Here is a 72,089-nt window from a genome sequence, read left to right as displayed (position 1 = left end):
TCTCTTTAGCAAGAAATCTATGATTAGCAGCCTGGAAATTACTATGAGCAATGTTATTGTATAAATGCTTAACACACTCATATCAAATATATTTTAAATGAGTTAATGCCTCCATTAAAACAATAGAGAGAGGAAATTGCTATGAATGCATTATGTGTTAGTTTGATAACGTCACTTAGAGTAATTTGCAGGCTACTATTCCAAAGTTGTTTACTAATGTCACAAGTATGTAGAAACTACTGGGATGGGAAAACCAGACTGGCAATGTTTTGTTTTTGAACCCCAGATCTTTGTATAATCATAAAACTTACACAAGGCCTACATAGTGAATTTTTATTGTGTTTACACTGACCCCAGCTTTAACCTCTTCAACCCAAAAAACTCAAGACTAACAGGAATTCCTTTTGAAAACAGTGGAAGTTCCAGAAATATTTAGGAAACAGGGAGACACAGTAGACATTTTGCAAGTATGGTGAATTATTTTGTATATCTTGAGTGTTATAAGCTTGAGATTCTAAAATTAAAGCTATAATTAAGTTTGCTAATAGCTAAAATTGCTGTTAAACATTGAAAATAATGTACTTAAATATTAATGGGTTTATATGACCATGAGATTACATTGCCCAATAACCACACGTATACATTCCCAGCAAGAGTCAGTGATCAGGAGTAGGCATCCCTTGACGGGAAAAATAAGGTCTCACAACCAAAGAATTTTTATAAATGCTTTTGCAATCAGTCACATTTATAAGGTTGCTCTGTTGAGCCTTGTACATATTTATCTCACTCAGGAAAGACATCTTGTGATGTTATGGTTTATTTGCTCTGTATAAATGATGACCTTGCTATTTTTACAGCCCATTAACTGACCAAAATTGAGCTGTTTAAACAATTATGGGGAGAAATTCAGTATCGCCCCGTTCGGGGGCGCTAACTTTAGAAAGCTGGGAAACTTAGCGCCAGGTACTAATGATTCCAGCTTTTTCAAAATTCGGAGTTTGCGCTCCAGGAAGGAAATGGAGTGCTAAATCAAGCGCTGCACTTCCTTCCTGGAATGCTAAAGGACGCAGGCGGGGCGGTAGTGGTGCAGCGCTGCACAATGTCCCGTGCAGCGCTGCCGTGATCCGAGGCTCCTTCCCTCCCTTAAAGGGAAGGGCCATCGCTGCAGGCTCTGCATTGGGACCAGTTAGCCGGTCCCTGACGGCAGCCGCGATCTGGCCCGATCAGCCCCATGCACTCCAGCAGAGTGCCGTGCTGATTGATCGCGGCCCAGGAGCAATTGAAAAAAAATCTCTTGAAGCGTTGTTAAAATTTCTCTCCTACCTGCGCCAACATCTCCTTTTATTTGCGCCTCCGAAGCTCCCGGCCTCCCGAACAACGCCTTCTGCAGCTGTAGGTGTTGTCGCCCGGCGATGCTGCAGGGGGCCGGAACCGAAGTTCGGGTCCGGGGCGCTACGGGGGCGATGCGCACGGCAATGACGTCGCGATCTCCGGGCGCAGGAGATCGTGGTGCAAAGTGTTACCGCTGCCGCAAACCTCTCGGCCAAGTTAGAGGGAGTCGTTCATCTCACCGTGCCCAGTCGGTAAGTCGTTAGCGCCTCATTATCGCCCCCCGGAGGCAATAACAGGAGGCGCTAACCAACCGAATTTCGCTCTAATTATCCTTCCAAACTTTCCTTCTTTCCTGACTCTAGGGGTGCCAGCCACCCTCCAGTATTTTACCCAAGTGGTCATTCTTCATGAACATCTTGGAATTGAGTCTCAACCGGCTACTCAGCTGTGAGGGCATCACAGTTGCGTTTGATCCCTTTCTGTACCTATGCCCACACATGCATTTTTTAGCAGGGGTAACTGGATAGATGTCAAGAATCCTAAACTTTACTTTTTCCCCTTTGTAGCTTAGCAGTGCTGTGGCCAATTATAGCTACCTTAGCAGGCTGAGATCAGCTAAGTCAGCACAATCATTAAAAAAAATCCATTTTCTAAATATTCTAAATATAGCAAATATCTACAGAGGCTGTTAAAATTTGACCTGCAACTGGTTTGTAAAAAGATCATAAAAACGCAGTTGTACCAATGGTACTGTGGAGACATGCTACAAGGGAATCCCCTTGCCTTACAACATCTGAACTTATCCTTAAGACATATCTAGGGTATGTCTTCACTTATCATAGTACTTACCCCATGACGACTCGACTACTTCAAGCATTTTATCGTCTTTAGAGATGTTACGGCACAATAATGTCACATTATTTCAGGGTGATACCTTGGGCCTTTTGTTAAGTCTGTGTGTTATAATGAGAATTACTATACAGACCACAAGAGTAACTTTTAACAGGTCTTTACTAGTCGAAGGTCAGGGCGGAACTGCCCAATAAATCATTACACAGCACTTATATACCGGTGTGGTCACCACCGGTATTACAGTATACAGCAGCCAAGATAAAATAGTGCAACTCTTAAAATAGTTCTCTTAAAGGTGGAACGGTTACATACACTACAATCCTCCCTTTTTAGCTTAACAGTATATATTTCCCATTAAACATAACATCATAACATACATACACAACTTCATGTAAAAACAGTTCACAGATTCAGTCTCTGAGGCGGCGCCTCCTGCGCCTCCTGACTCGGTCCGGATAGCGCCTCGGTGGTGTAGTAGTTTTCGGTGGTGTAGTAGGTTTTTGCTGCTGGGGTGACTTATCTAATAGTCCTTCACTGGACTTAACAGCTTGAATTTTCGTAACTTCAGAACCAGCATTGTTGACTTCTAAAGGCTCGAGTACCTTGGGAAGTTTTTCTGCTTCCAGACTGATTTGGCTCAGTTCGGAGAGACCACGTGCGTGACCTGGTAGGAGTGATAATGGTTCAGATGAGTCATCATCTTCATCATCATGGGACAACTCACATGAATATACTAGATTGCAGTCCTCCTCAGTATCTACGTCCTCCAAATGTTTTATTATTTCTATTTTTGGAGCTTCAACTGTGAGTGTGGCTGTGGTCTGTGCATTACTTGATTTGCAGCTATATTCACCAGAGTCTTTGGGTGTGAGATTTGTAATGGTAAGTTCTATCACATTCTTATTTTGTTTAAATTTGTATCGGTCAGAAGATTCGATTAAGCTCTGGTCTTTGTACCATCTGACCATCTTGGAAGTAGGTGTAAACTCACAGCTCAAAGTAGCAGAATGCTTCTCTTCCACTGTAATGTTCTGTAGTTCTTTGACTACCTTTGACGGAGGCTCTTTAATAGTCAGCCTCGCCTCAGATTTTGATTTCCCTGCGATAAACTGCAGCAAGCCGGTCATCTTACAAGTTGTTTTTTTCAGAGTGAGACGATGAATAGTGCCACGATGCTCAATGTCCACATCTTCAGAAGCATGAAGAATTTCACCATTTAGTATCCATTTTGGAGGCTTCACGTCAGCAACTGAAAGCTCACACTCAAGAATGGCGTCACTTGGCTCTGTCACTTCCACATCACATATGGGTTTAATGATGGCAATTGATTGCTCTTCTACATATAACTTTGCTGTGCTTTGGTCATCTATGGCATCGCACATGTAGTTGCCTTCATCTTCAAAAGCGACATTATTAATAACGAGCTTCCTGTACACATCTTCACTCACAATCTCATATTTATTACTGGGATGAATCTCTTTGTCTTTGTAATATCACTTGACCGCAGCATTTGGCCTGGAAACCTTGCATTCGAAAATGACACGATCTTTCTCTATGCCAATCTTCATTCTTAAGGGTTTCACAATTTTAACTGGCAATTCTTTAATTCGAAGCAAAGCTCTGGAAGTAGCGCTTTCAGCAACAAACTTGATCTCTGCAGCATCTTCAGTTTTTGCCTCTGCCTACAATTCCCTGAGTGGCTTATTACTGCTGACACTGCTCACAAAAGGGTGCTCTTTCTTCTTAGCTTTCAACTGATCGATGAATTTGACATATTCCCTTTCTTGCTCAGCTTTGATTCGTTTGGCCTCATCGCGCAGACGGTTTGTGTGTTCCTGTTCCATTTTCTCAATCAGCTGCTTCTGCTGTCTTTCCAGATTCTCCCACTCTGTGTCAAAGAACTTTTTCTTTGCATTCATCTCTTGCTCAAAACGACGAATCATTTGTTCTAATTGCTGTTGTAGTTTGAAATTGAGTTGAGTTTGAGCCCGGTGTTCCTCAGAAATGTGCATGTCTGTAGACTGGACAGACTCAGAATTCTCTGTCAAACTATGTTGTTGTTGTTCAGTGGAATTCTGTTCTGATACTTTGTTCTCTTCTGAAGCATTTATGCACTCCTTTGTTTTTCCATCATTAGTCTGCAAGTCCATTTTAGACTTGTCTTTTGCACATGGGCTGGTCTTACCATCATCAGTTCCAGAGTCTGAGCTGATTATCTTCACCGACTTCTCACTCTCTGCTTTGTCACTGTCACTGCTGCATATGCCCTCATCCAATATTCTGGACAATCGTGCAGGTTTGACATCTTTGTTTTTTCCGGAAACTACCGTTATTGCTTTTAGGGAGTGCCAGTCCATATTTATTTTCCCGATCCACTCCCGTCCCAGAAGTGGTGGACCTCCCTCAGGTAGTACATATATGTCCATTCCTTGGTGTTCTTTACCCTGGTGTACCACCTTGACTTTTATCTTTCCGATGGGGTATACTCTTTGCCCCGTGTATGTCTGCAATACTATCTTCGTATCCCGTAGGGGAATATGTTTGAATAACCTTTTGTAATCTTGCTTATTCATGACCGTCAACGCCGATCTGGTGTCCAATTCCATCTTCACGTGGACTCCTGCTAACTGCAGTGTGGCCCAGATAGTTTGTCGGTCAGCTTCCTTACTCACATTGTGAATTCTCAGACTACCCAGTTCCTTGCTGTTGGAGTCTGAGTCCGAATTCTGTTCATCCGAACTCTTCTCAGCCACCTTATGTACCTTTCTGCACTTTTCCTGCGGTGACTTTTTGTTGCTGGTCTTCTTTCCTGACCGGCATACTTTAGCTATGTGACCAAGCTTGCCACATTTTCTACATTCCTGGTTTTTAAACCAGCATTGGTTCTGATCGTGTGTTGTCTTCCCACAACGATAACATTTCGTTGTACCCGAAGCCATTTGATCTACGCTGAGTACCGCTGCCTTCAGCTGCATTTCCGCAGTGCCTCTCGCTGCGGCTTTGTGCAATGCTGCAATAGAGACAGCCTTATCAAGTGTAAGATCATTCTCTTCAAGCAGCCGCTTTTGTGTTCCTTCTTTCGACAATCCACACACGAATTTGTCTCTCAGTGCCTCTGTCAGGCTTTCCCCAAACTGGCAGTATTTCGCTAGCTTACGCAGTTCAATTAAATACTCCGCGTTGCTTTCCTCTTTCAGTTGCGTTCTCGCATAAAATTTAAATCGTTCCGCTAACATCAGCGGTGTGGGGTTCAAATGATTTTTCAGGACAGCCACAATTTTAGCGAAAGTCTGATCCGCCGGTTTAGCTGGTGATAGAAGATGCTTCAATAGCCCGTATGTCTTCGCACCCATTGAGTTTAGTAAGGTTAGTGCTTTATCTTCATCTGATATTTTATTTGCCTTACAATATATCTCTATGCGTTCTACATACGTGGCCCAATCTTCAACATCGGGATCGAAATCGTTGATGTTACCACGCTTAGGCATCTTCGCAACCTTCTTGAGAAACACAAAGAAATTTTTCTTTTCTTTTTTTTTCTCAAAATGGCGGTTTCCCGCGCTTGTCTTCTTCCCCCCCACCCACGAAAATGGCGGCTTCCCGCGTTTTGCCTTTCTCCCCCGCTGGCTGTAATGGCGATTGCCGAATTGCTGCGTTCACCCTCCCCAGCGGTTTTCAAATCGTGCCTCCCAGCCCCTCTTGCAGTCCGGTCCTTTCCCCCGGCTGCGGCTGAGTTCTCCGCGGTTTTTTTGTTTTTTTTTTAATTTTCTCCCGCGCCTTATGCTGACCCGGTCGCTGCGCCTCGCGGCCTCGTTAGCTGCCCGGCCTTTTTCACCGGTCGCGGTCGAGCTCTCTCTCGACGCTGTTGCGTCTCCCAGCCCGCTTGCAGCCCGGTCTTTCGCACCGGCTGCGTTTGCATTCACCGCGGCTCCCGTGCCTTACGCTGCCCCAGTCTCAGCGCCTCTGGCCCCGACTTCTGTCTGGCTCTTTTCCCCGGCCGTGGTCGAGTTCTCCGCCCTTATATCCTCCATTTTCCCCTCCCCTACTTCACAGCCACCGTAGCCGACTTGCTGTTTGTCGCTGATCGGCTTACCCACCACCATGATAGAAGGGATGATCACTGCCTGTTGCTGATGGAAGGCTTCGTGTCAGAATTCTTCCTTTGCTCTGCAGACCCGAGTCTTCTCTCAGCAGAATGATGAGGGCGGATGCCTCCTCTCGACGCCCATTAAACTGCCTTGGATGTATCTCTGCCGCAGGGTAAGATCGTACTTGTCGCCACTGTTAAGTCTGTGTGTTATAATGAGAATTACTACACAGACCACAAGAGTAACTTTTAACAGGTCTTTACTAGTCGAAGGTCAGGGCGGAACTGCCCAATAAATCATTACACAGCACTTATATACTGGTGTGGTCACCACCGGTATTACAGTATACAGCAGCCAAGATAAAATAGTGCAACTCTTAAAATAGTTCTCTTAAAGGTGGAACGGTTACATACACTACACCTTTCAAAATACCAGGCAGAGGAGTATATCAATTAAAATTACAGAGATGAATCAAAACCATATAACAAAGACAAGACATCAGGAGCCAGACTACTAGTTCTGCCCAGGAGTTAATTAAAACCTTAGTATAGGAATGCAAGCTGTGAAATGAGAAAACCTGGAAGTTCCTCCACACCCTGGCTTTTTGAACTTTGCTACAACTGATAAATGTACAAGGCTGAAACACCCTGAAATAGTCAAACCTCAGTACATATATCTCATGTTTTTTCACCTGTATGGTGCACACAGGCTACATACATCTATCACATAATGTGGTGCACATCCATCACATATTCCAAGTGCATTCTGTATACAATGTATTGCACTTTACATATAAAAATGTGCATGAGCCAGTGTATCGTTCTATGATGAAGCATACTTACTCCACAGACACATAATGATTGTGTCTTGCACAGAATTACTACTGTGTCATAGATACAGCCTGGAGATATTTCAACTAGTCATTTCAAGTTTCTGCCTCAGATTATAGTGAATATAACTATAATTAATTGTATTTAACTTTTATACTTAATACTGATATTTAATTTTTCTGGAAGATTTTCTAGTGATTGAAGTAAAGGACATTTTAGTTTTTCTCACTTACATTCGCAGTGCCATTCCTTCCATTTCATATGTTGCTATTGGCAGAACCTCCTACGGTAACTACATTAAAATTAAATTCATTTAACAACAACAACTTGCATTTATACAGCACTTTTAGCATAGAAGAATATCCCAAAGCCCAAAACCCGCAAACAATTGCTATAAAAATGTCTCTCCTTCCAGCTTTCCCTCACTGCAGCTGATGATTCCTTTCGTTTGCGCTGGAAGTGGCCGACTTTTACAGCCCATGATTGGTGGACGGGAGTAGGAACTGGTGGTAGTCAGGTGGACTACGACAAAAATGGCATCAGGGGCCCTACCTGCATCATTTGACCCCAATTTGCATATATGCATGAGCATCGCGCTTCGTTCTGACGGGAGATCTGGCCAACACAGTACGTCCGTGCTTTCACCAGTTGCATAATGTTGGTCCTGATACCGCCAATTTTTAAGCACAAACGAGGTGCTAGCGACATGGAAATCGCCCCCTGTGGAGTCAAATCTCTGTCATTTACACTGTTTCTCTGGGGTTTCTGCCAGTCTTCCATCCAAGTCACGGCGGGAGATCGAGAGAAGCTCTGTGGAAATTCTTGGTGCACATCACTAGTCTAATAACTTGTTTCCTTCACACTGACCATAGAAAATCTGGGTACATTATATTAGAGAAAGCATGCTTAAGGTGAACGGAGCTTTGTTTGTACTTCCCTCCCCACAACGTCTTATTTTCAATTATTTACATTATAATTTTTTTCCTCTACTTTCAACCAAAAATTTGCAATTTTTGATTAAAGTGCCATTTTATTGATTTATTCTTTCCTCAGTTAATGAATAAATACAGAAGATTTCCTTGTCTTCCTACTAATGTTGCACTGCAGATTTATAGTTCTTGCTGAGGTTGTCTTTGGCGTAGTACTTCCCAGGGAGGATTACCCCTCCCTATCTCCAATGACCAGCATCTAAACAGGTGGGTCACTGCTTGGACCTGGCTGATTGACCAACTCCATCTTTAACCTCCGAGGTCAGTATCAAAGAGGCTCATAAACATCCCTCTCTGTCCCTGGGACAAACATCAGTCCTACTCAGCAATACACTAAAACCCTCATCCCAAACAACACCATTGATTCAGAATTTTTATTTAATGGCGTAAACTGTATAAAATGAAACCTTTCTTCCTTTGTTTTTTTTTTCCACGACTTGCGCCTCACATTTATTTGGAAACTTCATGCCTGGATGTCACAGTATGCTCTGGGCGTTGCGGTAGGGAGAAAACTACAACTTCCATCAATCTTGTCACGCACGTACACACACAATTTGTTCATAGCAACTGGCTATCCCCAGCGCACAAAGGCTGGCTGAAATTTTTAACTCAAGCCTCAGCCTACAAACAGAATCACAGGCACATTTAGGAGAACCTCGTGCAGGCATTTTTAACATTAACCAATTATTTGATGGTTTTTTTTTGTATTGTTTGGTATGTCAGCAATGTTATTTCTTGAATGCATTGACTTGGGTGAAAGAAGGAAAATGGCAGCTGAAGGTAATGTGAAGAAATTACTTGAAAGTTTTGATGGGCTGGTTCTGTGGTTCACCAATGAAAGCTTTGAAATGATAATTGATTGCTCAGGTTTCAGCTGATTACTTATTCTTCATCGGTACTTTTTGCTACTTATAAGTTACGCAATATTAATGGTTGTGATAATTACATGAGCCCTCAGCTAAAAACTTCATATCTATATAAAGCCTGGAGTCTGATGCACATTCATGGCATCGTATGGTTTCAATTTGGTTTGTGGGCTATTTAGTAACTTAGCAAACAGTGGTTATCTGAGCTGATTATAATTGTTGCCATATGGACAACAACAACTTGCATTTATACAGCACCTATAATATAGTAAAACATCCCAAGGCACTTCACAGGAGCATTAAAGAAAGAAAGACTTGCATTTATATAGCGCCTTTCACGACCAGCGGACGTCTCAAAGCGCTTTACAGCCAATGAAATACTTTTTGAAGTGGAGTCACTGTTGTAATGTTATCAGATGAAATTTGACACTGAGCCACATAAGGAAATATTAGGACAGATGAGAGGTATGTTTTATGGAGTATCTTAAAGGAGGAAAGAGAGGTAGTGAGACGGAGAGGTTTAGGGAGCAAATTCTAGAGATTAGGGCCTAAGCAGCAAAAGGCATGGCTGCCAACGGTGAAGCGTTGAAAATTGGGGATGCACAAGAGACCAGAATTGGAGGAGCGCAGATTTCTTGGAAGATTGTAGGGCTGGAGGAAGTTACAGATGAGGAGGTTACAGATAGGGAGGGGCGAGGCCATGGAGGGATTTGAAGACAAGGATGAAAATTTTAAAAGGTGACACTTTCAGCTGTGACACCTCTGAGGCCACACTTTCAGGTACATCGCTATGAATATGCTTCAAGTGAAGTTCTTAGCTGAACACACGGATAATTGTCACAACCTCTAACATTGCATAACCTGTCCAGAAAATGCACTCAAAATGTTTTGGAATGTAATAGCAGTCACGTGAAAATTCCCTTTTGTTTCTTTTTGTATCATTTGGTAGTGCAGTGCCTAGTGTCTACATATACATTAGTGATCCCTTTCAATTTGTACTTCTTAAATTTCAGATATTTTCATATTCATAAAATGTATTACCTGCTGCTTGGAGACATTGCAGGTTCTTTACAACATGACACTAGGCATACTGCACTGTTTGTACTGATACTGGTATAATCCCAGTATACAATTCCAAACTAGAGGGCAAACTTTCATATCAGCATGATTTTGGTAGTATAATTGGTTTGCACTACCAGGCTTGGAATTGAGAGAAGTATGATTTACATTCACTGGGACCATTAATATGTTAATGGGGCAGATTCTGCGGTGGGTATGACGGCCTACTCTGAGAATACGCTGTCATGCCGCCTTTCAAATATACCACAAGTTCGGGATTTCCACCCTAAATCCCGAACTTGTGATCTGTCAATGTACGTCTTGACAGATGATCCGCACCGGCGGGGAAATCCTCATTGCTGCCGCAGAGTTGGGCTAATTACCCACCAACTGCCCAGCAATTACATCCGAAAATGTTACGGTTAGTGAATGCAGGCGCAAGAGCCTGTTTCACATCTTAAAAGATTACATTTTGGTGGAGGAAACTTTTTTTGTCGGCCAATCTTCATTTTAATTATTGAGAAGTTGAATAAGAAAGTTAAATAAAGTGAAAATCTATCAGATTTCAGTGACCAAGTCTGTCCTTTCAACTCAAAAATGAACAACATAACAAACAATATAATGCATCTATAACAAGGAAAATAGATGTATCTATTACCAGTTTAAATGAGGTCTGAATAATATATTTTAATCCTGAAAATTAACATTGAATATTCTGAGGTTCAACAACTGAAGGCGGCGGAACAGGTGGATAAGGTGGTAAAAAAGGCATATGGGATACTTGCCTTCATTAGCCGAGGCATAGAATATAAGAGCAAGGAGGTTATGATGGAGCTGTATAAAACACTGGTTAGGCCACAGCTGGAATACTGTGTGCAGTTCTGGTCGCCACACTACAGGAAGGATGTGATCGCTTTGGAGAGGGTGCAGAGGAGATTCACCAGGATGTTACCAGGGCTGGAGCGCTTCAGCTATGAAGAGAGACTGGGCAGATTGGGTTTGTTTTCCTTGGAGCAGAGGAGGCTGAGGGGGGACATGATTGAGGTGTACAAAATTATGAGGGGCATAGATAGTGTGGTGTATGTAACCTGTTCTACCTTAAGAGAACTACCTTAAGAGATGTACTACTTTCTCTTGGCTGCTGTATACTGTAATACCGGTGGTGACCACACCGGTATATAAGTGTTGTGTAGGGATTTGCTGGGCAGTTCAGCCCTGACCTCCGAATAGTAAAGACCTGTTAAAGTTATTCTTGTGGTCTGTGTCCAGTGATTTATAATAAGCTTAACTGGGACACACAGACTTAACAGTGGCGACGAGTCCGATCTTACCCTGCGGCAGTTCTACATCCAAGGCAGCTTCGTCCTCAGAACGGGCGTCGAGAAGAGGCATCCGCCCTCATCATCCTGCTGAGCACCATCGCACGGGAGGCATTGAGAACCCGGGTTAAAAAGAAAAATTCTGACCACGAAGCCCTCCATCAGCGACAGGCAGTGATCATCCCTTCTACCACGGTGGTGGGTAAGCCGATCAGCGACACGAGCAGAAAGTCGGCCGCGTTGACTGTGGAGTGGGGGAGGGAAAACGGAGGAAAAAGGGCGGAGAACTCGACCACGGCCGGTAAAAAGGGCCGGGCTGCAATCGAGGCCGAGAGGCGCAGCAACTGGGGCAGCTTAAGGCACGAGAGCCGCGGAGAACTCAAACGCAGCCGGTGTAAAGGACCGGGCTGCAAGCGGGGCTGCGAGGCAAAGCAGCGTCGGGGAATTGAGAACCGCTGGGGAGGTGAGAACGGCAGCAGCACGGCAATCGCCATTGCAGCCAGCGGGGGAAGAAGGCAAACGCGGGAATCCGCCATTGTAGTCGGCGGGGGAAGAAGACGAGCGCGGGAAAGACCGCCAAGCGCGGGAAGCCGCCATTTTAGTAGGCGGGGGAAGAAGACAAGCGCGGGAAGCCGCTATTTTGAGAAAAAGAAAAATTTAAAAAACTTGCAAGGATGCCTAAACATGGGAACATTAATACCTTTGATAGCGATATCGAAGATTGGACCACGTATGTAGAACGCATGGAAGTGTATTGTAAAGCAAATAAGGTACCAGATGATGAGAAAGCACTAACCTTATTAAGCTCAATGGGTGCGAAGACATACGGGCTATTGAAGCACCTTCTATCACCAAATAAACCGGCGGATCAGACTTTCGCGAATATTGTTACTGTCCTGAAAAATCATTTAAACCCCACGCCGCTGATGATAGCGGAATGATTTAAATTTTACAGAAGAACGCAGCTGAAAGACGAAAGCAACGCTGAATTTTTAATTGAACTGCGTAAGCTATCAAAGCACTGTCAGTTTGGAACAGGACTAGCAGATGCGCTGAGAGATAAATTTGTGTGTGGATTGTTAAAAGAAGGAACACAAAAGCGACTGCTTGAGGAGAATGATCTTACGCTTGATAAAGCTGTCACTATTGCAGCATCGCACGAAGCCGCAGCGAGAGGCACGGCGGAAATGCAGCTACGGTCACCGGAACTCAGCACCAATCAAATGGTCTTGGGTACAGTAAAATGTTATCGTTGTGGAAAGACAACGCACGATCAGAACCAGTGCTGGTTCAAAAATCAGGAATGCAGAAAATGTGGCAGGCTTGGTCACATAGCTAAAGTATGCCGGTCAGGAAAGAAGACCAGCAACAAAAAGTCACCGCAGGAAAAGTACAGAAAGGTACACAAGGTGACAGAGAACAGTTCGAACGAACAGAAGTCAGATTCAGACTCCAGCAGTAATGAACTGGGTAGTCTAAGAGTACACAATGTTGGTAAGGAAGCAGACCTCCAAACAATTTGGGTCACACTTCAGATAGCAGGAGTCCAAGTGAAGATGGAATTGGACACTGGATCGGCATTGACGGTCACGAATAAGCAAGATTACAAAAGGTTATTCCCACATATTCCCCTACGGGATACGGAGATTGTATTGAAAACATACACGGGGCAAAGAGTATACCCCATCGGGAAGATAGAGGTAAAGGTGGTCCACAAGGGCAAAGAAAACCGAGGAATGGACTTATATGTGCTACCTGAGGGAGGTCCACCACTACTGGGACGGGAGTGGATTAGGAAAATAAATATGGACTGGCATTCCTTAAAAGCACTAACGGTAGATTCCGGTAAAAAAGATGTCAAACCTAAACGATTGTCCAGAATATTGGACGATGCTAAAGAGGTGTTCCAACAGGGACTGGGAACACTGAGAGGAATTACGGCAAACATCAAGGTTGAAGAACATGCAAACCCGAAATTTTTCAAAGCCAGACCGGTACCTTATGCGATATGACCTGCTGTGGAAGCTGAGCTGGAAGGGTTAGAACGTTCAGGAGTACTGTCTAAGGTAGACTGGAGTGAGTGGGCCACGCCCATTGTTCCCGTCATGAAGCGTTCATCGAGCAACAAGCCGGGGGAACCGGGGAAGGTTCGCATCTGTGGAGATTTCAAGATCACTGTTAATCCGGTGCTTCACACGGTGCAGTATCCGCTTCCGCGGATTGAGGATATCTTCGCTTCGTTGTCTGGCGGGAAACACTTCACCAAGATAGACCTGGCGCAGGCGTACTTACAGATGGAAGTTGAGGAAGAGTCACGCCAGTGTCTCACGATCAACACGCATAGAGGCTTGTACCGGTATAATAGACTGGTTTTTGGAGTGGCATCGGCTCCAGCAATTTGGCAGAGGGCCATGGAGCAGGTATTACAGGGAATTCCAGGCACACAATGTTACCTGGACGATATTCTGATTACAGGAGATGATGACGAGGAACACCTTGCAAATTTGGAACTGGTGCTCACCAGATTGAAAGAATATGGACTTCGAGTTAATCGCCAGAAATGTGAGTTCTTTCAGAAGCGGATCTCGTACTGTGGTCATGTCATTGACCAGGAGGGGCTTCATAAGTCTCCTGACAAGATCGAAGCTGTTGTGAAGGCTCCCGCTCCGGATAATGTATCCCAGTTGAGGTCGTTCCTAGGGTTGATTAACTATTACCATAAGTTTCTGCCAAATTTATCCACGGTGCTGCACCCGCTGAACGCTCTTTTGCAGAAGGGAGTACCATGGAAGTGGAGCGAGGACTGTAAGAGGGCCTTTCGCAAAAGCAAGGCATTGATCACCTCAGAGGAAGTGTTGGCTCACTTCAACCCAACGCTGCCTATTCGTTTGGCTTGTGATGCTTCTCCATATGGTATTGGGGCAGTACTCTCACACAAGTTGCCAAATGGCCTGGAGAGGCCAGTCGCGTTCGCATCCAGATCATTGACCTCCGCTGAGCGCAACTATGCTCAGATAGATAGGGAGGCTCTCAGCCTTGTGTGGGGAGTAAAGAAGTTTAATCATTACCTGCAGGGCCAAAAGTTTACGCTTCTGACAGACCACCAGCCGTTGGTATCCATTTTTAACCCTAAGAAGGGTGTTTCGGTGATGACAGCACAGGGACTCCAGAGATGGTCCCTTTTCCTAGGGGCACATCAATATCAGATTGAATTCAAAGGTACAAAGCAGCATGGTAATGCTGATGGGCTGTCGCGCCTGCCACTACCTACAGAGGAGGAGGCACCGACGGTTGACCCTGTTGAGTTATTTCACTCGACCATCATCGAATGTTTACCAGTCACCAATGCAAGTATTGAAAGAGAAACCAGGAACGACCCGACACTGTCCCGGGTCTACGAAGTGACAGTGAAGGGATGGCCAGCACATGGTGATCCACTGTTACCGGCATTCTCAGCAAGACGAGACCAGCTGTCCGTCTGTCAAGGAACATTGATGTATGGAACAAGGGTGATTATTCCTCCTAAGTTAAGAGAGAGAGTTCTAAAGGAACTGCATGAAGGTCATCTGGGGGGAGTCAAGATGAAAAGCCTTGCTAGGGCTTATGTGTGGTGGCTGGGTATCGACCAACAGATAGAGGATCTGACGAAAATCTGCTCAGGGTGCCAAAAAGTGCAAAATGCACCTCCGATTGCACCGCTGCATCCATGGGAATGGCCTTCAACCCCATGGCAACGTGTACATATTGACTTTGCTGGTCCATTCATGGACTCCATGTTTTTAATTGCGGTGGACGCACATTCTAAATGGCCAGAAGTGATTAAGATGACTACCACTACCTCGGAAAAGACGATCGCGGTGCTAAGAACGATATTTGCAAGAAATGGATTGCCAGAACAAATATGTTCAGACAACGGACCGCAGTTCGTGTCAGAAGAATTCCAGAAATTCATGAAGAAGAATGGGGTGAAACATCATACCTCTGCCCCATATCATCCGGCTACAAACGGGTTGGCCGAGAGATTTGTACAAACGTTCAAAAAAGCAATAAAGGCCATGAGCGAAGATCAGATCCCACTACAACACAAGGTGGACAAATTCCTACTGGCATATCGAAACGCCACTCATGCAGTGACAAACCAAAGTCCTGCCATGATGTTCTATAACAGGAGGTTGCGGTCCAGGTTGGACTTGTTAAAACCAAATGTGCGGAGGGAAGTTGAAAACAAACAGTTCCAGCATATAAATAACAAGACCACTCGGAGTTTCGAAATAGGACAACCAGTGTTAGCCCGGGACTATAAAAACGAGAAATGGCAATCTGGAACAATTCGGGCCAGACAAGGACCCCTGATGTACACGGTAGATATTGGTGAAAATGTAATACGGCGTCATGCTGACCAACTGGTAGAATCGAGAACAAGGGTCGAACCTATGGTTACGGCAGAGACAACCGTGGAAGAAGTTAGTGAACCTGAAGCATCTACCTCAGAAGTGAATGTACCTGATGATGATGTCCAATCCATAAGAGATCAACTAGATGAGTCAACCCAGCAACGAGAATCAGAGACCCCTGAAAGGCGTTATCCAACTCGAATCAGGAGGCCTCCTCAGAGACTGAATCTTTGAACTGTTTTGCATGAAGTTGTATATATATATGTTATTATGTTATGTTAAATGGGGATATAACTGTTAAGCTAAAAAGGGAGGATTGTGGTGTATGTAACCTGTTCCACCTTAAGAGAACTACCTTAAGAGATGTACTACTTTCTCTTGGCTGCTGTATACTGTAATACCGGTGGTGACCACACCGGTATATAAGTGTTGTGTAGGGATTTGCTGGGCAGTTCAGCCCTGACCTCCGAATAGTAAAGACCTGTTAAAGTTATTCTTGTGGTCTGTGTCCAGTGATTTATAATAAGCTTAACTGGGACACACAGACTTAACAGATAGGATGGATACTAAGGAGCTTTTTCCCTTAGTAGAAGGGTCAATAACTAGGGGGCATAGATTCAAGGTAAAGGGCGGGAGGTTTAGAGGGGATTTGAGAGGGAGCTTTTTCACCCAGAGGGTGGTTGGAGTCTGGAACTCGCTGCCTGAAAGGGTTGTGGAGGCAGGAACCCTCACAACATTTAAGAAGCATTTGGATGAGCACTTGAAATGCCATAGCATACAAGGCTACGGACCAAATGCTGGAATATGGGATTAGATTAGACAGGGCTTGATGGCCGGCGTGGACACGATGGGCCGAAGGGCCTCTATCCGTGCTGTATAACTCTATGACTCTATGACTCTATGAGTGTTAGACTTTTATTGAGTATCAAAACAGGAAATTGTATACATAGGGACTAATACATTGTGAGTTGGATAAAAAAAAAATGCTGATATATGAAATATGTCCAAGTACCAGTTTAATTAAAAGTTTTTAGAAGTATTAAAAATGTAATTTCAGTGGAAGAGATTGAAAGAGGTTTCTGTGGGCATGGCATGGATTTGGCAGCTTTTGTGGGCGTGTCTTCCCTTATGCGTAGGCTGTACGCTGTGCCCCTGGCCTTCATGATGTCATACGCTGCGCACAACTCTGCAGCACCGAAGAGCAAGTCTCCGTCCTGAACCTCGCACAAGGTAAGTTGGTATTCTTCTCGTAGGTCGGCGGTGTACTCCGGAGCAATGCTGCCGACCACAATGTTTGGGCTATACCTGGTATAGCTGACACCTGGCAGACTGAATGAAGTTGCAGCGTAATTATGCAGGTTAAAAAACATAACACACAATTCTGTGTAGCTAGCGATCGCAAAGAAAATGCTGATACATACAAACACTAGAATGCTTAATTAACATGTTCAAATTTATGTAAACAGCAATAAAATTCAACATATTCACATTATTCCTCAATCCAGTCATTGAATTCCAAACCACTTTTCATTCATTCCAAACATAATGCTCAGAAATGATTGGAAGCACAAAATGTTCTCATTATCTGGTATATAATACTCAATGCACACAATATAGTCAATCCACCCAACATAGCTAATCCACTATTAACAATGTAAGTGTATGCACAGATTTCAGTTTATCAGCCTCCAACTAATGGTGTAATCTTTAAAGCTTCTTCTTAGGCAGTCCCTCGGAACCGAGGATGCCTTGCTTCCACATTAAAAATGAGTTCTCAGGTGACTGATGAGTCCAATGCGGGACCTACAGTCTCTGTCACAGGTGGGGCAGACGGTGGTTGAAGGGGCGGGTGGGTGGGGTGCTTGGGTTGATGTGCGTTGCTTGTGCTTGGCTTCTGCTTGGTCCCAGCGAAGAGACTCGAGGTATTCGGCGCCTTTCCGGATGCTTCTCCTCCACTTTGTGCGGTCTTGGGCCATGGATTCCCAGGTGTCGGTGGGGATGTTGCACTTATTCAAGGAGGCTTTGAGGATGTCCTTGAAGTGTTTCCTCTGCCCACCTGGGGCTCTCTTGCCGTTTTGTAGCTTTAAAGCTGCAGGAGTTCCTCAGGGCAGTGTCCTAGGCCCAACCATCTTCAGCTGTTTCATCAATGACCTTCCCTCCATCATAAGGTCAGAAGTGGGGATGTTCGCTGATGATTGCACACTGTTCAGCACCATTCGAGACTCGTCAGATACTGACGCAGTCCGTGTCCATATGCAGCAAGACCTGGACAACATTCAGACTTGGGCTGACAAGTGGCAAGTAACATTCGCACCACACAAGTGCCAGGCAATGACCATCTCCAACAAGCGAGACTCTAACCATCTCCCCTTGACATTCAAAGGCATTACCATCGCTGAATCCCCCACTATCAACATCCTGGAGGTTACTATTGATCAGAAACTGAACTGGACCAGCCATATAAATACTGTGGCTACAAGAGCAGGCCAGAGGCTGGGAATTCTGCGGCGAGTGTCTCACCTCCTGACTCCTCAAAGCCTTTCCACCATCTACAAGGCACAAGTCAGGAGTGTGATGGAATACTCTCCACTTGCCTGGATGAGTGCAGCTCCAACAACACTCAAGAAGCTCGACACCATTCAGGATAAAGCAGCCCGCTTGATTGGCACTCCATCCACCACCTTCAACATTCACTCCCTCCACCACCGGCGCACTGTGGCTGCAGTGTGTACCATCTACAAGATGCACTGCAGCAACTTGCCAAAGCTCCTTCAACAGCACCTTCCAAACCCGCGACCTCTACCACTTAGAAGGACAAGGGCAGCAGACGCATGGGAACATCACCACCTACAAGTTCCCCTCCAAGCCACACACCATCCTGACTTGGAACTGTATCGCCGATCCTTCACTGTCGCTGGGCCAAAATCCTGGAACTCCCTTCCTAACAGCATTGTGGGTGTACCTACACCATATGGACTGCAGCGGTTCAAGAAGGCGGCTCACCACCATCTTCTCAAGGGCAATTAGGGATGGGCACTAAATGCAGGCCTAGCCAGCGACGCCCACATCACATCAATGAATTTAAAAAAAATTTTAAAAAGGGCTTGCCATCCTGTCAACTCCTCATTAAAAGCTTAACCTTTATTAAAAGGTGGTTCAGTGGACTGCTTGAAGTCTTACAACATTTAGCTTTGCACCAGCTGCATCTATCCAGTAACAAGCGTAAAGCTGAAGTTATGTGACTCCCCCAGCTGGTCTCACACCGCTAAAGAAAATTCAAATTGCTTACAGTTTTCTGCTGAGAAGCTGGAAATATGCTGCACTTCCTGCATCAATGTGACATATTTTTCACCAATGAAGGAAATGTACTGTAACCGATCCATTAGCTGACTGTATTTCCAAATGTTATGCATCGTCACAGGTTTAGAACCATCTAATATCCTTATAGCATTTTGGTAAACAACATATAGAACAAAGAACCATCTCATAACACAGCTTAATAATGGTAACTGCAAATTAAAAGGAAACTCACTAACACCAAATTCCAATTCAAAACTGATTGAGTTATTTGAGTTTTTTTCTAAACAATTAATCCAATCCATCATGAAAAAGGTATTTTACACTATACTAAAAGTAGGTTGTTAAATTTCATGCCCTTTTCTTATTCTATTACATTCAATTGTTTAACTGCTGATTCAACTCTCCCCAACTTTTTACAACCATCTGTTTCCTCTCTTGCACTGTACTCGATGACGGATAGCCAACTAATTAAAAATATTGCACTGTTCTTTTTTGACAGTTAATGGAACAATTGTAGCCCTTTCTCGATCAGAATTAGTGACATCCGTTGAATAAAATATATTTGTTCTATTAACAGGTTCAAGTACAGCTGGGAGTCATATTTAAAATATTCACAAATAATGTTTAAATTTGTAACCAATGCAAAAGTGATGACTACATTTTAATATGGAAATACAGAAATCATGCAATGCCTCGTTAAAAATCTAATGAAGTTCTTTAAATAGTTTTACTAATTATTTAAATCCATTTAATTAAGTCGTGAACTATTACTTGAATACCTTTCCTTTTCAACAACATTTGTTTAAATGCAGAATCAGAGACCAATTTCCTCAGTTTATATTTGAAGGATGAGTTCATTCCTGTTTCTAAGCAGAGTGATGACTTCATTTTTAATCAGAAAGTGAGTTAATTCCCAGTTTCACTCAGAAGGGGGAATTTATTCCAAGTTTGGTATCAAACTGCAACTTCTGTCTCTTTTGGTAACACATTCGCATTCTGTAAAGATAGAAACATGGAAACAAAAACATGTTATACTATTTCACTTAACGCTTTTTGGCTTTGGTCAGCCAGGTGTCTGATGTGTGCAGAAACCCATCATCATACTTGGGTTATCAAACCAAACAACTGAGAAATCTAAATTTGGGATGATTCTCTTTGCTCGACATGGAGTGTACATTCATCATAAAGATGCACCCCACTTACCTAAGCTGTAGGGGGTGGTGGTGTGTGTCAGCTTCACCTCTGATTTATGAGCGGTTCGAATCGCTCCCACTCCCTTGGTTATAGACCTTGGACTTATTTGGGGGTTGTGACAAAAGTGCAGCAGACAACTGGTTTTGGTGCAAGAAACTTTGATCTTTATTCAAGAGAGAAAATATAACACAACAATCTTAACACTCTAATAAAATGGGGAACACTTCGATACACACGAGGGAAATTACAGTAGAAAAATACCTCACCCCTCCCAATCCCACTTTACTAGCTAAGTTGGACTCGAGAGGACCAGGGATAATGCTCACCAAACGAATCCTTGACAGTTGAGCTGGTTCGCGGTTTCGGGGTTTGCTGGATGTGTTGGTTGGTGCCTGCCATACCCCGGACGCGGTAGAGGACTTCGACTCCGTGTCTGGTCAGTCTTCGTGAGTCCGCTAATGCGGTAGGGTGTGTATTGGATTTATCGGGTGAGTACCCACTTTTCTTCTGTGGAGATAGGGTTTAGAGTCTTTTTAAGTAAAAATCTTACCCAGGAATAGATTGCAGAATGGAAAACTTGCGAATCTTCGGTTTTCTCCCAAGTTGGTTTTCTTTGGTCGCGGTGGCCCAATATTACCCGGTTGGTTGGTGGTAATATTCAGTTGGTTGTTTCGTAAGGCCCTTGTTGCCGCGAGGTGTCTGATGGTCACTGAAACTGTTGCTCTGGTTTCTTCTTGTGTGTTGACCTGCTTCCAGAACTGTGAACTTCTTCGAACTCAATGAACTCCTCAGAACTGTAGAGCTTGTAGAGAACTTGTTGTAACTGTGTAACTGCTTAACTGAACTGTCTTCTTGGGAAAACAGGCCTTCAATTATACTAATTGGGGCCTCCTAATCTGCACGCCAAATCAGTCCCGGTTTATTGTAAGATTTTGGCGGGCTCGTTAATAGTAACTTGTTTATGAATTTGTGAAGTGGTTTCAGGATGGTTCCATGAGCTGTTGAGCTCTTACTTGATTGTAGTCATTGATCTCAGGTTTTGAGTTTCCTAACTGGGCCTGAGATTTCTGTAGAGTTGGGCGAGGTGATTTGTTTTATGCATGTTTTGGATGGGTCCTGTAATTTAGGTGGGGACTGCTCTTCCGTGGGTCTATTGTTAGAATGTAAATTGTCTGATAGAGGCTGAGTGACGTTAGACAGTTCCCCAGACAGTTTGATTAACTCCAATACTCAAACTGTCTATTACAGAGGTTGATCCCATCTCCTGTTGCAGCCTTTTTCCTTTACAAGCCCAAACATGTTTTTTTTTAAAATACCAAATCTTGGTTTTTGACCTTGAATCTCCCTCTGTTAGGCCCAATACATTTTGTCATCCTGAAATGGTTAGAAAAGAGTCCAAAGTCCTTTTCTTTAGGGTTTTTCTCCGAGTTTTGGGGGATCTGTGAATTTTGAGAATCTTACAAAGCCCAGAGAATTTAAGCACAGGTTCGCAAGAGCCAAGACTTAGGGACCAACTGTGTACATGGACCTACTGGAATGTAACCACTTTAAAGCTGCACAGCTTACCAGCACACAGCGCTGCTAAACTTTCTGCTGCTTGTGCAGGTGGGACCATATTACCCATTAGCGTATGGGTTTGCAGAGTTATCTGGATCTGACTGGGAAGAGCCCCGAGCTCCCAATAGCAGGTCCACCTCTCCATGTCCCATCAGTGAGCCTGACTAGCTGGTCAGCTACAGTGTCCTGGAGTATTATGGGCCTGACCCACTCACCAGCTGGATTTCCAAATCTGCCACAGAGGATTAACTCAGTTCCAATTTCTCATTGCCTTGAATGTCACCATGGAACTGACTCAATTCCAAAAGAGATCCTGCTTACCCCTTCCTCCCCCCAACCCCTCCTCCGGAGGATAGTAATTAGTTGGTCATTAGTGTGGATTTGAGGGCTCACTAGACAGAAAGCGGTTACCAAGTGGTACGATCAGCAGCACAACTTGCCATAAAATGTGTCTCTCTTGTGACCCAATCAAGAAAAAAACACTGCATCCTGGATATATGAGCACTTGTATTCAGTCTCCAGATAACACATTCTGGTGGTGGTTAACCCGAGCCTTAGAGCTTCCTCGGGAGCTAGATGATAGAGATCTGCTTTTAGCATTGTGCAAGGATCTATGCAAGACATCTTATGACATGGCAGCACCTTGATGTTCCAATCATCCAAGAAATGAGTGCTCCAGCACGCTTGAGGAGAAATTGGTTACACAGTAGGAACATTTCTAATGTCAGGATCTGGGTGGGACAGCTGGAGATGGGTGAGCCTAATGCATGGAATCGGACTAGATATCTCTCTGTAAGAGCCATAAAAGCTTAAGAAAATACTTTAAAATAGTGGTTAAATGGCATAATACAGTTAATTTACCTGACCGACTTATTGTATTAAGAAACCCCCAATGTTCTTGCTCCAGTAGTATAGTCCGAGACACCCCCTTCATTCTTGCCACAATGGAACAGTCCCTAAGCCACACATGGGTGCAGCCATTTTACAGTTTAAACTGCACGTGATTGAAGGAGGCAGAAGCTGTGAGGTTTGGAGCAGTACAGTTTTTGACCGTGTTCGTTTATACGTGTTTGCTTTGTAATTCCGTTTGTTAAGTGTTATAGTAAACAGTTTAAAAGACAAAGCTACGTTTGGGAACGTTTTATTTCGACACGCGTCTACTCGTTGTTAAAAACCCCACAGCTCAGTGGCTGCCTGTTTGGAAACTAAGAAGCGCCACTACACTCTCCTCAAAGGTTGGTAAGCAATAGGTCAGTCTAGGCTGGAGCCTCCCTCACACAAACCATTTCCCCTTCTTGCCACAAATTCCATTTACAGCTTGGTGCTGGATCTCACACATGAACTGAAGGAAACGCTTCAGTTATATGCTTAGGAGCTGCGAACTATGAAAAACTGTTTGGGCATATTATCTTACACACTACAAGTTTAATCTGCATTGGGACTCTGCTGTCATTGAGGAGAGATGAGAAAGATCAGTGCGTGTTTGACCCTTTTTAAAGTGGTCGCAAGGAACTCTGTCTAAACTAAAGTTGGTGTTTACGAAAACCCTAAGGTACAGAAAATGAATTGATAGTTGGGCTAGGTGGCCCTTGTACATTCAAATAAATTACCTTTGAGATGTCTCTTTTGAGCTATATATAGACACAGTACTGCACCTAGGGGCAGTCACCATACCCCACTGGTTAGCCCATTGTTCAAGATGGCAAGTCAAGTGCACTACAACCCCAGGCGAGGCTATCAACAGCTCATTGGTGAAAAGAAGCACTGCAATGCTATCAGAAATGCCTAGAACCCAGATACTTCAATATAGAGAATTCAATTGCCTAGGTTTTCCGATTTAAACACCAAAGTCAACCCATTCATTTTAAATGGGTTTCTGTTGGTGCAAAGATCGGAAAACCTAGGCCAATATGTCTATCCTGCTGGATCAATTATGTACAGTTTTTTAACAATTATGTTTAACATTAGTAAAGAGCAAAATGTCCCATTTAACAATGATCAGCTAGCATTATTTAACTATTATAATTTTAATCACAGAGCCTCCTCATTGCCATGTAATAGATGTTTAATGATTAATCCAAATCACCTATTATCATTCTTAAATAAAGGCACATTCATCATTCCATCAGGAACACTGTACTACTAAAAACAAGATATCACACTGGTGTATTGGAAATAAATAGATTATTCAATTCAAATAATGTCCTTACAGTAGAAAATGTAATAAAACAAACATCTATCTCTGCAGTCTTGAGTAAAAGTTCATTCACTGTTTCAAGCAACATCTGTTTCCTTTTGATTCACCAACCTTAACACTTTTTACAATTAAAAAAATAAAAACACTTGCCTTGTATTTAAAAAAGAGATTTGGGGCGCGATCTTGCCAGCCCCGGGGAGGCGGCTATGGAGGCGGGACTGCTGGGAAAATGGCAGAATTTGGGGGCAGGTGCCCAACCTGCCTCCGTGCCATCATGCCAGGAGGCGGGTAGCCGACCCGCGACGGGTCCCATCTCCTTGGAGGTGGGAAGGGGATTACAATCACTTAACTGCCTGTTAACAGGTAACAGACAGAAAATAGGATTATCCCCATTTTGCCCACACAAGTGCAGGCTTCCCGAAGGCTCCAAACCCTGCCACGGTCATTGAAACGAGTAGTGGGTCTGCGGCGGTCAGAGGGGCGCAAAAGTGCGCTGTGAAGGTAAGTGATGGGTGCAAGTGTGGAGAGATGAGTATGTGAGGTAAGTGGAAAGTGTTAGAAAATGTTTACTAACCTTTGTTTCTTCCTGCAGGCTTCAAGAATTGGGTATGTGGAGAGTCTCGCGGCAGAGATGACAGATGGCCGTTGCATTCTCCAATGCAACAGCCATGTAATTTATGCAAAAGAAAGAGGTTTGATGAGGTCTTGAATTCAAGAACTCATCAAACTGTAAGGGGTCATTTTAACGAGCTTGTGGTGTGCGAGATCGGTTTTTGATTTCACACTGCTCGTGAGCGGTTCCGAAGCGCTCCCCCCTCACCGGTTCTAGACACTGGGCTTATTGCCAGACCACCTTGATGTGTTGGCCCAGCTTGTGACTCGGAAGACAAATGGATCAGGTGAGACAAGGTAAGTTTTAAATCAAAGGTATCTTTATTTTTAAGGAGAATAAAACATAGAGAATGAAGAAACAATGCAGACAGAAATCATGAACACGCCTCTCAATGGGAACTATTACAAAGCCCTTAATATTAAAAACCCTCCCGTCTCTACAGTATACCTCAACTAGATCAGCTAGGTGGAGTTGGGCCTCTATGCTCACCAGGGGTTTTAAAACTGTCCTTGACCTTGGTGCTCCTGTATCGTCCGGGATCTCCAATCTTCCTTATGGGACCAGCTCCTGAACCTGCTCTCCTGCTCGAACTTGTAGGCCCTCCGTGCTCCTCGAACCTCACCAGGGTTTTAAAACTGTCCTTGACTTTGGTGCTCCTGTATGAAACTGTGTTTTTCTTTTCTCTTTTCCCCCAACAGTTATACTGTTTTCTTGCCCTTATCTTGGTGCCAAATCAGGGGTTTTCTTTTGTTAAAGTAATGGGCAGGCTGCTTTGACAAAAGTGGGTACTTTATTTTAATGTCTTGTAAATGAAACTAATGGGATCTGTCCTGTGTCCCTCTGAGTTTGGTACAGATAATAGGTTTTATCTGTGCTCTGCGATTTCAGAGATGGGTTTGCGTTTTGCTAGCACTTAACACACCTTGAGGTGTAAATACTTTTGTTTTGACTTCGTTACTACTGTAACCATTTTATTACCATATCAATTGCAGTCAGTCTGGAATCTTCTAATCGGTGGCGACTCAGGTTTCTTTAAGATACTGCAGTGGTATGTCCTTCTGAAATGAGTCATGTGATCTGCCAACTCCATCTTGTGTTCATAAAATGTGGCCATTTCAGGGGTTTTACAATGTAGACTGTATTTTCCTGGATTTTTGCGAATCCTACACAAACTACAGAGAATGTCAGTGTTTGACAGCTTCACAGAGCTGTCAAACGATGACAATTCATCTGTCAAAAATTTTTGACAGATGAAACGTCATACATTGCAGTTCTCTGTAACCAGCTTTCCCTTAATTGGCCTGCTAAGCCTGCTGGTCAATCAAGGAAAAATAGCGTGGGTTGGTCAGAAGTTGATGGAGGCGGGACTGAAACCCGACAAGTGGGAGTGCCACCTCCAAAAGCTCCCCATTGGCAAAATCCAGCCCTTGCATTTACATAATGCTTTGTTAAATCTCAGAAATGTCTTAAAGCATTTCACATACAAGTAATGTGACGTGAAATGATTGTCATAATGTAAGCAAATGTGGATGCCATTAAGCACACATCCATCAAACAGCAACATAATAAGAAACTTAATCTGTGGTGTTGGTTGAGGGTGGAATGTCGGTCAGAACACTAGCAGAACTCCCTGCTCTTCTTCAAATGATGTCATAGGATCTTTAACATCCATCCAAACCACTAACAGGTAGACAGAACTTCAGTTTAAAATGTCCCTTCATCTGTGGCAATGCTCATTATTGCACTGGAGTGTCAGCCTAATTTACATGCTCAAATCCTGGAGTGAGACTTCAAGCCACATCTTCTGACTCGATGTAAGAGAGTTACCAACCTGAACCAACCTGACCAAAATACTAAAGTGAAGGTAGTTTCCTAAATTTAAATCATAATTGCTCACACCCAAACAAAATCAACCGAATTATTCTCTGAGAGGACTGGTGTGAAGAGGAGCATCTCCTGATCATACGCAGAAACTCTGGAGAAATAGTGTGAACGTTTTTTCCGCCATTTCTCTCAGGTTTCCACAAATCTTCCAAAGTTAGGGTAGACAATTGGGAAAATCGCCGTGGAAATTCAAACCCTCAGCGTCACTTTAGTTTCCAGTGATCTATCTGTAATGTTAATTTTTTATTAAACTCAATACTGGCCAACAGATCTCTGACCATTCTGACTAATTTAGGATGAGGATTGATTCCTGCAATGTTCAAAACAGTGGAAGAGGAAAGCGGCCTTGTTAAAGGCACTATAGAAAAGATTCACCAAAACGGAATTAATCTCTAAAAAATAGCATGGTTTGTGTATCATGGAAAAAAAAATATTGTTATAAAATTCTATTTACTATTTTAAAGTTTTGAATGTTTACTTTGACTTCAAACAATCCCACTATAAGCATTTCTGTGTTGCACAGTTGTCTCAGCAGTGACCGTGAGTAGGTTATTTGCACTGGGCCAGTTTTGAATGAGTTCAGCTTCCTGCCACACTCACTCTCCACCGTTCAGTATTCTTGCCTCAGATCAACATAGACGCTTCTGTCCCACCCAGGAATAGTAAGTGCACCAGAGACATGACCAATCATTCCTTACACTGAATCATAAAGAAATCTGAATTCAAAACTCAGACTTGGAGATCCAGAAAATAGTTTTCCAAATACAAAGCATGGACAGTCCATTGAACTCAAACTATCAGTTAGATTGCAGGAATTCTGCCCAATAAGTCCTGAGCAACGAGTGCTGACAATATTACAGGTGTATACAAAGCATATGGCATGAAAATTACTGATATTATTTGAAACCTCTCTGTGGTGCCAAATACATTTTTTCACAGGCAATAACTCCTCTTTATTGTTAATAGAGATTTCATTAGTAGAATAACATTTCCTCCCTGTCAAATGTTTTTGAAGCCGGAACATCAACGATGTGAGATACATGATGACGGCTTAATTTAGTGTACACAGGTGACAGTTCAATTTATACACAGCGTTTTCCAGTGTGAGATGCTGAAAGGCTTTAAACGTAACAGCTGAGATTAAGGGATTCACATCTAGCCTGTGATTTTCTGTTCAAGCTTGATTAAAAGGTGCCTTGACAACGAATCGAGAAGCTTCTTGGTGAATAATTCACTGTCATGAATATGCTGTTGACAGGAGCAACGATTTCAAGAGAAAAAGGAACTAGGTTTACTAATTGTGGCTTCTCAAAAATCCATCTTATAAATAATTGCATGAAAAATATAACCCACTCATTTCAAGATTAAATTCCACGATAGAATAATTAAAGGTAGTACCAGGGTGGTAACTCTGGATAGGAATGATGTTTAGGGTGCATATATTTCAGCAAATTATTGTGCAATTTCAGTTTCTACAAATATATTGGCCCCGCATTTGCAGTCAATGGCGAAGCAATGGTGATCACTGCTGACCTCGAAGAAAGCTGCCTACAAAGATCTCATGATCTCTGTGACGAAAACTTTAGCTTTCTCGATCTTAATTCGATTGTAGCACTGCCAAAAGGGGATCTCCAGCGTACCACAGCAGTGATGTCATCAAGCTGTCTAAGCTGCCAATCACATTGAAGAATTCTCACAGACAGCAAACCAGGAAATAAAAAGCAGCTTTTATCATTCACTTGAATTTTTATTTTTTACAGAGAGCGAAATAAAGATTGGGACATACACATGTGGTTAAGATAGAAGCTGAAATATCATAACTAAACTTAAAAAAAATTAAAATATATATTTTCTTTTCATTGAAAAAAGCAGATAGCCATCACAGTAACCCAGAATAACATAGCACAAGTCCATACAGACCTCTTGCTCCACATTTTAATTCTGTGATCATCCCTAATGATGTGGATTCTTCCGTTATTTGTCATTTCCTGTGGTTTGATTACTTATCTCCTGAACATAAGTCAGTTCCCACCCCACCCCCGCCATGAGGAATAGAAATGCCGAAATATGAATTATTGGGCTTTATTGGTTACAGGAAGAGCCATGGTAAAAAAAATTCCCATTAACTGATGTGCTGATGCATTATCTGGAGAGATGCCTGTGAATGCTGCAACAGCTGTACGTACAGAGAGATCAGGAAATGGCAATCTCACCTCACTGTGACTATGCAGCTGAAATCCCTTCATCTGTGGCAGGCATCTTACTACCTTAACACAGCTGGCTTTGCTAACATGAGTATAATATGTAGGCACAATGCCAAAGTCTAGCACATTTCCTATTGGCACTTCTCCAGTAATTCAGCTCATCTTGAGCAATCGTAACCATGTGGGAATTCTGCCAATGACTTTGCTGGAAGCATTTCCTCATACTACCACATGACTGTCAGTGCTTTTTGCAGTAAAGGTCACCAGAGACACCGGCATTTTTTCCTCTGCATTGTGGAACTCACATCAACTAGTCAATGACCACAGCTGATAAGTTTTCATACTGCAAAACAATGGCGCTTTTGTTTGAAGTGATTGGAAGCTTGTCCACTTCTGTGGTAATCTTATGCAAAGATTGACTTTTCATAATTACCTAGGTTGTTTGCATGTCTCCATTGCACACAAAACCTTGATGATGTGTGAGTTTTGCGATGAGAGTATTGCATAGGAGATTGATATATTTTAAATTTGTTTGTATGAAATCTGAATTTTTTATGAACCTGAATTCCCAGCAGCCGAATATGGTCAGTCCAAGCTTCTTTGGCTACATAATGGCTGAACCTGTATCACTGTCCCCTCTCCATTTACACCCTGACAGTGTCTTGCTTTCAATGGAATGCTTACACTCTAGTTATTTTTAACCGTGGCAAGAGTTTCAAACATTAAGGTCATAGAGGGAACATCTTGCATCTCCATCAACCTCAGCCGCTCCCATAAAAGCTCGACTATTGTTTCTACTCCCTAACTACTTCTTAAGACTGGAGAGGGTAGCATGAGTCTTCTAACATCCCTCAGTGTTGAACTTTTGAGTAACCTTAAACTGCTTTTATATCAGTGTCAGTGAGGTGTTTGGGCATTTCTGAAGTGCAAATCTCACACAGATGGCAGCAACCCCAATGAAAACTGACTGGATTCAATAAGGCTGTCGATGAGGGAGACCAGATAAAAACTAACTTTAGAGCAGCACCCTGCCCGGATGGTCCAAATAACAACAACAACAACTACTTGCATTTATGTAACACCTTTAACATAGTAAAATGTCCCACGGCACTTCATAGGAATGTAAACAAACAAAATTTGACACCGAGCCACATAAGGAGATATTAGGGCAGATGACCACAAGCTTGGTCAAAGAGGTAGGTTTTAAGGAGCATCTTAAAGGAGGAAAGAGCAGTAGAGAGGCGGAGAGGTTTGGGGAGGGAATTCCAGAGCTTAGGACCTCGGCAGCTGAAGGCATAGCTGCCACTGATGGAGCGACGAAAATCGGGGATATGCAAGAGGCCAGAATTGGAGGAACGCAGAGCTCTCAGAGGGTTGTAAGGCTGGAGGAAGTTACAAAGATAGGGGGGTTCAAAGCCATGGAGGGATTTGAAAACAAAGATGAGCATTTTAAAATCGAAGTGTTGCCGGACTGGGAGCCAATGTAGCTCAGCCTACATTGTTACAGAGTTATTGGTTCAGCATCCCTATGCTGTGCTCAGCTGTAACTCGGGTGATGGCATGGGCCTCATTACATGCACTCTGCTGCTGTGTCAGGGTTAGTAATTGGAGTCATGACTGCAAATACTAGCCCTAGCCTCCTAACAGCCATTCTCTTGGGACTTTCAAATAATGCAGTCATACTGGACCATTGCACAATAGAAGCATCATGGGTGCTCCCTGAATAACAGGTAGCACATAGAATATTCGCCACAGAAACAAGCCATTCAGCCCAAATGGTCTATGTCGGTGTTTATGCTCCGCACAAGCCCCTTTCCACCCTACTTCATCTCACCCTATCAGCATATCCTTCTGTTCCTTTCTCCCTCATGTACTTAGCTAGCTTCCCCTTAAATATTATTGAGGCAGAAATTCCGGTCCCTACGGGTGTGTACGCGCTGTGTACTCACTCGTAGGGCCAACGGAAATGCCGGTTTTAGGCATGCACTGCGCATGCGCTGGAAACCGGCATTTCCGATCTGTCAAGAAAGCTCTCGACAGATCCTCCGGCTGCGCTGGAGCAGGGCCTCTGCGGGTGGAGAGTTCCGTTTTTTGGAGACCCTCCGCCCGCAGAAAACACTTAAAATTCTTGCGCCTGCTTTTACCAGGATAAGAGTTGAAAAAAGTTTTTAAAAACATTTCCACTGATTTATCATTTAAAAATACTTTAAAGAAAGGTAAGTTTATTTTTAGCCCCGTTAAAAGTTTTCACTTTTTTTTTCAAAAAATAAAATTTTTGTTTAATATGTATACTTAACTTATGTCATTTAAAGTCATTTTAAAAATGTGATTAAAAAAAAATTATTTAAAGTTTTACTATGTTTTTGGGGGTGATCTCTATTCATATATTTGACAGGTCTTCCTGTCAAATGTATGAATGGAGATTCCCTTCTCTGATTGACTCCCCATGGCCCACGTGATCCCAGGGACGCTACGAACCGCCTGCGCCTCTGGGATACGTGCACACCGTCAGTTTGGAGAGGCCCAGCAACGGAACTCTGAGCCTCCCGGGAGCCCGCCGGTCCAGGTGCAGATTTTTTCAGATCGCAGCCCTCCGCCCGCGGGAGGCCTGCGAACGGAATTTCTGGGCCAATATTATTATTAGTATTATTCCAAAGCATCACATTTAAAACCACCTGCACATGAAACGGTATACATTTCTGTACACATGCATTCAGGTTTACATGCCCCGATAATCACATGGGTTGCACTTATAACAACCCTGGAATCTTGAGAAACCTGCCAAGCGGTAATGAGTTCTGTGCCCTCACCAGTAGGAAAGTCATAAAGGTAGTTTCAGTGGTGGTCCAGAGGGGTTTGTGTTGGGGCCACTCTTATTTACTAAGTAAATAAATAATCCGAATTTAGGAACTGATGGAATAATATCTCAGTTTGGGGGCTTACATTAGGCAGCCTGTGTGTCACTCACTAGTCAGCGTGAAGCTGTCAGAGGTATCACCCTAGTTCAAGACTCTGTTAGAAAAGAGCCACATAAGGAGTAAAGCAACTGATTCAAGGGTCAGCTTCATATTGTGGGTTAGCACAAGAGACGTGTCTTTGTTGTTTTTGACATTGAGTAGATTAGCAACATTTTGCAATTACTGAAATTATACTAACCTTGAAACTCCTCGGGGTTACTTACACCGCAGCTGAACGGGAGGCGTGGGACTTCCACCCACCTGTGATGGGCGCCACTGACCCTGCCAGAATTTACGGCGTCAGCTCATTTGCATATGCTATGACAGATTACAAGTGCAAATCCTATGTAAAACAGGAGTAAAGTGCAGGGGGGGCGGTGGTGGTGGCGGAGGCGTTATGGTGGAAGGAAAGTTGTTGCGCAGGATTTAAAACCCTGCAGTAACTTATTGCAGCTTCCTGGAGGGCCAGCAGGTAAGTGTTGGTTTCTTCTCCAGCTTTTGTCAGAATGCACAGATTTCTTACCAGGGGGTTCTGTGCTTTTTCAAGTCGACTTTCTCAAGGGCGGCATCTACTTTTGGGCAGCCCCAGCCCGTTTGCAGGCAACTAGGAGATCAAAGCAACGAGCCCAGAACATCCCCAATGCAGACTTTTGGGCTGGAATTTTCCTTACCTGGGCGGGTCTGGTGCGGGTAGCCATCATGGCGGGTCCCGACCCCGTTGCTACCTCCATCCCGCTCCACAAAATGACTTTCCGATAATGGGGTCTGTTAAGCCTGCCCTGCGCGCTGCCCGGACCAATTAAATGGAGCGGGTCTGGTGATGTCATCGATGACGTGTTTTCAGCCAGGATGTTTAAAGGGACCATGACCACATTGCATTTGAAGGTTCATCTAGGATAGTGCAGTCAGTGCAATTGGTTTCCACTGCTGTACATAGCGGCAGAAATGACTGCACAGAGGCAGAGGGCTGCACCCAGGTTCTCCGATGACTCCCTACACATGCTTGTGGAGGGAGTCAGGGCACACAGGGAGGCCCTCTTCCCTCCTGATTGGCGGAAGAGACCTCCCCAGGAGACCAAGGCAGCCTGGTTTCAGATTGCAGAGGAGAAAGAAAAGAAAGACTTGCATTTATATAGCACCTTTCATGACCACCGGACATCTCAAAGCACTTTACAGCCAATTAAGTACTTTTGAAGTGGAGTCACTGTTGTAATGTGGGAAACGCGGCAGCCAATTTGCGCACAGCTAGGTCCCACAAACAGCAATGTGATAATGACCGGATAATCTGTTTTTGTTATGTTGGTTGAGGGATAAATATTGGCTAGGCACACTGGGGATAACTCCCCTACTCTTCTTCGAAATAGTGCCATGGGATCTTTCACATCCACCTGAGAGCAGACAAAGCCTCGGTTTAATGTCTTATCCGAAAGACAGCACCTCCGACAGTACAGCACTCCCTCAGCACTGCACTGGAGTGTCAGCCTAGCTTTATGTGCGCAAATCCCTGGTAGTGGGACTTGAACACACAACCTTCTGACTCAGAGGCGAGTGTGCTACCCACTGAGCCACAGCTGACACCTGGAGGTCAACAGCAGGGATATCATGAGGAGGACCTGGGTGCAGTGCCGCAAACGCTTCGACGATCTTGTAAGATCAGGAAAGGTGAGCCCAAAGCCACATTCACCTTCATCCTGCTGTGCCTCTCCTCACATCCCTATCACTCGGCCTTCCCAACCCTACTCCTGCACATCCTTAATCACACCAACATACCTTGCACCTCCACCCATCCCTCTCTCTCTAACTACATTGTCACATCCCCATCTTACTAGCCATCCCTCACACTCACCCTCATCCTAAGCAATCATACCAACTAACAACACTCAAGGAGGCCATTTGGAATTGCCACCCCATTCCATCATAGTCACTCTCTGCAGATGTAACCCATCCATTCCTTACACTCATTCCATCACTCTCACTCAAACTTCTCTTCTTTCCCTCCGTGCAGGAAAAAGAGAGCCCACAATAAGAGTGAGAGGGAGAGAACTGGTGGAGGACCAGCATCACTCACAACCCTGATCACTGCAGAGGAGGCTACATTGGAGCTCTCGGGAGTGTTTGAGCACCCGAAAGTGGGAGATGGAGAGAGGGGTCATTTCAGCAACCTGGTGATAGAATCACTTTTCATACAGCTACATGGCGTACATCAGTCACTCATATGAGGGCTGAAGTCAGCAGCCGCTGAATGATAATTATGTGCATAATGTTATCTGTGACCAACGTACATTTGACATAGCTAACTCATCTCTTCACTCTCCCACAGGTCCATCAAGAGTCCCCCAGGAGGAAGAGGAAGACAACTCCTCAGAGGAGCCTCCAGCCTCTTAGGACACAATGGCCCTGAAATTAGGATCGGGAGCTTACCGCGCGTGCAAGCCCCCGATGTGCACGCACCCTGCGCGCCGACATCTGAAGCCCGGGCCTGCTTGCATTTCCTGTTACTGGCCCGGTTCAGATGTCGGCGCGATGTGCTTACCTGATCCAGCGGCGTAGTTAGTGCGATGTGCCAGCTGGGATCAGGTGAGCACTGTGCAGCCAATCAGGGGAGGGGAAACTCATTCATGAGTTTGACAGTAAGAGCTGTCAAACTCATGAAAACTCCTGGCCCCAAAACACTACTTAAACATGAAAGAAAATTTAAAAAAACATTGCACTACTTAAATGAACAATAAAGAACTCTGAAAAACTATTTTAAACAATAATTTTTAAATTTGAAAAAAATATATATATTAAAAAATCGGGGCTAAAACTAAACTTACCTTACTGTAAATTCTTTAAAAATAACAAACCTGTGGAAAAAAAATTCTCAATTGTACTAAAAGCCCACTTACCTGAAAAACTAAGTACTTACAGAATCACAGAAACCCCACAATGCAGATAGAGGCCATTTCGGCCCATCGAGCCTGCACCGACACATATCCCACCCGATCCCCGTAACCCCGCGTATTTAATCCCCCTAACACTAAGGGTCAATTTATCATAGCCAATCAACCTAACCCGCACATCTTTGGACTGTGGGAGGAAACCGGAGCACCCGGAGGAAACCCACGCAAACACGGGGAGAATGTGCAAACTCCACACAGACAGTCGCCCGAGGCCGGATTTGAACCCGGGTCCCTGGTGCTGTGAGGCAACAGTGCTAACCACTATGCCACCGTGTGGTTTTTCAATGCGTAAAGACCGGAGGTCTTTACACACGCGCAACTCTGAAAAAAAAAAAGAGGAATTTCACTGCGCACGCGCTGCCTGTGCAGTCGCGCGCGCTCTGCCTCTTAACCCCTTGGGTCAGAGGACAGGAAATGTCGGTTTTCAGCGCATGCGCTGTGCATGCTGAAAACCATCAATTCCTCCGGGCACACGCGTGAGTACCCCGTCCGTACTCACGCGTTGTGCCCGGAATTACTGGGCCATAGTCACCTGACATAAGCCCACCCAGCACCAGCGCAGATACACACACCTTGGTGGGCCCTTCGCGGCATAGAGTAGTGTTGTCACCTAATGTCTCACAAATCACAAGTGAGCAAGAGCAGATGGTGGAGACAGCGACAGCAATGAAGACTCCTCGCTGGAGGGCGCAGGATGCTCCTAACTCTGCTCAGTTGCATGCAGACACTGAGCCTCAGGGGCAATCCAGAAAGAGGGTGATCCTGGAGTTGCAGGAACAAATGCAGGGGGCTCTGAAAGGTTTTGTGAGCGCGATGAATGGAGGAGTCCTTCTCCAACATGAGCATCACCATGTTGCAGGCAATGGCGACTGTAGGCTCCTCCATGGAAAGGATGGCCACCTACATGGAGCAGCTAATGCACCAGTCGCAGGAGCACATGGTGTCTATGCAGAATAGGTGGCTATCTATGGAGGATAGATGGCTATCTATGGAGAATAGATGGCAAAGGCTCATAGATCTCCTCCCTAGGAGGGATGTCAGCATAGATGTGGGTCCTCAGGGCCCCACTGATGTGCAGCAAGGTGCTCTCCAGCTCCTTGCTAACAGGGAAGTGTGGGTGGCTCATGAGAGGGATGATGGTGAGAGGGGAAATGCAAGTTGGGGCTTCTCTCCAAGCGCTCACACTTCTCCCCCCTTACCAACCCCTCAGTCAGAGCCTCAGATGCCTCCCCGGACAGCGATGGCGGAGTCTGCCCCTGCACAGTCGCAGGAGGAGCAGACTTTGGCGGGGCTGTCACAGGCTCCAAAACCGAGAGGACGACCACCAGAAGTGTCTAAGCAGTTGCAGCAGGGAAGTAAGGAGGCTGCCTCTACCTCTGCTGAAGCCACAGGGGTAGTACCATGTAGAAACATGCATAAAAGAAAGACGCCACACAAGTAGATTCACAAGGGTAGTCACTTGGGCGTTTTGTTCAATGTTAATGCCAAGTTTCCGTTAAATAAATTTATGGTAAAGATTAAATTATTTGCAAAACTTGGACAAATTTGTGTGCACAATGAGAAGTGGCTTAGTTGGAGTGAAGGGTCAGACCTAACTTTACCTCCAGCAATGGTGGTGACTGTGAAAGGAATGGATTGGACATTGTAGAGATGCTTTATGGTCTGGCTGTGGGGTGTTGCCAACCTGGCGAGGCATGTGGCAACCATAAGGGTGTACTGTGTAAAGTTAAATAAATCTGGCGATGATGAGGCCATCCTTGGCCTCACATGCAGCAGTATACCCGTGTGCTGGTGTGCTGGTGCCACCTGCACTGCCGGTTCCTCCAGCTCTTCCTCCTCCTCGTCTTCCACTCGATGCTCCTCCTGCTCTTCTTCCTCCTCCTCCTCCTCCTCTGAAGAGGCTGTGCACTCTGCACCTTGTTCCTCATGCAGCTCTAATACCCACTGCTGCCCCTGGCTGGTGCATATTGAAGGGCTCCTCCAGATCTGTCAAAGCATCTGAATTGCATTTTCATCATGCCTATTGTCTGCTCTATGACACATCTGGTGGACATGTGGCTTTCATTATATCTCTCCTCAGCCTCAGTACTTGGCCTCCTCAAGGTTGTCATGAGCCATGTCTTCAGTGGATAGTCCTTGTCTCCAAGCAGCCAGCCAGAAAGTCTGTTTGGAGGAGCAAAGAGCTGAGGGAGGGTGGACTGGCGCAGGATGAAAGAGTCAAGACAGCTACCAGGGAATTTGGCGCACACATGCATGATGATCTTCCTATGGTTGCAGACGAGCTGCACATTGAGGGAGTAGAAGCCCTTGCGGTTGATTAGGACTCCTGGGTGATGATGGGGTGCACTGGTGGCCACATGTGTGCAGTTGATGATGCCCTGCACCCGTGGGAAGCCAGCCAGTAACACTGGTTTCATCAGTGGCAAAGTTGATATAATTGGCTGACTTGTCAAACAGGGCATCAGTGACCTGTGTGATGCATCTGTGGGGGGCCGACTGCGAGATGTCGCAAATGTCTGCTGCAGATCCCTGGAAGGTGCCAGAGGCGAAGAAGTTGAGGGCAATGGTGACTTTGACAGCCACTGGTAAGGCGTGTCCACCTGCTCCTCTGGCTGCAGGTCTTGGTCTAGCAATGTGCAAATGTCTGCGACGACCTGGTGTGACAGCCTAAGCCTCCTTTGGCACTGCTGCTCTGTCATGTTGAGGAAGCTCATCCTCTGCCTGTATACCCTGTGTTCGGGGTATCACCTCCGGCACAGTGCAGCCCTTTGCTGATGCCCTCTGTCCTGTGCAGCATCAGGGCATTGAGGTGAAGGTTGGTGGTGTTGTTGTTGGTGCTGCTTGTGTGCCGTGTGCTGCTGGTGTTGGGGCTGATCATAGTCAGATTCTGAGGATCAAGGTGAGACAATATAAATGGTACCCATGCTGATGGAATAGATGGTAGATGAAGTAGAGCTGACAGAAGCAATCTGTCAATGGCGAGAGAGGTTCTTCCAATGAGGTGACAGTGGATGGAGACTTTGCTTGAAACACTTGCAGCCTACAGAAAGCGCAATCTGTGTTGCAAATGCAATGAGAAACAGCTTCTGCATGAGAAAAGTGATCAGCTGTCAAGTGGGAGCTTTTATAGTACAACGCCACAGAAGATCTCATTTCTTTCATTTTTTTCCCCCCTCTTCTAATTTTCAGTCCAATTTTCTTCCCTTACCTTTCTTCTGCTGATGGCAACAAACTGCCAGCTATCCAGTACCAAGTTATCATTTTTCTGGCATGAATCTGGACATGGAATACCCAGTCAAGCCTGATCTTGTTCTTATGTAACCTCCACACACGTATGTCCTGCAGTACTGATAGTTGATCGGCACTGGAAACGCTAGCTGATTTTTCCTTTCCCCATTCTTGTTGCCACTGAGACCAGTAGCACCATTCCCTACCCTATCCTTAAGTTGGCTAACTTAGCCTAGGATATGATCATACCCGAGACCTTCCTGGTCAGTATGGCTCAGTACCACACCACATGGTGCATTTACTGGACCACTGGGGAAGTGCCCTTTTATATTACTTGTTATGCAACTTAAGTATTAGGATTATTAAGATATTTAAATTATTTGGTGTTTTATCACAAATTTTCTCTTCCTGGCTGTTTTTTTCTGTATACAGCATGACAGAATATTATCCCTCAGACAAAAGCATTGTACAGCACCCATTTTGTTTCCAGTGAAGAGGTGTATTATACATTCCAAACAAAAGAATCCTTTGTTTATTTTTAATGAATTAAAAAAAATGATGCTCTTACACAAAGATACATTCATATCCTGAGTTTCACTGCTAGACAAGTAATCAGCTGCTTCTCTAAATGCAGACAGAACCGGGTGTAGTCTGCAATGTATATAAACTGCTAATTTTCCCCTAACTATGACCTTCACAAGACCCTATAATATGTGATGAGTGAATGCACTATCCATAAACACATTGTTAAGAACAAAGTGTATAATTCATATTGTCCAGATGCAACTGCAAACAGATGTTACACATGGCTATGTTTCTGTTCAATTTTGTCTCCTGAATACACTCACTCCCCTGCTCGCCCGAAGATATTGACTCACAATAGGACGTGATTCCATTTCTGACAGTATTACACCGAAGTTGTCCAGATGGAACAGCTAACAGATGTTACACGTGGCTATATTTTGTTAGATCCGTGTATTTTGATGTTGTGTGTCCTTCAATAACTAGACACGAGACTGCAGGGAACAATCAACAGGTGTTTACTGGATGAGAGTTACTCTAAAACTAAACGTACAGATCCCTACTCAGGGTTTATATACAGGTGTGGTCACTGCCGGTACTACAGTATACAGGAGCTATAAAAAGTAGTTCTCCCCTTAAAGGTACATACACTACAATTCCTCCCCTTTTAGATTAACAGTACCATAACATTCATTTAACAATTAACACTTTTAACATACACATTAACTGAAAATAGTCCATTTATAAATTCAGTCTTTGGGGCGGCTTCCTGATCCTTTCTGGATAGCGCCTTTCCTGAGTGTCTTGCTCTTGGTGCAGAGGCCCCCTGTCGTCAGTTGGTTCATCAGCTTCCGATGCTACTGTTTCTGGGGTAGATGCTACCTGTATGTCGGGTTCATCACCAGGTGCGCGAGACATGGGGTTGACTCGTTCCTGTGACTCTAGGATCTGGTCGACATGGCGTCTCACAATGTTCTCCCCAACATCCACTGTGTACATTAGTGGCCCCTGCTGTGTGCATATCGTTCCTGGTTGCCATTTCTCTGTTCGGTAGTCGCGGGCCAAGACTGGTTGCCCTACATTGAAGCTCCTTGTCGGCTTCTCATTGATGTGCTGGAATTGCTTATTCTCAACATCTCTTTGTACATTTGATCTGAGCAAATCCAGACGAGATCTCAACCTTCGGTTAAAGAACATCATGGCCGGGGTCTGGTTGGTGACTGCATCTGTCGCATTTCTGTAGGCTAACAGGAAATTGTCCACATTATGCTGCAGTGGAATGTCGTCATCGCACATGGCCCTTACTGCTTTCTTAAAGGTTTGTACGAACCTCTCAGCCAATCCATTTGTGGCTGGATGATATGGGGCGGATGTGTAATGCCTTACTCCATTCCTTCTCATGAATCTTCGAAACTCTTCGGACACAAACTGTGGTCCGTTATCAGAGCAAATCTGCTCTGGCAAGCCGTTCCTGGCAAATATGGTCCGTAGGACTGCAATAGTTTTCTCCGTGGTGGTGGACATTTTGATCACCTCAGGCCATTTCGAGTGCGCATCCACGGCTATTAAAAACATTGAGTCCATGAATGGACCAGCAAAATCAATATGCACCCGTTGCCATGGAGATGAGGGCCACTCCCATGGGTGTAGAGGGGCATGTGGTGGTGCATTTTGGACCTTCTGGCATCCTGAACAGCTCTTTGTCAGGTCCTCAATTTGCTGATCGATCCCCGGCCACCACACATAAGCCCTAGCAAGGCTTTTCATTTTCACCCCTCCCAGATGGCCTTCGTGAAGCTCATTTAGCACTCTCTCCCTTAACTTGGGTGGAATTACCACTCGGGATCCACACATCAAGGTCCCCTGGCATACTGACAGCTGTTCTCTTCTGGATGAGAATGCTGGCAACAGTGAGTCGCCATGTGTTGGCCATCCCTTCACCGTCAAGTCATATACCCGAGACAGTGTCGGGTCATTTCGGGTCTCCTTCTCTATATCAGCGTTAGTTACTGGCAAGCGTTCAATTATAGTTGAATAAAATATTTCGACAGGGTCCACTGCTGGTGCTTCCTCCGCAGTAGGCAGTGGCAGGCGTGATAGCCCATCAGCGTTTCCATGCTGTTACGTGCCCTTATACTCGATTTCATATTGGTTCGCCCCTAGAAAAAGGGACCATCTTTGTAGCCGTTGCGCAGTCATCACCGGCACGCCCTTCTTTGGATTAAAGATGGAGACAAGTGGTTGGTGGTCAGTCAGCAAGGTGAACTTCTGCCCGTGCAGATAATGGTTGAACTTTTTCACTCCCCACACTAGGCTGAGGGCCTCCCTGTCAATCTGGGCGTAGTTATGCTCGGCTGAGGTTAGTGACCGAGACGCAAAGGCTACCGGCCTCTCCGAGCCGTCCGGGAACTTGTGCGACAACACCGCTCCAATGCCATAGGGTGATGCATCACACGCCAACCGAATTGGTAGTGCTGGGTTGAAATGAGCCAACACCTCTTTTGATGTGATCAATTCTTTGCACTTCTGGAAAGCTCGTTTACATTCGTCATTCCACTTCCATGGTACCCGCGTTTGCAGTAGGGTGTTCAGTGGGTGTAGTACTGTAGACAATTTTGGCAAGAACTTATGGTAGTAGTTCACCAGCCCGAGGAACGCCCTCAGTTGTGACACATTTTCCGGTGCTGGAGCCTTGACTACTGCCTCAATCTTTTCAGGGGACTTATGTAACCCCTCTTCATCAATAACGTGGCCACAATACGAGATCTGCTTCTGGAAAAACTTGCATTTGTGGCGATTTGCTCGGAGCCCATATTCCTTCAATCTAGTGAGCACCTGCTCCAGGTTGGCAAGGTGATCACTGTCATTTTCGCCCGTGACCAGGATGTCGTCCAAATAACACTGGGTCCCTGGAATCCCTTGCAGGACTTGATCCATTGCCCTTTGCCAAATAGCCGGAGCTGATGCTACCCCGAACACCAGCCGGTTATATTGGTAGAGACCTTTATGAGTGTTGATCGTGAGGTACTGTTTCGAGGCTTCTTCTACCTCCATTTGCAGGTACGCCTGGGCCAGATCAATCTTAGTGAAGCGTTTCCCTCCAGATAGCGAGGCGAAAATATCTTCAATCCGCGGAAGCGGATATTGTACCGTGTGCAGGACTGGGTTCACTGTCACTTTAAAGTCCCCACAGATGCGAACCTTCTTTGGTTCCCCAGGTGTATTACTCAATGACCTCTTCATTACAGGAATGATGGGTGTAGCCCACTCGCTCCAGTCCACTTTGGACAGTACTCCTGAACGTTCCAAACCTTCCAGCGCTGCTTCGACGGCTGGGCGGATCGCCTAAGGCACCGGTCTGGCCTTAAAAACTTTGGGCTTGCATTTTCCTCTATTTTGATCGTCGCTGTTATGCCTTTTAGTGTTCCAAGTCCCTCCTGGAACACTTCTTGTGCGTCAGTTAGCATTTTTGACAGTTGTCCAGGTGTGGCGTCGTTATCCTTTTTGGCATCTACAGTCAGTGCTTGTATGGAATGCCAATCTAGCTGTATCTTCCGGATCCATTCACGTCCTAGTAGTGGTGGTCCTCCATCTGGCAATACATAAAGGTCCATTTTTGGTGTTTCCTTGCCGTTATATATAACGTTCACCCTTATTTTTCCTTTGGGGTAGATTTTTTGCCCCGTGTACGTCTTCAAGACAATCTCTGTATCTCTCAAGGGTATATGTGAGAATAGCCGCTTGTAGTCCCTTCGGTTTATGACTGTTAGGGCTGATCCTGTGTCCAATTCCATTTTCACTTGGACTCCTGCTATCTTGAGCGTGACCCAGATAGTTTGGTGATCCTCCATTTTGATCACCTTATGTAGTTTCAGACAACCCAGCTCCTTGCTTCCGGAGTCTGTATCACTTTTCTGTTCGTCTGAACTACTCTCCGTCACCTTATGTACCTTCTTGTACTTCTCCTGTGGAGATTTCTTGCTGCTGGTTTTCTTTCCCGACCTGCAGACTCTTGCTATGTGTCCTACTTTTCCACACTGTCTGCACACTTTGTCCTTGAACCAGCAATCCTTATGGTCGTGTGTTGTTCTGCCGCAGCTATAGCACTTCACTGTTCCATATGACATTTCATTTGTGCCATATTCTTGCAGTCTCCGTTGTATCTCTGCAGCGCCCCATGCGGCTGCTTCGTGTGATATTGCCATGCTGATAGCCTTGTCCAGCGTAAGATCCTTTTCTGATAGAAGCCGTTTCTGGGTTCCTTCACTTTGAAGCCCACACACAAACTTGTCCCTTAAAGTATCTGCTAGTCCCGTTCCAAACTGGCAGTGTTTCGATAGCTTGCACAGTTCCGTTAAATACTCAGCATGACTTTCATCTTTATGCTGGTTCCTTTTGTGAAACTTAAATCTTTCTGCTATCAGCAGCGGTGTGGGGTTTAAGTGGTCCTGTAGGATTGACACTATGTTTCCAAAATCCTTTTCCACTGGCTTCTCTAGGGTTACTAGATTTCGCAGTAAGCCATACGTTTTTGCACCCATTGATTTCAACAATACCAGCGCTTTCCTCTCATCTGGCACTTCATTCGCCTTGCAGTACACTTCTATGCGTTCGACACATGTCGTCCAATCTTCGACTTCATTGTCGAACGCTGTGATACTGCCACTCTTCGGCATCCCTGGGTGTGGTTAGACTGGCTCAAAATGGCGTTTTCCCACGCTCTCCCTTCTTGTCGCGGCTCAAAATGGCGTTTTCCCGCGCTCTCCCTTCTTCTCCGCTGTGGCTCAAAATGGCGTTTTCCCGCGCTCTCCCTTCTTCTCCGCTGTGGCTCAAAATGGAGTTTCCCGCGCTCTCCTTTCTTCCCCGCTGACGCTGCTCATCCCTTGAACACCGGCTGCGCTCTGCGCATTTTCCTTCGCGCCTCTCTCTCTTCTCCTGTCGACGCCGTTTGGTCCTGAACACCGTCTGCGCCCTGTGCGCTCTACCCTCTCTCTTCTCCCGTCGACGCCGCTCGGTCCTGAACACCGGCTGCGCCCTGTGCGCTCTACCCTCTCTCTTCTCCCGTTGACGCCGCTCGGTCCTGAACACCGGCTGCGCCCTGTGCGCTCTGTCCTCTTTCTTCTCCCGTTGACGCTGCTCGGCCTTTTCTGTGCCGTCGGTCGGCTCTAGCTGCCGCTGTCCGGGAAGGGTCTGCGCTGTACCTGTTGCCAGCCCGTTTCGCTGGACCACCGTGACTGGAGAACCAAGCCCAGCTCTCAACAGCCTCCCCTGCGATGCTCAAATCTCTGCTGGATGACTGGGCGGTTGCTCGTGGTCGACGCCCGTGCTTCTGAACTCGACCTTCTTGCACTGTTCTCCAGGAGCGAATCCCTGGGAGGTGATGCAGAGTTGCGGGTAGGTTCGAATCTGCCTCGTCGCCAATGTTAGATCCGTGTATTTTGATGTTGTGTGTCCTTCAATAACTAGACACGAGACTGCAGGGAACAATCAACAGGTGTTTACTGGATGAGAGTTACTCTAAAACTAAACGTACAGATCCCTACTCAAGGTTTATATACAGGTGTGGTCACTGCCGGTACTACAGTATACAGGAGCTGTAAAAAGTAGTTCTCCCCTTAAAGGTACATACACTACATATTTCTGTTCAATTTTGTATCCTGAATAACTTCCCCATCTCTCCTGAAGGTACTGACTCACACTAGGATATGATTCCATTGTTGCCAGTATCTCCCCCCAGTAGCCATTCTGATGCCAACTGTAGCACCACGATAGATGCCCTAGTTCAGATCAGCTAACTCAGCAAAGGCGAGGAATTTGAAATCGGCCCCTTTTAGTCTACAGCGCTGCACTGGGAAGTATCGTCATCTACAAGATCATCAGGGGACAAGCTCACATTTTTAAATGCTCCTAGGCTTTTTTGTAACTTTACTAAGCATAAGTTGGAGTTTTTGATGAACACCTCCCCCTCCTGGGACTGTTTGCTTAACACCAGGGTTAATAAACTGGCTAGCTCTACTGAGTCCATATATGACCAGTATTATTCAGTCAGTCCTGCTATGCAAACAATCATTAATTTTACTTCAGAGTGTCACTAAAGTGGTGAAAATCCCCCATTGATAATTTTAGGGCAAACAACAGCAATTTGAGTTTTCCCATTTATGTACTCGCAACAACTTTTTCAGTAAAAATTACAGACAGGAAGAATTTCACCCCTCGAAAGGTGAATTTATATCTGGGGTAATCCCCCGCCTCCCCCCTCCCCCTATTAATAACTGCAGAGTTGTTTCATGCACGTGCCTATTTTGTGGCTGTTTTGTCATCCTTTAATATGACTGACCTTTGAAAAAGGTAAAATTCAACTGTCCTTTTAGCCTAACTTACATTCTCCTTCATTTAAAAGAACTGTTTTCTCTTTCTCTTTGAGTTAGCCTCGCCATTTTACAGCCAAGTGTTGTGGTGCCCTTCTCCCAGCCTTTGGTAATGCTGTCCTTCAGTGATTGCGAGAAGGGGCAAAAGATTGTCCTGTGTGACTCCATGGGGAAGGAATGCTATTATAATCCTGTGGGGATTAGCCTTATATTAATATTTGAAGCTTTGGTTTGAAAAGTTGGTTACCTTTGAAACGCAGCTAGATTAACACCTGAAGAATATTACATGTTATGTCTGACATTGGTGATAGGTACTCGATTGCCTTGGCCTGAGCACATGGAGTTTGATAGTGCTGTTATCATTGTATTGTGTATAGGTATTCGATTGCTTTTGCCTGGGAGTGTGTGTGTGGAGCAGCCATTAAAAAGCAACATGAACTGAACTCTGCTTACGGCCTCTAGATTATCTTTGCAAACGCAACAAATATTACACATGGACGTAAGTAATTAAACATCTTTAAACACTTCAGCAGAGAAAGGCATTGGTTCTCTACTTCTTCTGTTATATGATTTTCTGCTCCTGTTAACTGATAGCACTGACGCATGCTATGCAACTGGAAGCGGGGTTAGAAATTGGGCTGCAAGTTTAAGCGCCAGAGATGCGCTGGGAGTTTGCTGCCCAGAATTCTCCAACAAGTCGGAACTGGGGGAGTAGGAGGCTTGAATTATTTTCATATAGTAAAGAAGAAAGGAAGAAAGAAGTTGAATTTATAGAGCGCCTTGGACGACCTCAGGATGCTCCAAACCACTTTACAGCCGATGAAGCACTTTTGAAGTGTAGTCACTATTTTAATGTAGGAAACGCGGCAGCCAATTTGTGCATGGCAAGATCCCACAAATAGCAACGTGATAATGACCAGATAATCTGTTTTAGTGATGATGATTGAGGGATAAATATTGGCCAGGAGACCAGGGAGAACGCCTCTAATATTTTTTGAAATAGTGCCGTGGGATCTTTTACATCCACTTGAGAGGACAGGCGGGGCCTCACTTTAACATCTCATCCAAAAGACAGCACCTCCGACAGTGCAGCATTGGAGTGTCAGCCTAGATTCTTGTGCTCAAGTCTCTGGAGCGGGATTTGAACCCACAACCTTCTTGACTCAGAGCCGAGAGTGCTAATGATTGAGCTATGGCTGAGTACAATAGTAGTTTAATAAGGAACAAAAGAAAGAACAAAAGAATGAATGAATGAAAGAAAGAAATACCATGATACTGTATAGACAACAATGCTTAATTTGTGTCCACTGTAGCATTTTAAATGACACATCATCATCTCTGTAATGTTATTGAAAAAGCTTTTGAGCTTTCAGCACATGAACCTAACCAGATCACAAAAAATGTGTAAATGAGGGGAAAAAAGCCCCGCTATGTCAAGTGTGTGACCGGACTATAGGAGATCAGGAAGGGTTGAAAATGGGTGAGAAAGATAGCAGCCATGTTCGTGCCCTACCTATCAGCTCTAAAAGACACATATGAACTAAATGGCACAGTTTCACAGCTAGCAATTACAGAGATATCTAACTTGAAAGCAAATTCTATCACATTCAGTCCCCTTTTCCCAAAATGCAACATGACATGAGGAAAAAAATACCATGAATCCAAAACTGCAATCTTAACATTTACAGGAGTCCATTAAATGACCCTTTGCATTCAAATAATGTTTCATTCAAATACAGATCAAATTCAGGCACATTTCATTTGTATTTCACAGATTATAATCTTATCTATTATTTAAAAAATTGAGAGTTCTCGAATTGTATTAGAATCTCTATTACAGACAGCTATAAACTTGTATCCTCTGTTATATTTATATCGCACATCTTATATTTTTTGAAATAACCACTTTCGATCCTTCTCTGAACATGTTCAATGACCTTTTGATCAATATTTTTGATTTGTATCACTACAGTTCAGTACAATTGAAGCTGGCACTATTCTGTGGTTCAGATCATCTCTTGTCAATTTGTAAGCCTTTCTGCCTTTGCTGAGATTTATGCTATTGCCAAGCTGCTGCAATTGAATGCATTCTTATAATTTCCCTTCTATCATTGCCAGTAGCAGATTGATGTATTTCCTGCTCCTTAAGCCCTTGTCCTTGAGGAAATATGTAGTTTCTTGGAGATGGTTAAGTGATATTTTAGCATGTTGGATGATTAATCTTTAACTGTGATGGGTAGATTATGCCATGATTTATTTCAGCCCTGCTTTCCTTAATATCTGTTTGACCAAGTCATATTGCATATGTTATTTGAGAACATCAGAAGGGAAATCTGTAAATCTAGAAATACATCAGCCCACAGATTTTCTATTCATACCAGTAGTTAGATTTTTATTATAAAGTAGTTGTAAACTGGGAGCTTTGATTGATAGTGATTTGAGGGCTCTTCCTATGTGTGACACCTATTTCAAGCTTAAGTTCAAGCAATTCTCTGTATTGAAGGAACCCTACAAGGCTTTGAAATACCAATTGTTCTCGGATTATTTCCTTGCCTATTATTGAGACCTAATTTGATTGTGACCTCTTTATTTATCATAAACTGTTACTATAATTTATTTTAGACTTTTGCTAGTCTTGTTCACTGATTCTTTCTTCCACTTTTTCCAATTTATTTTCTGTATTTCATATTTCCTTTCTTTCTACATTATAGTAGCCTGTGATCAAAAGTGCTGATTGCCATGAAGTGGAAATAATTAAGGCAAAGTGGTCAAGTTTACATGTGATATCAAACTAGAGGGGAAGCTGATTTGAGGAAAAAACTAGAAATCATTTCAAAAATTCATTCTCAGGATGTGGGCGTCGCTGGCAAGGCCGGCATTTATTGCCCATCCCTCATTACCCTGAGAAGGTGGCGGTGGGCCGCCTTCTTGAGCCAGTTGATACAATGGAGTGGCTTGCTAGGCCACTTCAGAGCGCAGTTATGAGCTAACCACATTGGTGTGGAAGTGAAGTCACATACAGGTCAGACCGGGTAAGGGCGGCAGGTTTCCTTCCCTAAAGGACATTACAGAACCAGTTGGGCTTTTAACAACAATCCAACAGCTTCATGGTCACTTTTACTGATACTAGCTCTTAATTTACAGGTTTTTTTAAAAACTGAAATCAAATTCTCAAACTACCATTGTTGAATTTGAACTCGCGCTCTCCTGGATTACTAGTCCAGTAACATAACCACTACACTACCGTACCCAAAAGGAGTACAATAAGATCTGTAAATGGACAGAATAGTAACAGTGACATTTAATACAGGCTAGTGGATCTCCCTTAGTATTGCCCACAGAAAGTTAGGACAGAGCTAATTTCTCTCAGAGCACATTAGGGATGCTGTAAATATAGGTGATCAGCAGCTTCTGGAGTTTTTAACAATGTCACTAGCAGTAGAAGCGGGATGGATGAGCTAAGATCCCTCCCTCATCTATATGTATCTTGTGAACTTGTGAAGAAGGGAGCAGAATTCCCTTGGCCATTCAGCCAGCCTCCCACTGCAACTTTGACAGGAGTCAGGTGAAACGGTTTGGAAAAAGGTCGCGAACCGGATAAGCCAAGTCCTGACTTTAGTTGGGAAATCCCAGTTGGACTTGTAAGGGGTGGCAGAATGGTAGAGCTGGGAGGTCCAGGCTAGCGAAACAACTCAGACCCTAGAACGTTTTTATTCCAGAATTTTTTTAGTATAGGCCCCCTTACAAAGATGGTTGAAGGGGCATGGAATGAGGTCTCTGTCGGGGTCTGGGCACCCCCACTGGATGGCAGCTGAGCGCCAGAATTTCTGGCATCATGGAACCAACGAGTGCCCAAGTTAGCCATCTTGGGCACTCACTTGCCTACCCCAATGCAAATGAGGTGCACTCCCACTGATCCCACAAACTGCCGGGATCACGTCCCGTTCATTTTTGAGGCCAAGATCGTTCCAAAGGTCCCCCACATTGTGTGTTCCAGACTTCAGCTGTGGTAGCTGGGGAACCAGCAAGTGCAGGTCAGAAACCTCTGCATAGGGAGGAAGAACAAGGGGGTGTATCACAGTGGGTTGTTCTGGTGCACTGCTTAGAAACAGATTACACAGGCCTGTCAGTAAGTTTGCTGCCTCACCTGTAGTCCAAACAATGGCAAGTCAAGTGTGAAACCTGAAGAACAGGCCAAGAGAGAAATTATGAATAACTTGCCAAACTAAAAGTAAAGTGATAATTGGGAATTGAACTTCTTTGCAATAAAAAGTGCCATTGATATTGTAGGCAATGCAAGAAGATCCATCATAGGACAACTTGCATATGGTCTATTGGAAGAAATGAACAAATTTTCCTCATTCCGTATTTGTTTTGATGTGCTTAGGTGGCGCAGCAACGGCATGCTGCTCCCGTCCTGAACACGTAGAGAACTGAAAACCAGATCACATCTCTTATGTTCCAGGTGCAGTTGCAATCTAGGTGTAGCCATTCGGTGTCTGTTCCTTGGGAATATTGCTAACTGTACATTATTTGATACTACACTACTGTTTCAAGAGCCGAGTACTTCGCTCTGTGTTTCAGGACCTTCTGCATAGACTTTTCTTAATAGTTGGAAAGTGATGGGGTCAGTAGCACATTGTTACTGGTACTGGAAGATAGATGATTAGGTCACCACTGGCAAGCTCCTGACAAGTCAATAGAAGAGTCGTATCTGTTATTCTTACAGATTAAACAACCACTGCACAAAAAATTGCTTTCATAGATTCTAGATTAGCTCCAGGATCACAACCATAAGACGGCTTCATGCATATTTGTTAAACTATCGCTGTAAATAAACACATGGACAATGTGTTAACCAGGAAACTGCACTGATTGCAGAGGAACGAGCTGTTATCTTAATGCATTTTCCTGTTTCATACATAGTAGCTGGGAAAATATTTTTCTAATCCCAGTGTCCTTTGATCTTAGAAATTTATAGGCTCTGGAAAATAAGTAGTAGATTTCACCCTCACCTAATTTCATGAAGTTTAAGAAATTCATTAATGCCCATCAGTGGGAGCAGCCAGAGGAAACCAAGAAGCCACATTGCTGCTGGAATGTCCAAGAAGTGAAAGGTAAGATGTGAGGATTTATGATTCCACTCGTGGTAGGGTGCATTTACTTGGAGCACATGGAGAAGAAACCTAAATACAAAATATGGTTAAAGCATTGAGGTGAAATTCAAAGCATTTCCCTCTTCTTTTTTTTAGTCATCTATTCCGACTACAATGGAGTCTCCATACATCAAAGTTGACCCCAAATGGAACTCCCGTGTCTACTCCATTGTTAAAGCTGCCTCCAAGAAGTTCATGTTACTCTTTTGAGCCAAAAAACGGTTTTATTTCACTCTCAGCATCTCTTAACTCCCTATAAAAACTTGAATGTCTGGGAAGTGTCTTCCAGGGTCCCCTTTACTCTGCGACAAGATACAGGAAAAAGCTTGTCACCTGATAGATGATCCTTCCCTTAGCTCCAGCCTCCAAAATCTCTCTTCCTTGATCACAACCTTCCTCGTCTTTCTCTATTTTATTGACAATACCATTGCCAGTGGTCCCCTGAGCTTTGCGCTATTATTCCTACTAAGCTTCAAACCCTTTTCCTTCTTCTTACAAACGAACAGTGTTGAAATAAAGGCTCACTGCACAGTATCCTAATCGAATTAACTCTTCCCCAGGACCTCAAAAGTGTGGAAAACTCATTTCTTTTGGGAATGCCATTCCTAATGGGTGCCCACCACCATACCTTCAGGAAATGGAGACAGAAGGATCCATTAGAAGCTTCCTGCCTCATTTATATGGCTGCACCAGCTCTACCCCCTCCCCTACAGGATCCCCAGGAAATCCTGGGGCATCATAAAAGGGGAAGATGTAACGTCCGTGTGTAATTGAGACACGGACTGCAGGAGTTGGTTATAACAGGTGTTTACTGAATGGAGACAAAACTGGAACTACTATACAAAGTTACTACACAGGCTTATATACCGGGGTGGTCACTACTGGTACTGCAGTATACAAGGGCTGCAGAATATAGTTCCTTCTTCAAAGTACATACACTACAATTCCTCCCCTTTTAGCTAAACAGTACATAACTGATGCGCTATCAATAACTCAAAAGACTGAGATTAAGCGAGTAATTAACAGGCTTTTATTAACAAGAGAATGAAGGTGTGCCTCGAGTGGTCGACCGGTCCAGAATACAGAGGGACTGTGGAGCAGTCACCTTTATACCTGGATTCGTGGGAGAAGTCAGCCGAGGCATGTACACCACAATAACATTCGATTAATAATTAAATAACATATTTACAATTACAGTTGCTATATACATTAGCTGAAGTTAAGCAATTATAAATTCAGTCTTTGAGGAGGCTTCCTAATTCTGTCCGGATAACGCCTCTTTGGGGTATCAGGTTCTTCTGGCAAAGTTGATTCGGGATCAACGTCGTTGTTTGGTTCGTCTGCTTCCAATATCACCGATTCTGAGGTAGATGCAATTGGTACTTCGGTTTCATCACCAGGTGTATTGGATCGTGGTGTGGATTTGACGTTTTCCAGTGACTCTAGAATCTGGTCAGCATGGCGTCTTACAATGCTCTCTCCAACGTCCACGGTATACAATAGAGGTCCTTGCCGTGTGCAGATCGTTCCTGGCTGCCATTTCTCTGTGCGGTAGTCCTGGGCCAAAACTGGTTGACCTATCTTAAAACTCCTGGTTGGCCTTTCATTCATATTCTGAAACTGCCTGTTCTCCACATCTCTTCTGATGTTTGGCTTAACCAAATCCAAGCGGCATCTTAGTCTTCGATTGAAGAATATCATGGCTGGAGTTTGGTTGGTAACCGCATGTGTCGCATTCCGGTAGGCAAACAAGAAGTTATCCACCTTGTGTTGTAGGGGTATGTCTTCATTACACATTGCCTTGATAGCCTTCTTGAATGTTTGAACGAACCTCTCAGCCAATTCATTGGTGGCTGGATGATATGGGGCGGATGTGTAATGCTTAACACCATTGTTCTTTAAGAACCTCCGGAACTCTTCAGACACAAACTGTGGTCCATTGTCGGAGCAAATCTGTTCAGGCAGCCCATTTCTGGCGAATATGGTTCGTAAGACTGTGATGGTTTTTTCTGCGGTGGTTGAGGACATTTTTATTACCTCTGGCCACTTTGAATGTGCATCCACCGCAATTAAAAACATCGAGTCCATAAATGGACCAGCAAAATCAATGTGTACCCTTTGCCATGGAGATGAGGGCCACTCCCATGGATGTAGAGGGGCTTGTGGTGGGGCGTTTTGGACCCTCTGGCATCCTGTACAGCTCTTGGTCATCTCTTTGATTTCTCTATCGATTCCCGGCCATTACACAAACACTCTGGCTAAGTTCTTCATTTTTACCCCTCCCAGATGGCCCTCATGAAGCTCATTGAGCACTCTATCCTTCAATTTGGGTGGAATTACTACTCTGGATCCACACATCAAGGTTCCTCGGCACACTGACAGCTGTTCTCTTCTCAGCGAGAATGCTGGCAACAGTGGTTCGCCATGTGCTGGCCATCCCTTCACCATTAAATCATAGACCCTGGAGAGTGTCGGGTCATTTCGTGTTTCCTTTTCTATGTTTGCATTCGTCACAGGTAGACATTCGACTATGGTCGAGTGGAATATCTCCACAGGATCCACTGCAGGTGCTTCTTCCACCGTCGGCAACGGTAGACGCGACAATCCACCAGCATTCCCATGCTGTTTAGTTCCTTTGTACTCGATGTCATATTGGTGTGCCCCTAGGAAAAGGGACCACCTCTGTAGCCATTGTGCTGCCATTATCGGGACGCCCTTCTTAGGGTTGAAAATGGAGACAAGAGGTTGATGATCAGTTAGTAGAGTAAATTTCTGTCCGTGCAGGTAGTGATTGAACTTCTTCACCCCCCACACCAGGCTGAGGGCCTCTCTGTCAATCTGGGCGTAGTTACGCTCGGCTGCAGTTAACGAGCGTGACGCAAAAGCTATCGGCCTCTCTGAACCATCAAGGGATTTATGTGACAGTACCGCTCCAGTAGGGAGACGCATCACACGCCAGTCTTATCGGTAGTGATGGGTTGTAGTGAGCCAATACTTCTCTTGAAGTGATCAGGCCTTTACACTTCTGAAAGTCCCGCTTACATTCATCGCTCCATTTCCATGCTACTCCAGTTTGTAGCAGGGCGTTCAGTGGGTGCAGAATTGTGGACAAATTCGGCAAAAACTTATGGTAGTAATTCACCAATCCGAGGAATGACCTCAGTTGCGACACATTTTCAGGCGCTGGAGCCTTAACTACCGCTTCAATTTTGTCAGGGGACTTATGTAACCCCTCTTCATCAATCACGTGGCCACAATACGATATTTGTTTCTTAAAAAACTCGCACTTGACGATTGGCTCGTAGCCCATGTTCTCTTAGTCTAGTGAGCAGCTGCTCTAGGTTGGCAAGGTGTTCACTGTCATTTTCACCTGTCACTAGGATGTCGTCCAAGTAACACTGAGTCCCCGGAATCCCTTGCCGGACTTGTTCCATCGCTCTTTGCCATATAGCCGGAGCTGATGCAACTCTGAATACCAGTCGATTATACTGGTAAAGACCTTTGTGAGTGTTTATCGTGAGATATTTCCTAGAGGATTCTTCAACCTCCATCTGCAAATATGCTTGCGCTAGGTCAATTTTTGTAAAACGTTTCCCTCCAGATAGTGAGGCGAAAATATCTTCTATCCTCGGAAGAGGATACTGTACTGTGTGAAAGACTGGGTTCACAGTCACCTTGAAGTCCCCGCAGATGCGAACCTTCCTTGGCTCCTCAGACTTATTGTTTAATGTTTTCTTCATGACAGGAATGATGGGTGTCGCCCACTCGCTCCAGTCTACCTTAGTTAGCACGCCTGCATTCTCCAGATTCTCCAGCTCTGCCTCGACGGCTGGGCGAATTGCATACGGTACCGGTCTTGCTTTGAAAAACTTGGGAATTGCATTCTCTTCTATTTTTATCGAGGCGGTTACGCCTTTAAGTGTTCCCAGTTCTTGTTGAAATACCTCTTTGGCGTTAGCCAAGATTTTTGACAATCTTCCAGGTGTGACGTCGTCATCCTTTTTACCAGCCACAGTCAGTGCCTGAATGGAGTGCCAGTCTAAACTTATCTTTCTGATCCATTCACGTCCCAATAACGGTGGTCCACCATCTTGCAGTATGTACAGATACAATTTCTGTATTTCCTTGCCGTTGTATTCGACAGGCACCCTTATTTTCCCTCTGGGGTATACTTTCTGCCACGTATATGTCTTCAAGACAATGGATGTGTCTTTCAAGGGTATGTGTGAGAATAGCCGCTCGTAGTCTCGTCGATTCATGACGGTCAGGGCTGATCCTGTATCCAATTCCATTTTGACTTGGGACCCTGCTATCGTGAGGGTGACCCAAATGGTTCAGTGATCCTCTTTTGCGATTACGTTGTGTAGTATGAGACAGCTTAGTCTCTTGTTCCCGGATTCACTATCGCTCTTCTGGTCTTCGGAAGTACTGTCCGTCATCTTTTGTACTTTCCTGTACTTTTCCTTAGTAGTCTTTTTGTTGTCATTAGTCTTCTTCCCGGACCTGCAAACTCGTGCAATGTGTCCCATCTTTCCGCATTGCCTGCATGTTTTGTCCTTGGACCAGCAGTCCTTCTGTTCATGGGTTGTTCTGCCGCAGCGATAACATTTTTCAAATCCCCGTGTCATTTCATGGGTGCCGTATTCCTGTGGCTTTTGCTGTATTTCCGCAGCTCCCCTTGCTGCTGCTTCGTACGATACTGCCACGTTGAAAGCCTTATCTAGCGTCAGCTCTTTCTCTGAGAGTAACCTCTTCTGGGTTCCTTCACTCAGGAGTCCACAGACAAATTTGTCCCATAGGGTATCTGCCAGTCCTGCTCCGAACTGGCAGTGCTTTGATAGCTTGTGTAGTTCCGTAAGGTAATCAGCATTCCTCTCATCTTTATGCTGATTTCTCTTGTGGAATTGAAATCTTTCTGCTATCAGCAGCGGTGTAGGATTTAGGTGTTCCTGTAGGATATCAACAATTTCGTTAAAACTCTTCGCCATCGGTTTGACTGGAGTGATCAGGTTCCGCAATAGGCCGTATGTTCTTGCGCCCATTAAGTTTAATAGTACCGATGCCTTTTTCTCATTGGCTACTTCATTTGCCTTGCAATATACTTCGACTCTTTCCACATACGTGGTCCAGTCTTCTATTGCATTATCGAAGGCAGTAATATTGCCAGTCTTCGGCATCTTGGAGATCTAAGATGGCGCCTCCCGCACTTTGCCTTCTTCCCCGATTGAACAAAATGGCGCCTCCCGCGCTTTGCCTTCTTTCCCGCTGAATTAAGATGGTGCCTCCCGCGCTTTCTGTCTTTTCAGCTGCTGCTAGCGCTGTTGCTGGCGTTTCTATGCCTTGATGGCGACGCCCTATGGTCTTCGCGCACTTACCCCCCATGCTGCTGCCAACGCCGCTCTCCGCGGTCCCCGTGGCAAACTGCAGCTCCTCGCGGCTTTCTGCGCTTCTAATTTCTTTTATTTTAATTACTGTTCCCGTCGTCAGAGCAGACCCTATGGGACACTTTCCTCCCTCTTCTCAGGTCTGTACGCTGCCCGGCTTCGTAGCACTGGCCGCGCCCTGTGTGCTCCACCCTCTCTCTCTCTCTCCTCTTCCCGACAACGCTGCATGGCCCCGTTGAAAAGCCACCCGATCGAGCTCTAGCCCGCCGCAGCCCAGGAAGGATCAGTGTACTACCTGCCACCAGCCCGATTAGCTGGAACACCATAGACTGGATAACCAAGCCCAGCTCTCGACAGCCTCTCCTGCAAATCTTCGAATTCGATTAATCAAAGGGCAGTTGCCCACGGTCGACGTCCGTTTCTTCTGTTTGTTTTACTTTTCTTTTTGGATTTCTTCCTTCTGGCCTCGACCTCTAACAACTTCGCTTCAGGGATGGATCCCCGTGAGGTGGTGCAGAACTGTAGGTAAGTTCGGATCTGTTCGTCGCCAGTGTAACGTCCGTGTGTAATTGAGACACGGACTGCAGGAGTTGGTTATAACAGGTGTTTACTGAATGGAGACAAAACTGGAACGACTATACAAAGTTACTGCACAGGCTTATATACCGGGGTGGTCACTACTGGTACTGCAGTATACAGGGGCTGCAGAATATAGTTCCTTCTTCAAAGTACATACACTACAGAAGAGATCTGGTGTAACAATATCAAAGTAGAGATGAAACATCTGGGAACAGGGTTACCTAATTACCCCCTCAGCCAGAGAAGGATACATAACAGAAATAGCAAAAAAAGGGGCAACCCTCTGCAAAAAAAAGTTCAAATAAAGTTATAGGGCTAGAAATTAGGTATAGCCCCGCCAGCTCGCTTGCGCCCAGAATTTACCGCTGGGCGCGGAGCCACTCGCGCCCATCGGATATTCAGTTTCAGCGCCCCAAGTCGAGGACGGCCGCTGTTCAAGGGTGTGGCCGCCCCCGCTTGGGGCACTGAAACTGAATATCGGTGCGCTAGTTGCCGCAGCGCCACCCGCAGCGGAGCGGCAGGCTGCGGTACTGCAGGCCTTCCTCCCTCTCTTAAGGGGGAGGTGCCTGCAACAGCCGGAGCCCCGATCGCGAGTGCCGGCAAAAGAGCCCGGCACAACGGAGAAGTGCCGGGCTCCCGGAAACCAGCCGGCAATGCCGCGGGGGGGGGTGGGGGTGCGTGGAGGAGGCCGGGGAAGGAGGTGCGGGCAGGCGGCCGCCGAAAAAGCGGCCGGCCGCACCTCCACCTTAAAGCACCCCACTAAGGCTGCAGTACGGACCCGGTCTCTGAATGTTATTAGCGGCCGCCACGGAAGAGGCGGCCGCTACTGAAGATGGGGGTCGGGCCGGTGTCGGGGCGGAACCGGGGCACTGCGCACACCGATGACGTCATCGGTGGCGGCGCAGCGCTACCGGCTACCGCCGCAATTAGCGCGTCACTGAATTTAGCCCGAAGTTTCCAGACTGGCGCAGAAGCCCTCTTTGGGCGGTAACTGGGCGCAAAGCCCACTGAATTTCTAGGCCATAATTTCTTAGACACAGAAATGGGGGGAAATGAAAATGATGGACCGTCTTCATTTTAATATTTGTTGACATCTTACAATGTCCATAATTAGTCTGAGTGGGAGTTTAAATGAGCAAAGCAACGCTACAAGAATTCATTTGAGAATTATTCATTTGCAGTTTAGCTTCTCACTAATGGATTACATTCTTTGTCTCATTGTTACCTAATTTACATCCTGTTCTCAAGTGTCTGCATATTCCATTGTGTCTAATTAAATCTATCAGATTTTACTGCACTCTGCCACTCTGCATCTGCATGATAACCCCAAATCTTCCTTAGTCAAATTATTGCAGTTACACTTACGCAATAATGACAGCAGCTCACCACCATTGGTTGCTTAGCGGACTTTGTTTCCACAATGGATTGGACCGATGAACATGACTCATAGATGTACACACTGAGAAACAGAATAGTGCATTTAAAGACTTAATTATAAATTTCGAAGTGTTTATAATACACACCTTGCAAGTGTAATCAAAAAGTTTATTTTAATTTTACAGTCATTTACTGCATCAATCAATTGTAACCTTGGTTGTTGATGTCACAAGCATTTCATTAGTTTTTTTTTTGAGCACTCAACTGTTTACTAGTTAACCTACAGCAAAGCCACTGACATCACTATTGGTTCATTATACATAAAATTTGATGGTGAGAGTACTGGATTTTTGAACATTTTCAATGTGTGGGCTTGTGATAGGCTAAAAATCTGACTTTTGAAGTCAGAGATTAATGACACATGTACTAAATTCTGTTCAGTATCCTGATTTTAGATCACTCATAGTGGCTATCCCTAAAGCTTTTGTACTGTTTGTGAAAATATCGCCTTTCTTTCTAGTTAAGCAACTGACTCAACTCTTGGATCTAAAATTAATACTGCACCAGGACTTTCAGGCTTCCAAACAATTACACTATTTGTTATAAAATGTCTAGCTGACTATGTGTGGAGTGTTTTAGATCTTTGAACAGAGAGGAACCTACTGGAACACAACTTCTATATGCATTTTTAAATCATTTTGGAGAAATAGACTTGTGAATGCATTGGCACTCCTGAACCTTATGGAACAAAACCTCACAGACACACTCACTTGCAGACAAGTCTTTAGAAACTTTATTCTGTAAAGTCTTCTGGCCATCTAGTGTTTTGTATTAGAAATGTAGAAAAATAGGAGCAGGAGTAGGCCATTCAGCCCTTCAAGCCTGCTCCGCCATTCAATATGATTATGGCTGATCCTCTATCTCAATACCATATTCCCGCTCTCTCCCCATACCCCTTGATGCCTTTTGTGTCTAGAGATCTATTTATCTCCTTCTTAAATATATTCAGTGACTTGGCCTCCATAGCCTACTGTGGTAGAGAATTCCACAGGTTCACCACCCTCTGAGTGAAGAAATTTCTTCTCATCTCAGTCCTAAATGTCCTACCCCGTATCCTGAGACTGTGACCCCTCATTCTAGACCCCCCAGCCAGGGGAAAAATCCTCCCTGCACCAGTCTATCTAGCCCTGTCAGAATTTTATACATTTCAATGAGATCCCCTCTCATTCTTCTAAACTCTAGTGAATACAGGCCTAGTCGACCTAATCTCTCCTCATACGACGGTCCTGCCATCCCAGGAATCAGTCTGGTGAACCTTCGCTGCACTCCCTCTATGGCAAGGACACAGAACTCCAGGTGTGGTCTCACCAAGGCCCTGTATAACTGTAGTAAGACATCCTTGCTCCTGTACTCAAATCCTCTTGCAATGAAGGCCAACATACCATTTGCCTTCCTAACTGCTTGCTGCACCTACATATTTGCTTTCAGTGACTGGTGTACAAGGACACCCAGGTCCCTCTGTACATCGACATTTCCCAATCTATCACCATTTAAATAATACACTGCCTTTTTCTTTTTCCTACCGAAGTGGATAACTTCACATTTATCTACGTTATACTGCATCTGCCATGTATTTGCCCACTTACTCAACTTGTCTAAATCGCCTTGAAGCCTCTTTGCATCCTCCTCTCAACTCACAATCCCACCTAGTTTCGTGTCGTCAGCAAACTTGGAAATATTACATTTGGTTCCCTCATCCAAATCATTGATATATATTGTGAATAGCTGGGGCCCAAGCACTGATCCCTGCGGTACCCCACTAGTCACTGCCTGCCATCCCGAAAAAGACCCATTTATTCCTACTCTCTGTTTCCTGTCTGTTAACCAATTTTCAATCCATGCCAGTATATTACCCCCAATTCCATGTGCTTTAATTTTGCACACTAACCTCTTATGTGGGACTTTATCAAAGGCCTTCTGAAAATCCAAATACACCACATCCACTGGTTCTCCCTTATCTATTCTACCAGTTACATCCTCAAAAAACTCCAGTAGGTTTGTCAAACACAATTTCCCTTTCATAAATCCATGTTGACTTTGTCTAATCCCGTTGATATTTTCTAAGTGTCCTGTTATCACATCCTTTATAATAGACTAGCATTTTCCCTACTACTGATGTTAGGCTAACCGGTCTGTAGTTCGCTGTTTTCTCTCTCCCTCCTTTTTTAAATAGTGGGGTTACATTTGCCACCCTCCAATCTGCAGGAACTGTTCCATATTTTATAAAATTTTGGAAGATGACAACCAATGCATCCACTATTTCCATGGCTACCTCTTTTAGTACTCTGGGATGCAGATTATCAGGCCCTGGTGATTTATCGGCTTTCAGTCCCATTAATTTCTCCAGCACTATTTTTTTTACTAATACTAATATTAGTATTGAGTATCTTGAACTGAATAATTTTCAGTGTAACATTCACTAGTGGTCCACTAGTGGATCACTAACTTGCAAAATATTTGCCACTTAGTTGAGCGATCTTGATACTTTTCCCGCAATCGAATGAACGTTCTTCTGGTGAAATTGTAACCCAATTTAATTAGAAGACGCCACCATTGTTTTGATTGTACCTGTATGTACTTAGTAATTAAAGTTGAAGAGGACTTAAAGAAAGGACAATTCAGCAAAAAAGAAATCTGCCAGAAAGTAATACAGTACTCAAGCAAAAGTCAGGAGATCCTTTTTCAGAATTTTGAAGTCTCATGTTTCTGTCAGGAGACTAAAGCTAATAGTCCATTCACAATTTGCATTTCAATACTCAGACCTTAGAGACTCGAGTTTTCTTTAGATTCAAACTGAAACCGGTCTTGACGACCATTTGTATTGAATTTATCTAACTTCAGCTCCAACAGTAAAGTAACATTACAGATGTCTATCCACGTTAGCAGACTCACTGAAAGTCCCAAAAATGTTTCTTACATATTCAGATTTTAATAAAGACTAGGACACTTCAGATTTTAAAGAATTTGTTTTGTAAATTATTTTTTCCTTGATATCATTCAATTTTAAATCTTTTGTTACTTACATCCATACAGAAGGATGAAAAAAGCGACTATCTTCTGAGCCAGCACAAGAGCATTTCCATATTCTCCAAACCAATCAGGTGACATATTAGTTGATTTCCTGTTTCAATTGAGATTAAAGTACAAAGATAATAAGTATCATAAGGAAATATCATGGCTCTTCATTTGTATCCAGTTCTTCTAATGCTCTGACTTGTAAGAGACTCATGTAATTATTAGACATTTGTCATGCTTAATTAAAATTCTTCTTGAATTATATGCATTTAAGACTTTATATCAAACATTGTATCAGTCAGCTAAAGTAGGGTTTTCTTGTGCAGCGCATAAAAGATCTGTCTAATAATGCACACAATTCTATGCAGTTAATAAGAAATGAATGTTATAATAAAATGTCTTAATAACCTCATCACAAAAGCCTTAATATTCCATGGGAATCAGTTAGTTATTATTAACATTTTGTTAGCTTAATGCTATTTTACATCTTACTTATAAGCAGCAAACTCAGTGAGTAGGGCTACTGTCAGTTGGTAGAGTGCTAATTACCAGGAATTTTGAGCCCGAGATCAGAAAAGGCCATTAACAACTAGCAATTCTTTACGTTCTTAAAGTTGCATTTCTACTTTTTTTCTTCTCCTCGACATTCCTTGGCTGAAAGAACAGATGGAGACTTGCTCATATATCATCTGCCAATTTTGCATTGTAACAAGCTGCAGAGAGTTGTAAGAACATAAAGCACGTAGCAAGAAAAGGCTATTCTTGTCCTTGCAACTCCTCGCAGCTTGTTACAATGTAAAATTGGCAGAGGAATAGGAACAGAGATTCCACCAGCTCTTTTGGTAATGTGCAATCTGCCATATCATGGAATCTTCCCAACCTCATTTCATCTCCTAATGGAAAGTTCTACAAAGTCATTTTTTTCCTTGCACGTCAAAAATAAATCAAGTAAAATTTCAGAATATCTATGATCATGCTCTTTACCTTACACATTCTACTCCTGTTAATTTTCAAGGTCCCATGATGACATCTGGAACCCATATGTTCTACATAGCATTCAAATCTCTCTAAAGGGAATTGGATAAATACTTGAAGGGGAAACATTTTCAGGGCTATGGGGAAAGAGCAGGCGGAGTGGGGCTAATTGGAAAGCTCTTTCAAAGAGCTAGCTCTGGCACAATGGGCCGAATGGCCTGCTTCTGTGCTGCATCATTCTATGATTTGTGTAGCAGCGTCTCAATAGAACACTGAAATACAGTGGAGATTTGGAAACCAAGTAAAAATAGCACTGCATCTGAAATAGAAGTGTATCGAGGGAGAACTATACCAATCCTTATATCCCTTAAAATCCCATTCTTAAGCAGGTGTCTAGTCGCCTGTTTTTTTTTAGATGTTGACACCGTATTAATTACTATTGCGTTCCATAATGATTTCTCTCTTGCTGTGGAAGCAACATGCTTCCATTCATTGACCAGTGTGAGCTGTGGATCAGTTGGTAGCACACTTGCCTCTGAGTCAGAAGGTTGTGAGTTCAGGTCCCACTCCAGGGACTTGAGCACGTAAAGGTAGGCTGACACTCCCAGTGCAGCGCTGAAGGAGCGCTGCACTGTCGAAGGTGCCATCTTTCAGATGAGACATTAAAACGAGACCCTGTCTGCTCTCTCAGGTGGATGTAAAAGATCCCATGGCACCATTTCGAAGAAGAGTAGGGGAGTTATCCCCGGTGTCCTGGCCAATATTTCTCCCTCAACCAAAAAACAGATTAGCTGGGCATTTTCACATTGTTTGTGGGAGCTTGCTGTGTGCAAATTGTCTGCCGCGTTTCCCACATTACAATAGTGACTACACTTCAAAAGTACTTCATTGGCTGTAAAGTGCTTTGAGATGTCTGGTGGTTGTGAAACGCGCCATATAAATACAAGAATTTCTTTCCCCTCGATCAGGAGCTCACCAAACGGAATACTGGGCATGAACCCGAATCATATCTCCCAATAGAACCACGCTGCATCACTGGGGCTACTCTCACAATCAGATATACATGTGCAATAAATGCTAGTGAAAGTTATCTGATCCCAGAAGACTCCCACTAGCCATCGGGAATTACACACATTTGAACTGCTAACTTTACCATCACATCTGTAATGTAGACTGCTACAAAACTGGAGCTTTTCCTCATTGCAGCTGTGCTCTGGCTCCTGTATATCCCTTTCACATGTTAAACATTACAAGGTTAAAATGTAGTGTATCTGCTGTAGGCCACTATGAGACGGTTGCATAACGTACGGCACAGTTCTGTGTAAAAGATGGTGTTTGGCTGATTTACCAGTAGAAGTTCTCTTTCAATGTTTTGTGATGTGCTGACAAATAACATGCATATTTCATTAAAAAATGTATAAATGTAAGTATATTAAACAAATAAACAAAGTCATACAGTCTGTAAAATCTACATGAGGAATTTAAACTTTACTTGTAATATCACAAATCAAAATATTACTTACATGAATGGTCCGAATGGATGACAAGAGAAGTTGGCTTCAGACTGTCCCTTTCATGCAGAACCCATGCAGCATCAGTCCAAAGCATGCCAACTGCGTGCACACAGTCAACCCAGACTTCACCAGAAATTACAAGAAGAAAAGCTGCTGGGTCTAGGAGTAAAAACATGAGCAAACAACAAGTTGAATACGAACCGTGTACAGCATTTTCTGTTGAGTTAATAATATATTGTAGTATATATTGGCCCAGAAATTCGGGTACTCACGCGTGGACCCGATGGAAGTGCCGGTTTCTTGCATGCACTGTGCATGCGTGGGAAACCGGCACTTCCGTTCCTCTGAACGAAGGGGTTCAGAGGTCGAACGCGTGCGTGCGGGAGTCTGCGCGTGCGCTTTGAACTTACGTTTTTTTTACAGGTCTTTAGATTTTAGAAATGTAAAAAACAGGCGTAAGGCCTGCATTTTAAAAGGTAAGTGGTCAATTAATTAAAATTAAAACATTTTTTCCACAGGTTTATTATTTTTAAATAATTTAAAGCAAGGTAAGTTTATTTTTAGCCCTGTTTTTTTATAAAATTATTTTTTTCAAAAATTTAAATTATTGTTTAAAATAGTTATTTAATGTAATTTATAGTTTATTTAAAAAGTGTGATTTAAAAAAAAAATTATTTGAAGGTTTACTGTTATTTTGGGGCCCGTATATTCATAAGTTTAGACAGGTCTTCCTGTCAATCTTATGAATGGGCTTTTCCCTCCTCTGATTGGCTGCCCATGGCTCACGTGATCCCAGGGGACGCATCGCACTAACTACGCCCCTGGGATACCCAAGCACAGCGCGCCGGCAGCTGGAGCAGGCCCCGGAGCGGTATTCCACGGGAGCACAGAGCTCAACTGCCGGCGCGCAAGGTAAGTGCAGGTCGGGGGCTTGCACCCGTGGGAAGCCCCCGACCTGAATTTCTGGGCCATTATCTTTTTTTATTGTTGCTTCTTATCCATATCCATTCTTCAGAAACTATAATTCTAAAATTCTCATCCTTGTTTTCAAATCCCTCCATGACCTCGCCCCTCCCTATCTCTGTAATCTCCTCCGGCCCAACAAACCCCACCATCAAGATATCTGCGCTCCTCTAATTCTGGCCACTGGAGCATCCCTGATTCTAATCGCTCCACCATTGGTGGCCGTGCCTTCAGCTGCCAAGGCCCTTGAATTATTGACTTGAGTATCTAAAGTGCATTCCAGCACACTCAAGTTAATGACCATATTGATTAGAATAATACATTATCCTACATCAGTTAATTTCCTGCACGTTCAAATGGTAGAATACTGATTGTTTATATTGTTCATTTTAGGGATGAGCCTCAGCTCAGTGATAGCACTCTGACCTCTGAGTCAGAGGTCATGAGTTCAAGCCCCACTCCAGGCCTTGAGCACGTAATCTCGACTGACACTCCAGTGCAGTACAGAGGGAGTACTGTATTGTCGGAGGTGCCATCTTTTGGATGAGATGTTAAACTGAGGTCCTGTCGGCCCTCACATGAATGATCCCATGGCTCTATTCAAAGACGAGCAGGGGCGTTCTCCTGGTGTTCTGGCCAACATTTATCCCTCAACCAACATCACTAAAAGTAGTTTAGCTGGTCATTATCTCACTGCTTTGTGGACCTTGCTGTGTGTAAATTGGTTACTGCATTTCCCTACCTTACAACAGTGACTGCACTTCAAAAGTGCATCATTGGCTATGAAGCGCCTTTGGGACGTCCTGAGATCGTGAATGGTGCTATATAAATGCAAGTTCTTTCTTTTCATTTTAAATTCAGAAGCTGTTTTATGTGTTGAGGCGGGGGAGGTGGGGGGGGGGGCGGGGGTTGCTGGTGGCGGTGGAGAAGAGCAAGTCGATTTGAAAAGAAAATCAGGTACGGTGTAAAACGGACTGCCGATTTGCTATCAGCCTGTATACCGCTGCTGGTGTTGAGTGTTTCACCCCCAGTGTGAAAACTTTGATTGAAGAATTCAGCCTTTAAGCTGGTCTTTCAATCATTGTGACCTGCCTACTGTACTCCTGCTGATGCATTGCAGGTTAAATTTATCTTTTTTTCCCTACAGTAGAAAGTTACATTGGGTGGTTTTTAATATTACATTGTAAATCTGATTCCTTAACTTCTGAAAATACTAGGAAACACCTGGCACTTTGTGAGGATTTCCTTTGTCCTGATGCATTGATCATGTAGGGCTAAATCTTCCCCTGTCATAGCTAGCATTCTTTCCAGCCCTTTTCTGGTCTGTATCAAGTATTACTAATTTAAAACAGTTGATCTTCACTCGCATCCAGCACATACTTCTTTGGTCTGGATTGTTTTGCTTCTAACCTCCAAAATGTTTTGCTTTTATATTTCACAGTCTCTGCCACTGATCATTTGACTTCCTTATCAGGAAACTGTTCTTTCTGTGCCCCCTCCAAACCTTTCTTTATTCTGTTTGTCAATTTTTGTCAGAATCATGTTGAATGTACAGGCTCGGAATTTCCTGGAACTTTTAGGCGCAAGGGTGGTGCGGTGTTGGTTTCTCGCAAGGAAGCATCGTTGGGTGTGCAGCTGCCTCAACAACCATAAGAAGAAGGACAAGGAGAAGGAGCACTTATTTACAAATTCTGATGGCACATCGCCCCAGGGAGAGAAGCCGGGAGGTCCTGTACCCGCCAACTGGCAGGAGGCCCTGGCCACAAGTCTGCCGGACTACGTGGAGGGAGACTTAAGCCAGTTTTATGCTGAAACATCGGTACCCGTGTATTTCCTTGAACCGTTTATGCTGCTTCTGGGAATAGGCCCTCTGCCGCTCATTTACACAGCTCCGCGCCCCATTGAGAAAAAGACTGGCTCGCGCAGGTCTCCTGCATTTACGCCAGTAATACACTGGCGTAGATTTACCCCCAAAGAGTCGACATCGGCGCAAATTGAGATTTCTGGAATTGCGGGGGGGGGGGTGGGGGGGTGCGAAATCAGTCTTGGGTGGCTCATCAGCTGCCTGTTTCGCACTCTGCCGGACTCTCTTTCCCAGTGACTTCACTCACTTCACTTGAGCTGCAGGTAAAGCCAACATTCCATCATTTGTGTCGCGGAAAATAAAACTACACAAAAGAATGTTTCACAGCAGTGGCGGTACTGAAGGGATGTGAGCATTTTTGCCATTGTTATTTGATGTATTTCCCACATTTTTTGGAGTCTACTGAAATGTTGTCCATCAAACCATTATATCTTGAAAGGTTGCAGAGAAAATCTCTACAGTTGGAATAGTTTCTCCAACACATTGGAGGAAAATGTGTCAAATTTTATATCAGTGGGAAAGAGAAGAAAACATTGAGTAGATTGGGCCTATACTCATTTAGAAGAATGAGAGGTGATCTCATTGAAACATACAATATTCTGAGGGGGATTGACAGGGTAGATGCTGAGAGGCTGTTTCCCCTGGCTGGAGAGTCTAGAATTATGGGGCATAGTCTCAGGATAAGGGGTCGGTCATTTAAGACTGAGATGAGGAGGAATTTCTTCACTCAGAGGGTTGTGAAGCTTTAGAATTCTATTCCCAAAAGGGCTGTGGATGTTGAGTCATTGAGTATATTCAAGGCTGAGATAGATAGATTTTTGGACTCTAGGGGAATCAAGGGATATGGGGATCGGGCGGGAAGTGGAGTTGAGGTCGAAGATCAGCCATGATCATATTGAATGGCGGAGCAGGCTCGTGGGGCCATATGGCCTACTCCTGCTCCTAATTCTTATGCTCTTATGATCCTATGCAACTTTTAATTCTGACTCTTGAACTTATACCCGAGTTGCTTTGTAAGGCTTCACTCCCTTGCCCTCATTTTTAGCATAACTTATGAAAGATAAATAGCATACAACACATTCACCAACAAATATTAACTAAATATTAAGGGGGAGAAATTCGTGTGGCTTGCGCCACATGGAGATGGCGCTAAAGTGCTGTTGCCAGCTGTAACGACAGCTGATGCTGGTTCCAGCACCGCATGCCATATCGGTGGTGCCGGTAGCGCTGCTGGTAAACACGATCACCAGGGACCTCGCCATGATGGAAATCGTGACATCAGTGAGTGTGCAACGCTCACTGGGCACCCGATCTCCCAACTTCATTTTAGCCAATGTGCTTACTGGCTGGAGAGAACAACAACAGCTTCAGGTGGCATGCAGCAGCAGGAAGCCGGCTCCAGTGACGCTATTTAAAGGGATCCTCACCAATCATTCGCACTTGTCAGGATTTTGCAGTTTGAGCGGCTGTGTGCTAGTTCCTGCTACTGGAAGAGTTTTCCTTAGTCATTTCAAGGTTCTTTGGTATCAGGGAGTGTTCTGGCAAGTACAAAACTCCCTCATTATTTTTGAAAGGCTTCAAAGTACAACAGTTGCTAAAAATCACTCACTCACTTAATGTGCAGTTCGCGTGTGACCACAGACAGCGAATCCTCAATGTCAATGCACACTATCCTGGCAGCAGCCACAATGCCTTCATCCTGTGCCAGACTGGTGTGCCAGCACATCAACCTCGATGGTGGCTGCTCGGAGATGAGGGCTATACGCTCTCCACCTGGCTCATGACTCCCTTTCGCTACCCCAACACTTGTGCCCAGCACTCATATAATGAGAGCCATGCTGCCACCAGAAACATCATCGAGCAGACCATCAGCTTATTGAAGCAATGGTTTCGCTGCCTTGACCGCTCGGGAGGAGGCCACCAGTACTCGCCAGAGCGAGTGTCCCATTTCGTGGTGGTCTGCTGCATGCTCCACAACTTGGCCATCATGAGGGCACAGTCCTTGCCAGCAGGGATTGCGGGACCACCTCAGGAGGAGGACAAGGCAGAGAAGGAGGAGGGTGAGGAGGAGAACAAGGAGGAAGAGGAGGAGGATGAGGAGAAGGAGGAACAGGAGGGCGGGAGGAGGCAGCGAGACAATCGGCCTTCCAGACGGGCTGTTCGTGACCGGCTCATCAGACTGCGATTCGAATGAATGAAACCCCAGATTCCCGTTGCTCACCACATCCCCATCATACCATCCCTGTCTCACGCCATATCACAGCGTCCTCCTGGGCACAAAGGTGAAATGAGAGAGACCACAAAATATTCCAAAGACAATTAATACATTTATCTATAAACGTATCACACATATTACGTGAATTCTACTAACTAATCATCCTTGTGCCTGCCGTAGTTGAATAGATGTCATTGTGTGCAAGGTGTGAGATGTGGGTGTGAGTGTTGCTAGGTAGAGATTGTTGGTGGGTGAGTGCTGGGGGGTGTGGTGCATTGAGCAGCGTGTGAAGCTTGTGGTACAGATGGTGGTGTGTAGCATTTGCTGAAGTCTTCACTCACTCTGACCACCCGTGTGAGCTCGTTAAACTTCCTCCTGCACTGGGTGTGGGTCTTGGGGAGCACAGTGCTGCCCGTGACATGGTGTGCCACCTCCCTCCACATAGTCCGGCAGACTTGTGGCAAGGGCCTCCTGCCAGATGGCGAGTACAGGACCACCACCTTCTCTCCACCGCTAAAACCAATGCCTCCAAAGCTTCATCAGAAAACCGCTGGGCTCTCTCCCTGGGGCAGCGATCTGCCATCAGAATTTGTAAATAAGTGCTCCTTGTCCTTCTTCTCATGGCTGTTGAGGCAGCTGCACACCCAACAATGCTGAGAATGAGGTGCTGAAGCATCAATGAACCTCCCCTTTAAGTAGTGAAAAAAGCCAGTGGCAATCATTACTTGATTTTAGACTACACCCGAAATTGGTCCATCTTTTCAGTGTAATGCCAATGAGCTTGGGTATTTAGACGAGAATCATGACTGCAATCATTTTAATGAGGAGTGAAGATGAATTTTGCGTGCAGCCTAGATGATTTTCAACTGGCGCTACTTAATCATTTGTAGTCTAAACACTGCCTATTCCTTAGCTATAACAAATTTCTAGCCCTAAGGTCTCTGCTGCATGTAGTAGTATACAGTAGCATAATATGAATTATTCTCAACAATAAAACAATCCTGCCCTCTAGTGGAGAATATGAATAGTTAATTATACCTTTGTTCTGCTTTTTATTTACAGAATCATTCGGAGTAAATATGGGTGGCATTTTTACTCCGAATCCATCTTAGAATGAAATTATGGGATTTTATTTAAACATTAGTAGTACAGGTAGACTATCCTTTATCCGAACTTCCGAAAACCGAAAACCTCTAAAAACCGAAAGCTTTTTCGTTCAGTGTAAGTCGTGCGCACGACATGACCAGAGTGGCGCACGACTTACGCTGAGCAGGGCAGAGGGTCACAGAGTTCCCTCCTGGGTAGGAGATTGCAGGCCGAGCCGGGCAGTGTGAAGGAGATACCGGGAGAGTGAACCCAACAATACAGCGGCCCGTCTGATAGCTGCAGCGGCCTGTCCGATATTCTTTTCTCCCCCCGACCCGACCCCACCCAACCCCCGACCCGTCCGATATTCTTTTCTCCACCCCCCACCCGACCCGTCCGATATTCTTTTCTCCACCCCCCACCCAACCCGACCCGACCCCCGACCCGTCCGATATTCTTTTCTCCCCCCTCCCACCCGACCCGACCCCCCCCCGACCCAAACCGCGGCCCGTCCGATATTTTCTCCCCCCCGACCCCCCGCCGACCCCCACCCCCGACCCCCCGCCGACCCCCCGCTGACCCCACCCAGACCTCCTGCCGACCCCGACCCCCCGCCGACCCCCCCGCCGACCCCAACCCCCCGCCGACCCCAACCCCTGACAAATTTCCCAGTCTTATAATAATACCTTCTGAAATCCGAAAAATTCCGAAAACCGAAACTCAGCTGGTCCCAAGGCTTTCGGATAAGGGACAGTGTACCTGTAGTAAGAATATTCTAAAGGGCATCACTTCTCTTCCAAGGGAAAACAGAGCTAGCAGGCATCCAAAAACTGGTTGAATTTTAACTGTCACACTCACTACAGTCTCTGCCAATATTAAAAAGATTAAAACTTGAGGATCGCCTGTTAATTTTTTAACCTCTGCTTCACATCGGCTTTAATTATGGAGCGGTGGGCACAAAGCCACAGGGAGGTGGGACTACCTCTTGGAGTAGTTTCAGAACTCTTGCCTAAGTGTGCTGTGGGTAACTATACAACTGAATTACAGCTCACTGTTTGTGCTAAGGTGAAGCAGAAATCGCCTTGGTTTAATGCAAACTATGCAATGGGCTCGATTGTGTCAATGGGGAGCTTTTGGAGGCGGGACTCCCACTTTTTGGGTTGTAGTCCTACCTCCATCGACTTGTGGCCAACCCACGCGATTTTCCCTTGATTGACCTTGTTAAGCCCGCCCAGCGGGCTCAGCAGGCCAATTAAGGGACACCTGGTTACTGGTGACGTCAGCGATTGACATTTCATCTGTCAAGAGCTTTTGACAGATGAAAAATCAGCATTTGACAGCTCTGTGAAGCGGTCAAACACTGACAATCTGTCTTCTAACTTGAGTCCTTCTACTCAGACTCAGTTAGAGAGCTCTCCAGACCAGAAAGCAGAGGCTGCAGCTTTTGACAGTTCAGCGGCCATTCTGCTTTCTGTGCCGGTGAGCTGAGGGACTCCCGAGAACTGAAGGAAGGATCAGGTGGGTGCGGGGAGGATGTTCCCGATGATGGGTGAAACTAGAACTAGGGGGCATAGTCTTAGAATAAGGGGCTGCTCTTTCAAAACTGAGATGAGGAGGAACTACTTCACTCAGAGGGTGGTAGGTCCATGGAATATGCTGCCCCAAAAAGCTGTAGAAGCGACATCATTACATAAATTTAAAACAGAAATAGACAGTTTCCTAGAAGTAAAGGGAATTAAGGGTTACGGGGAGCGGGCAGGAATTTGGATATGAGTCTAGGTTCGGATCGGACATGGCCCTGTGGGTAGCGGAGCGGGCCCAGGGGCCATGTGGCCTGATCCTGATCCTATTTCATGTGTCTAATTATGTTAGATTCAGGAGATGGTTCTGTGATAGTAGATTGGCGGTTAGGATCAGATCAGCCATGATCTTATTAAATGGCGGAGCAGGCTCGAGGGGCCGATTGGCCTACTCCTGCTCCTATTTCTTATGTTCTTATGTTAAGCCTGCAGGAGAAAGTAAAGGTAAGTAAAACTTATTAAAACACTTTACACTTACTTCACACACTTACCTCTGCACACATGCACCCATCACTCACCTGCACAACGGACATCTCGACCCCTCCAACCCCTGCAGACTGACAGTCTGCCTTGCTAACTTGGCGTGGTTCGGAGCTGTCGGACAGCCCCCACTTCAAAAATAGGGATTAGGCAAAAACCTGCCTGTTAACTACCTGTTAACAGGCAGTTAATTGGCACTGATCCCCTTCCCGCCTCGGGGAGATGGCTCCCAGCACAGGTCGGATACCCGCCTCCTGGGACATTGGCACGGAGGCAGGTTGGAGGCGGGATGGGTTCCTGCCCCCTGATTGTGCAATTTTCCCACCACTCCCGCCTCCAAACCCGCCTCCTCGGGGCTTGGAAAATTGAGCCCAATATGTCTGGCCGATGAGGAGACATCAGCTGGGTTGTGGATTAATTGGCCCTCTATTCCAGCTTTAAAAAAAGGTACTGGAACATTTCACAGAATCACAATCCATGGAAAATTCAACATTTAAATTACAAACTGGTGTGTCAAACAGGTTAGCTTTTACAACTTGCCTTTTTTGGTAGGATCTTGAGGTTCTTTCCTGTAGCCACTTTCATCACAGTGCTGTCTGGAGGCTTTCCCAGGAGGGACATGCTGAGAAGACACATACCTGTTATTTTCCATGGGTTGGTATGTCCCGGACGGTATATCTAAATAACATTGGCTGCTTCGAAGATGGCAAAATACTCAAGATCTACTTTCCTATTGCTTCTCAATCGCCCAACTGTCGATACAATTTATTTCCTCTAAATAAATTTGGTAGATTAAAAAAAAACACAGTCCAAATTGAATTAATTTGGTACAGTGTGTTTTGGATTTCATGATTGTTATAATGGAAGAATATCAGTACTTTGTGAATGATTATCAAACTACACTTGGTATAAGACATGACACAAATGTACGGAAAAAAATAGATTTTGTAGGATTTGAGAGTTTTCAAAGATGAAATATTCTAATGGATAAAGCAATCTAAAAGTTGATTTTAGAGGGAAAGTGACCTTATTAAATGTTACTTTAATCAGTTTTCACTCAACTATACAGCCTCTACACTAGCACTCAACAAAATATTCTCTCTTTTTACCAGACAACATTAACATTCGTCATGTTCGTCCCGGCTA

General features: G+C 44.6%; 1 pseudogene; it reads right to left on the bottom strand.

The window, feature by feature from the left end:
- Positions 1-19,814: 19,814 nt before the first annotated feature.
- LOC147110508 (transmembrane protein 94-like) lies at positions 19,815-68,887 on the bottom strand (annotated as a pseudogene).
- Between the last annotated feature and the right edge of the window lie 3,202 nt (positions 68,888-72,089).

This window comes from Somniosus microcephalus, chromosome 11 (genome assembly GCF_052327205.1).
Source record: "Somniosus microcephalus isolate GS21.2 chromosome 11, FLI_Smic_1.0, whole genome shotgun sequence".
Classification (NCBI taxonomy): Eukaryota; Metazoa; Chordata; class Chondrichthyes; order Squaliformes; family Somniosidae; genus Somniosus; species Somniosus microcephalus.
The sequence above is the reverse complement of the archived record's forward strand: the minus strand, read 5'-3'. Positions and strand labels throughout refer to the sequence as shown.